The sequence below is a fragment of the Hyla sarda genome, chromosome 7 (assembly GCF_029499605.1).
Source record: "Hyla sarda isolate aHylSar1 chromosome 7, aHylSar1.hap1, whole genome shotgun sequence".
NCBI classification, from domain to species: Eukaryota; Metazoa; Chordata; class Amphibia; order Anura; family Hylidae; genus Hyla; species Hyla sarda.
In genome coordinates this window covers 220,503,491-220,575,579 of record NC_079195.1, presented here as the reverse complement: position 1 = coordinate 220,575,579, position 72,089 = coordinate 220,503,491, and the positions used below count along the sequence as shown (strand labels likewise).

At 46.4% G+C, this 72,089-nt stretch overlaps 2 protein-coding genes across 7 annotated transcripts in view; one reads left to right on the top strand and one right to left on the bottom strand.

Annotated features, from left to right (window-relative positions):
- Positions 1–11,475, top strand: part of SRSF11 (serine and arginine rich splicing factor 11) — a 37,267-nt gene extending 25,792 nt beyond the window's left edge. For 4 of the 5 annotated variants that reach the window (XM_056532740.1, XM_056532742.1, XM_056532744.1 and 1 more), the window contains 7 exons: positions 18–157; positions 263–347; positions 1,266–1,391; positions 1,494–1,583; positions 1,711–1,809; positions 3,561–3,699; positions 9,703–11,475. In XM_056532740.1, the coding sequence (XP_056388715.1) occupies positions 18–157; positions 263–347; positions 1,266–1,391; positions 1,494–1,583; positions 1,711–1,809; positions 3,561–3,699; positions 9,703–9,900 (877 nt within the window). In that variant the 3' untranslated portion in view covers positions 9,901–11,475. The remainder of the gene's footprint in view (positions 1–17; positions 158–262; positions 348–1,265; positions 1,392–1,493; positions 1,584–1,710; positions 1,810–3,560; positions 3,700–9,702) is intronic. The other variant, XM_056532741.1, reaches the window with a different exon arrangement.
- Positions 11,476–25,034: 13,559 nt separating this feature from the next.
- ANKRD13C (ankyrin repeat domain 13C) lies at positions 25,035–71,290 on the bottom strand. 2 transcript variants are annotated; one of them, XM_056532738.1, is made up of 13 exons: positions 70,660–71,290; positions 56,339–56,380; positions 54,179–54,283; positions 51,272–51,357; positions 51,132–51,177; positions 48,312–48,378; positions 46,167–46,311; positions 44,222–44,353; positions 35,309–35,470; positions 34,395–34,474; positions 31,592–31,690; positions 27,731–27,831; positions 25,035–26,072 (listed from the first exon to the last, which is right to left on the bottom strand). In XM_056532738.1, the coding sequence occupies exons 1-13, from the start codon at positions 70,961–70,963 to the stop codon at positions 25,942–25,944; spliced, it is 1,500 nt and encodes a 499-aa protein (XP_056388713.1). In that variant the 5' UTR covers positions 70,964–71,290; the 3' UTR covers positions 25,035–25,941. The 2 variants fall into 2 exon arrangements, with proteins under 2 accessions (XP_056388713.1, XP_056388714.1); XM_056532739.1 differs by lacking the exon at positions 70,660–71,290 and adding an exon at positions 56,531–56,895.
- Positions 71,291–72,089: the final 799 nt, after the last annotated feature.

The window sequence follows — 72,089 nt, the reverse complement described above, 5'->3', positions numbered from 1 at the left end:
TTTCATTTGTTTTGTAGACTGAATCATGTAACTGCTGGACTGGTGTCACCAAGCCTGAAATCTGATGCTTCTAACAAAGATATTGAAGAAGCTATGAAGAGGGTTCGGGAAGCCCAGTCCTTGATTTCTGCTGCCATTGAGCCCGGTAAGTTTTCCGGTAAGTTGCATTGTATTTACTTTTCTTATTTTTTATTTTTTTCCTTACCTTAACCTATTGGACTTTTTACATCAAATACCTGTCTATATATTTTCCCTCTCTTAGATAAGAAGGATGACAAATCAAAAAAACATTCAAGGTCACGCTCCCATTCTAGGAGAAGGAGAACGCCCTCATCCTCTAGGCACAGGTTAGAAATATTTCTCAAAGTAATATCTATGGGAATATTTGTTCTGCACATATAATATATAATTATTAAAAACATTTTTTAGACAAATTGCTTTGTAAGGGTTGGGTCATACATGGTTTATTTTGCGGTGTATCTTGCTGCCATGTATTTTCCTACCCATTGACATCAATGGGTAGGAAAATATGCAGAAGCAAAATGCTGCACTTGTGACCCTACCCTAAAGTTCTGCCTACTAAATCTTCTGTACAGTAAAGGAGCATTTAGTATAATTTGATTTACAGCGCATAATGTGTTAATATGCTGTAATATAGGTGGGTAGGCACAGAGGACCTTGGGCTCGTAGTAGCTGACTGCTCTGAACATCTCTCGAGGTCAGTGTTTCCCACCCAGTGTGCCTCATTCTGTTGCAAAACTACAACAACCAGCCAAAGGCTGTCTGGTACAATCATGTACAGACGGACAGCAGGTGTAAAGCACTTGTGGGTGGCTCCCTTATGTCTAGCTAAAGTCTCTGTATTCCCCAGCCATATAAACCAGTTCACATATAGACAAATTACACTTTCACAGGGATTGCGTTTATATGTTGCGATTTTATAAAAAAAAAAAAGTATTCACTTAGTAGAAAAGTGCAGTGTACAGGACACGGAACAACATATTTACCCGGTGCAATGATATTGCAGATAACCGGCTCAACACTGCGTCTTCAGAACATATTCATCCCCTCCTGGGGCAGTCCGTTCCTGGCCGCGGAGTGCTGCCTTCCTGAGGGCTAAAAAGCGCTTGCTGGTGTGCGAGCAACAGTCGGGACGTTTCAGGAGTTTCCTTCCTTTCTCAACCAGGTTAAGAAAGTGGGGTAACTCCTGAAATGTCCCGACATTTTGAGTATCTTTCACTTCATGTTACTTTTTTATTTTGTAGACGCTCAAGAAGTAGGTCAAGAAGGAGATCTCATTCGAAATCCAGAAGCAGACGACGATCTAAGAGCCCCAGGAGGAGGCGATCCCACTCAAGAGAAAGAAGCCGCCGTTCTCGATCCAAATCCAGGTAACTAGTTGATTTTCACTTGTCCTACTCATAACAATGCAGGTACCAATATAAAACAGCAACATTAATGGAAAAATCTCATCCTTAATTTACTACTTGTAGAGATAAAAAGCGAGAAGAAAAAGATAAAAAGCGATCTAAAACCCCACCCAAGAGCTACAGCACAAGCAGGCGATCTCGAAGCACAAGCAGGTATGATGCTGTACCAGTTGCACTTATTACTGAGCCAGTCTGTCTTGTCCATTTCCTCCACTTTAAATCTGATTATTCAGTGTTTGTATCATTTTAATCCTTTTTTTTTTTCTTTTTTCCCTTGCAGGGACAGGAGGCGCAGAAAGAGTCGTAGTGCAACTCGATCTCCTCCTAAAAAAATAAGATCACCTAAGAGGAAAGCATCTCGCACCCCATCACCTAGAAGGTATTTCTTTCAACCTCAGAACAACTGAAACCTGCAGCATTACTGTTCTTAATCCCTAGACAACATCAGGCGTACACTTTGAAGCGTTAAATGACTATGAAGCCAGCGCAGGAATTGCGGTCACTTCATATGTGCGGGGTGTCTGCTGCTCTAATTAGCTGGACACTCCAGGCTAATGACGCGCAACAACAATCCTGCCACTATCAATTTACTGTTTAGATGCCATGTCAATGCTGATCACAGCGTCTAAATGCATAAATTGCTATTGCTGGTAAACTCAGAGGGCTCAGCGGAGACCCGTGATCACATCCTGTGAGCTAAAATGGCAACGATGGGTCTTCTTGCGTCTGAGTGTTTACACTCTAACCGATCTCTAGATATCGTCAGAAGTGCATGTCAGCGCACTTCGCTCCAGAGCTGGCTGCAATCTGTCCAGCTGCACTGGTCAAGCTTTATAGACTTAATTATGATTCCATTTAGTGCAGCTGGATGTAGATTGTGGCTAGCTAGGGAGTGAATTAACATCTAAAAGTAAAAGGACAGTGCACTGACCATACGGATTACATCATCATAAGATGTTTGTCTTCTTTCAAAAAACAGGATACAGCGTGAAGGTGGCAAACTAGTATGGGGGTTTTCACGGGCTACGGAACTTGTCACACTACATGCGCTTTATCAGGCCCCTATTTCGTAATGGGTTGGAAAATGTGTTGAAAAAGGCCCCCAACAAAATCACCATGGTGGAGATTTAGCAGAACCTGTCTAGAGCAAAAGTTGCTGTGTTTTCCCATAGCAACCAATCAAATTGCTTCTTTTATTTCTCAGATGCCTTTTAACCCTTTGGGGACTGTTTTTCTGTTTTTGCACTTTGGTTTTTTTCCTCTTCACCTTTCTAAAATCATAAAGCTTTCAATTTTGCACCTACAGACCCAAATGATGGCTTATTTTTATTAGGGAAGGGGTTAAGTCACATTAACGCTTTAACTTTTTTTTTTGCAATATTATAACATGCAGTACATTGATTGCCAGCACTGTTCAATGCAAAGCCATAGCATTGCATTGATCAGTGTCATCAGCGGCGGTTGCTCAAGCCTAGATCTCAATCGCCAATCGGACGTGCCGGAGGCTGGCAACGGACCCTCCGCCCGCGTCCTAGCTGATCAGGACACTGTGGTTTCACTACGGTGGTCCCATTCAGCCCGACTGAGCTACTGGAAATGTTCTGTGTTTTTTTTGTTTTTTTTTTAATTTTTTTACAGACTGCTCAGGGTTTTCACTTGATTAACATCTGGTTTGCATGCTAATCTAGTGGATCGTGTTTTTGCTGTGTTGAGTTTTAGTTTCTACTGACTGTATATTAACATCTAACAGTATCTTCCAAACAGTGTGTCCAGCTGTAGCAAAACTGCCAAAGGCTGTCCTGGCATGCTGAAGGTGGTAGTTTGGCAACATCTTGAGGCACACTGTTTGGGAAAACACAGATCTAGAGATTGGTCAGGGCCTCAACAATGAGACCCTGAGCCGTAAAAACCTTTCATATGTCTGTCTGAAAAGACAAAAGATTTACTATATGATGGGGATAGTGCAGTGTTTTCCTAAACACCACTCATCACCTATCGTGCAGATAAGTAATGAGGGGATTTTCCCAGAAACAACACTATCTTTCGTGTAAGTTGTCACATGTAAGAAGAAACCAAAGCAACATCATGCACTTGTAATCTTTTTAACAGACTGATAAACTTCCATTCTAGGCATAAAAAGGAAAAGAAGAAGGATAAAGACAGAGAAAAGAACAGGGATGAAAGGGAGAGATCTTCCAGTAAAAAGAAGAAAAGCAAAGACAAAGAGAAGGAGCGTGAGCGAAGATCGGAAAGCGAAAAAGACGTGAAAGTAAGTTTACTGACAAAAACATTGGTAATTTGTGTGGCGGTAATGTGTACATGCGCCATATTAAATGGTTGCATGACGTGATGAATATGGGGCAAGTACAACGTCAGTACCCCACTTAGTATGGTTCCTCCTCTGTGACTTTTAAATTTGTTGCACCAAAAATTGTGACTGTCCACAGCCCGTTTTGTAAGCCAGCTTTGGGCTTTTATAGACTTTCAACAAATTTAGGGCATTGCAAAAAATCAGGCGGCAACTTATATCATGCAACAGCTCATGATTTTAAGAGATATTCTGGGATTTTCTTTTTATTGGACTATGCTACAGGGGCTGTAAAGTTAGTGTAGTTAATAATATATTGTCTGTACCTGTGTTTGGTGGTCTTGCAATTCTTATGTGATCTTTGCCCCAATGTTTATTTTTAGCAGCATACAAAAAGGAGATTTTTTTTGTACTCACCGGATAAAAAAATGAAGATATGGGTGGGTGCTGTGTCCCCCAATGAAGGCTACGAGAGATTTTATGTTCAGTACGAAAAATCTCCTTTTCTCGGTCGCTCTTCATTGGGGGACACCTATACTGATGGGACGTTCCAAAGCAGTGTGGGAATAACAACCATTAGAGAAAGGGAATCAGTCCAGAGACCGAACCCACTTGTCTGTTAGGTCTGCGGACAAGAACCCAGGCCAGAGACAACAGAGGCCCAGAGAAAAGAGGACCAGAAACTGAGCTCCCGGAAGATCCCCCGTCCATGCAGATGGACTAGGATGCCAAAGGAAGGGACCGTCCTTTGCAGAGACTAAACCTACGGTCCATATAGAGAGCCAAGAAAATAGACTAGGAAGCCAGATGGGCCAGAACCATCCTGGAAGTAGGAAATCAACCCCAAGGAACACAGAACCAGACAGAGGGCTAGCCTGGCTGGGAAACAAAAATGTAAAAAGGGCACAACAAGAGAACCCCTACCCGGGTCGACCAAATAAAGAGAACATGGTGGAAAGGTGCCAAGGAGAGCAGCGTATGCCTGAGCAGAAGGTGAGCACAAAAGGTGGAGACCAGAAAACCACTGGAAAAAAGACTGAAACCGGCTCGAGAGGCCTGGTGCATAAGATCGATGACCTGGACATCTGGAAAGCCAAAACCCCTGTCCCAGGGGCCTGCCGCGAGCACCCGGAAGGTGAAATCAGCTCGACTGGTGTAAACCTGATGACCGAAACACCCTCAATCTCGGGAGTACATGGACCCCGAAGGAGGAGACTGAAAGTAATAACAACCAAAAAAGGAAGGAACGCCCTGAAAAGGAGCATCTTGACACACCGGAGAGACAGAAATGAGAACTGGAGGTTACTGAGTCACTTGGAAGATGAAGACTTACACGGAAGGAAATACTTCCAAAAAGGAGCAGAAGACCCTGAAAAGGAGCATCCCAGAACCCAGAGCGACTAACATGGGAATCGGAGGTTCCTGCATCTTCAGGAACTCACACCTGAAGGGTACGTAAACCCAACGGCCGAGAAACTCTCCGGGAGACAAACTTCAGTGTCGAGACAAGAAGTGCGGTACAGAAAGACCGCCCCACAATGGGATCACCGAGAAGTCTGGGCAGGAGAGCTACACATGCCGAGACCTCAACCATCGCTAAGGCCCAAACTGACTGTCGCCCCAACAGGTGCCATGCCAGAACAGAGGTGCTCAACCGCTGCAGGCCTTTAGAACAAGATCACAGGAAGGCCCGAAGCACACCCCACCGACAGAAGGGACAGAGGACCTAAGCATACGTAGGGACACAGACATGGTTGCCTCACGATAGTAGCGGGGTGCCAAGACTGCAGACATGAAGGAACCGCAGCCATCCAAAAGTCTGGCAGTATGAAAGACAGACTTGGCACCCTATGGTGTGTCACAACCATGTCCTTAGCAGACCAACAGGGCACTGAAGTCATGGGAGCAGCAGGAATGGGGGAGGTGACCTGGTGGATTAGAAAGCCATGCAGACAGTCTGGCTATCTGGCATATAGGGACCATGGCCACATCGGGTCCCGCATTCAGAACCACACACTAAAAATGGTTTACCAGCCTTAAGTCGTGAGAGCATCAGGCATGAAGAGAGGGACCTGGTAAGTAGAGAACCCCAAGAACCAGCATGTGGTGCAATGTATAGGGCCCATGGAGCAACATGGGGAGACCCACTCTGAACTACGCCTTGGCAGTGGTTGCCTGAACTTCCGCCATGGTGTGGGAAGTGTGTGGTAGTTGACCCGATGTAGCAGTAAACCATGCGGTCATCAGTCCGGCTGACTGGTTGAGGATTCCTGAACTCACAGGAGCACTCCTTAGAACCCTCTCACAGAAAGTGGGGCACAGAGTGTGGCCAATTGGATGGGTAACCTGGTGGTGTAGGAGAGCATGCAGACTAAGGACTGGTTGACTGGCAGCAGTCCCTTGTGCCTGCAGGAACCCCCTGACAGATTCCTCACTCCAACAGTGAGGTACGGAAGCCACAGCCATGCACGCGGCAGCCCAGAGATGGGAGACCGGCAGCGGTCGGAAACCGTACAGACAAAAGTCTGTCGTAACGAGTGCCCCTTCAGTCGCTGGTGATAAGGGGACATTCAATAACTGTGCCAGTTTGACACATGTGGAAAGGCGGGGAAGTTTAAAAGCCATGGATAGAATCCCCGTCACCCTGGGAGATCGGGGGAGGCTTAGGAGCTGTGGATTGTATCCCCATCACCCTGCATAGGGTTCAAAGGACACGCCAGATCACTCCACCGGACACCGCGCACTAGCAGTGAGGTACTGGAACTCCAGATGCAGATACATCAGCCCTTGGAGAAGTGAAAGGCGGCAGAGAAAACCATGCAGACCACTATCTGGTTTACTGGTATGGGTCCACAGTAGACAGCGGGTCACTCCAGCGGTCACCTCGCACTAGAAGTGGGGTACCGTAATCCAGCGGCGGACATGGCAGTTGAGATTAGTGACAGGCGAAATTACTGTCTGGCCTAATGAGCAGGTCCAATCCTTGTCCACGCTGGGACGCGTCCACTGAGACATCGCACTGAACGTGGAGATCCGGGGCAGTAGCCGTAGATTCGGCTGCTTGTGGAGGAGAGAATGTGTGCACACCAGGAACACCCGGCGGACATGACAGACATGCCATGGCAACCAGCGGTAGAGGAGGAACAGACCTCTGTAACCCTGGTATCTTCCAAGGGATCATGAAATCCCTCGCAATGACCCACCACGGCGAGTCACATACGCTCCATGACAGTGAGAACCCTGCCGAATGTGGGTATGCCAGAGACATACCCAATGTAATGTGCCATATAAAGTCCCATACAGGGTGATGGAGACAATAAAGGGGCCCCCGTATACAGTCCCAGAAAAAGAGCTCAGCAGATATTAAGCTAAAAAGAACAGAAGTGACAAGGGTGCAATTTTTTTTTTTTACTCACACCAAAATGGCAGAAAGGAAGCGTGGTAGCAAGGCACAGTGTGCTGAATATGTTCGCTTGATCCCTAAAGGTATAACGGCTAGGAAGCCCACAACATGTCCCTCATGCAGGGACACTAAGGAAAGCTCATGTGGCAGCCCTAGGAGCGGCGACGGTATGGAGCAGCGTGTTCAGAAGTGCCTGCTAAGGTGCCGCAAAGCTCCGAGGCTAGGGGACAAGAGCGGGTCTGACTGGAAGAACTCCCGCCAGGTTGTAGCTTAGGGAGGCCGACTGAGCCGCTCAGATAACAGAGTGCGGAGCAAGACGCTGCTGGAGGTGCAATATTCACATCAGCTGGTAAGCACCCGCCAGCCACAGAAATGATCCATAGGGTGTGCGATCCTGGGGAGGAGGCGCTGCCTGGCCTACTGGTCCGCGCCCTCTCGGGGAGAAGGGCGTAGCCATGTGCCGCCATAGCCCCCTGAAAAAGGGAGAGGGAGCGTTGCCTGGCCTTCCTGGTCGCATGCTGGCTCAGGGGAAGAAAGGAGACCACATGCCGCCATAACCCTGAACTCCCGCCGGCTGAGCCCCCAGTGTGCTGCTGACCCCTGCAGTAGGGGAAAACATAGCTGGCGGAAAGGAGGAACAGCAAGGCTGTTCTGAGGTGATCTGGAAAAGAGCGCCTGTGGAGGCAGCTGCTGCAAAAGGCTGGCAGCCGTCCTCTACAGGACCTAGTATGCAGAGACCTAGCCCTTCCATGAGACCCTGAGCAATCCCCCAATAAAGGAGTCCCGTTTTAGGGGGGAAGAGGGGGGGGGGTACATACTCACCTGCAGATGCCATCCTTTATACTCACCTCAGGCGTCTTAAGCCAGCATTAGGCCACACTACATCATACCAGGCTAAGATAGTGGGGCGAGCGGACCCAGGGTACAACCTCCAGGTGCTGGCCATTGGCGAGAAGGGGTTAACAGTACGTAACTCTATGTCTGTGCCCTTTCATCGCATATGGGGGAACAGTGAGCGCCATGCTCCTGAAGCCCCACCTGTAAAAGGGAATAAAAACCTGACTAAACAGCCCTTACTAGAAAATAATAAATAAATACCAGGTCTGGGGAGCTCCCAGACTTGTGTCTTGCCTCCTACTGACACTAGCTAAAACTGAATACCTCACTTCCAGTGGGCGGGATTATCCTGCCAGGGAGGAGCTGACTTTTTCTTCCTAGTGTCAGCGCCTCCTAGTGGCAAGAGCATATACCAATCAGTATAGTTGTCCCCCCCCCAACGAAGAGCGACCGAGAAATTAGTGTAGTCTCTGGCTTTTCCCAGATTATAGTGCGGCCCAAGACATAACATCCCTAGTCAGGTGTTGACAGGGAGCCTGTCTGTGCTTTTATGGCTGTAGTAACCACTGGGTGGGAGTGAGATCGTTCTCCACAGGACTGCAGGGAATTATTTCAATCACAACACACATGGAAGGGAGCTCAGCTGTGCTGCAAAGGGTGGGGTGACTATGTGGGAGGGAGAAAAGTGACCTCACTTCACTTACAAACAAGGGATCTTTGGACTTGGAGGGAACTCAAACAGGAAATAGCAATTTCACAAAAAGAAAACAGCATCATTATGGTGGACTCACAACATAGCCACTTAGACAAGCATTGATCCTTCCTAAGCATGTCCATTACTGTCTGCCAGGTAAGTACTAAAGCAGTGGTCTCCAACCTGCAGACCTCCAAGATGTTGCAAAACTAGCTGGTGGCTGTCCGGGCATGCTGGGAGTTGTAGTTTTGCAACATCTGGAGGTATGCAGGTTGGAGACCACTGTACTAAAGTCACCTTATGCTGGATAACCCCTTTAATTCATGACCACTGCAAAAAGTTAACTAGACTATGGGCATAGCTACACAATTTTAGAAGAAACATCTAAACCAAAAGTTGCAATAAAAAATAAATAAATAAATATATATTAATCTCACAAAAATTAGGGATCGACCGATATCAATTTTTTAGGACCAATAATATGTGAACTTTGAGGCCGATAACTTATACCGGAATATCAGTATAAGTTATCGGCTATTCTCTCCGCTATTCTCAAAGTAGCGCCGACGCTCGCTACTCTCCCCCTGCCTGTCCTGGGGTCCTCCCTAGTCTGACCGCCGCTGCCCCATTGCCTCCCCCCATCCCCGGTTTTATAATTACCTGTTCCCGGGGTCCGCGCTACTTCTGGCTCCTGAGCTGTCGCTGTGCGCACTGACGACGACGTCGCGTTGAGGACGTCACTCGTCATTGCGCAGAGCACAGCAATAGCGCAGGAAGTAGCGCGGACCCCGGGAACAGGTAATTATAAAACCGGGGATGGGGGAGGCAATGGGGCAGTGGCGGTCTCGGGCCGGCGGGGCATTATCGGCAAGGTAATTGCCGATACCGGTAATGTCAAAAATCGTGGATATCGGCCAAACCGATAATCGGTCGATCCCTAATATAAATTTCCCTTCTATTCTTGATCCCCCAATGATTTTCTTGTCTCTGACCACAAGCTTTACCTTGTCTGTTCTTTCCATCCCTATAGCAGGTGACACGTGACTACGATGAAGAGGAGCAGGGCTACGACAGCGAGAAGGACAAGAGAGAAGAGTATATGGTGACGGAAGCCAGTCCTGCGCAAGAGAGCGAGGCGGCAGAAGAGAGGACGGTTATTGACTCGGTAAAAGACTCCAAAGTGAATGGAGACGATCATCATGAGGAAGATATGGATATGAGTGATTGAGTGCTTCCCTTTCCCCAGTGCTCCTCCTTACGTGATATTTTTAAATTTTTTTTTTTTTTTGTTTGTTTAACCTAATTTTGGTCGTCAGCAGCACAGAGTGAATGTAAAACTACAGAAGTCATTAGATTTGTACCGAAGGGTTTTGTCTGAAACATTGAAGTGGATTAACCTGTCTTGTGTGGTTTTTAAAGAGAAACTGTAAAAAAAAAAAAAAAAAAACACACACAAAACCCTCCTTTCGTTCTTTAACTTGACGCAACTTATCAAATACGTTGCATGCGTCCTCTACACCTTCGCATGTGTTGTATCATTTTTCTTTCTATTTAGATGCTCAATTTCCTCCTCCCCCCCCCTTATGTGCTAGAACCCAGTCCTTTGCTGCAGTTACCACAAATAGTTTTCATAGTATCCGGAACACTGCTGTCCGCAACGAATGGCCTCCTTTTTTTTTTTTTTAAACATTTCCAAATGTTTCCTCCTCAACCTAGGTAGACCGTTAGACGTCGTACTGCGCCGTTCTGTGGGATTTCTTTAGTAAAACGTAATCTATATTTTTGTTTTGAAGACTTAGAGGCTTTTTTAGCATTTAAAGTTATTTTAACTTCGTATGGCAGTGTTTCCATAGCAGTGTGCCTCCGGCTGTCCAGGCATGCTGGGAGTTGTAGTTTTGCAACAGCTGGAGGCACACTATTTAGGAAAACACTGGCCTAAGGCTGGCTTTCAGGGCATGCTGGGAGTTCTAGTTTTGCAGCAGCTGGAGGCAGCCTTGTTGGAAAACACTGCCATATGCTAGACACGTCATTGGGGATTGCTGTAGGGCCCAATAGCATGGACAAATCTGTGTGTGAACTGCACACTAAGGCAGTGTTTCCCAACCAGTGTGCCTCCAGCTGTTGCAAAACTACAACTCCCAGCATGCCCGGACAGCCGAAGGCTGTCCGGGCATGCTGGGAGTTGTAGTTTTGCAACAGCTGGAGGCACACTGGTTGGGAAACCCTGCACTAAAGATCCTGTTGATCGTTTTTATTTTTCTGACCATGAAATGATTTGCCGATAGGTGTTTGCGGTCTTCGGTCTGTTGCTCTCTAGCAGTCACATGCTCATAAGTCCAAGCATTTAGGGCCTGCTGGGAGTTGTAGTTTCTGTAGAGCCACAGTCTTGGATTCTCTCCTTTTTTTTTTTTATGTAGGACAATAATGGAGTTTTCCACTTGAACGTTCACCAGAAATCATTTTCTTGCTTTTTTGTAAATTAAATCGAGAGACGTTGTGCGTTAATTGGATGTTTGTTGCGCTTTTCAGAATTTTTTTTTCTTCTTCCCTTCTCCCCCCTCAGACTTTCAACATGCCTTTTTGTGTTCACCCCCCTGGTGCCGTAGTGAGTCCATTCTATTATACGCTGAGTAGTTGGTGCATTTTATTTCAGATTTTTTTTTTTTTTTCCCAACCTTTCACGGCTTCACTTTTGTTCATTATCAAACAAACAAATGTAGGTTCCAATCTGTGCCATCTCGATGTACAGTTACTGAAATTTTGTTTTACGAAAACCTTTGATAATAAAATGTATAAATGGAAATTGTTTGACCCCCTCCCTTTTTTTGATTTTTACACAAGCCTCCTGTCATATTTAAAGGAGTGCTCCAGAACTTATCCCTTACTTATCCCCATCTCTATGTAGGTAAACGAATACATCACTGTGCAGGGGGTTGGAGCTTCCCCGCAAACCTTTGGATAGGGGTTACATTTTACTAAACTGGATATCCCCTTTATTGTGAGAGCAGCATAAAACAGGTCCAGACATCTTTCTCTATTCAAATAGTGAAAACCTATTAATGATTTATTGGTTTAAACCAGGAGACAGTAGACTGCAGTGTTCCACACGTGGTAAGTACATGGTATTGTAACAGGCAATGCATAAAACCACCACTAGATGGCAAAGTGTATATCGTACACCATTATAATAGGGGGAGGAATACCATAAAAGGCCACTAGATGTCATAGTAAACACATGAATGGGGATTTCCTATAGAACATAGAGAGGTGACTGAAGATGCCTGGAAGGAGACTAATAGGAAAGTTCTCTCTACAAAGGCAAAGCAATAAAACAGATAATATATACAATTTCTTAGCCTCTTATATCAGACCCGACCGTTATATACTCATATACAGTCGTGGCCGTAAATGTTGGCACTAGAGATGAGCGAACTAACAGTAAATTCGATTCGTCACGAACTTCTCGGCTCGGCAGTTGATGACTTTTCCTGCATAAATTAGTTCAGCTTGCAGGTGCTCCGATGAGCTGGAAAAGGTGGATACAGTCCTAGGAGACTCTTTCCTAGGACTGTATCCACCTTTTCCAGCACCTGAAGGCTGAACTAATTTTTCTAGAAAATGAAGTATTTCTCACAGAAAAGGATTGCAGTAACACATGTTTTGCTATACACGTGTTAATTCCCTTTTGTGTGTTGGAACTAAACCAAAAAAGGAGGGGAAAAAAGCAAATTGGACATTATGTCACCAAACTCCAAAAATGGGCCGGCCAAAATTATTGGCACCCTTAACTTAATATTTGGTCGCACACCCTTTGGAAAAAATAACTGAAAACAGTGTCTTCCTATAACCATCAATAAGCTTCTTACACCTCTCAGCTGGAATGTTGGACCACTCTTCCTTTACAAACTGCTCCCGGTCTCTTATTGGAAGGCGCCTTTTCCCAACAGTAATTTTAAGATCTCTTCACAGGTGATCAATGGGATTTAGATCTGGACTCGTTGCTGCCACTTCAGAACTCTCCAGTGCTTTGCCATACATTTCTGGGGGCTTTTTGACATATGTTTGGGGTCATTGGGGGACATTTATCAAAACCTGTCCAGAGGAAAAGTTGCCTGTAGCAACCAATCAGATCGCTTCTTTCATTTTGCTGAGGCCTTGTTAAAAATGAAAGTGATCTGATTGGTTGCTCTGGGCAACTTCTCTTCTGGACAGGTTTTGATAAATCTGCCCCATTGTCTTACTGGAAGACTGAAGATCTCGGATGCAAACTCAGCTTTCTGACACTGGGCTGTACAGTGCGACCCAAAATCTGTTGGTAATCCTCAGATTTCATGATGCCTTGTACACATTCAGGACACCCAGTGCCAGAGGCAGCAAAACCCCAAAAAGCTCTATCTTGGTCTCATCTGTCCACAAGACGTTTTCCCAGAAGGATTTTGGTTACTTAAGTTCATTTTGGCAAAATGTAGTGTTTTTTTTTATGTCTGTCAGCAGTGGGGTCCTCCTGGGTCTCCTCCATAGCGTTTCATTTCATTTAACTATCGATGGATAGTTTGCGCTGACACTGATGCTCCCTGAGCCTGCAGGACAGCTTGAATATCTTTGGAACTTGTTTGGGGCTGCTTACCCACCATCCAGTCTATCCTGCATTGACACCTTTCATCAATTTCTCTTCCATCCACACCCAGGGAGATTAGTAGAGATGAGCGAAGTTATAATTCTGCACGAACTTTGCGGCTCAGCGGTAGCTGACTTTAGCCTGCATAAATTAGTTCAGCTTTCTGGTGGGCTGGAAAAGATGGATAGTCCTAGTAGTACCTCCCTGTACTGTAGGGGGCGCTACCAAACACTAGTCAGTGCATACACTTCAGTAAAATAGGTAAACAGTAGTATAGAACATGTAATACCTCTCTGTACTGTAGGTGGCACTACCAGTCAGTGCATACACTTCGGTAAAGGCCGTCACGCCCCCTCCCATAGACTTGTATTGAGGGGACGGGGGTGTGATGTCACACAGGGGTGGAGTCATGACGTCACAGACTTCCGTTCCCGTGGTTGCGACCCAGACTCTCCAGCGCTTCCGGACAAGAAACAGGTGGGTGCTGCATGCTATACTGTGGGGGTCCCCAGTGGCCAGACCCCAGCGATCAGACCTCTTATCACCTATCCTTTGGATAGGGGATAAGATGTCTAGGGGCTGAGTACCCCTTTAAATAGCCAAGCCTCAGATCCTTTTAGAACAGGTCTCCCTTAGCTGTAGGGACATGGGATTGGGCTGAAGTAGCAATGCAGTGACTGGGATCAGGATATATAGTAGTTATACACCTCCCTGCCAGCTCTGTTTGTATACTACTGCTATTTCTATGTAATCTGGATATATAGTATACACCTCTCCAGATCCTGTGTTCACACTATGTGAATATTAGATTGCTTTTATTTTTGAAAAGTGATCTGATTGGTTGCTATGGGCAACTAATCAACTTTTCTTCTAGACATGTTTTGATAAATCCCCCTAAAATAATGTCCCTGCAAATTTTGCACAACTCTATAGTAAGATAAGGTTGAAAAAAGACCGGAGTCCATCAAGTTCAACCTATATCCCTAATGAGTCCCTACTGAGTTGATCCAGAGGAAGGCAAAAAAATAAATAAATAAAACCCTCATCCTAGAGGTAAAAATTCCTTCCAGACTCCAAATATGGCATCAGAATAAATCCCTGGATCAACCTTCTGTCCCTATAAATTTAGTATACGTAACCAGCAATGTTGTTCTCCAAAAATGCATCCAGACCCTTTTAGAACTCTTTTACAGAGTTTCCCATGACCACCAAATCTGGCAGAGAATTCCACAGTCTCACTGCTCTTACAGTAAAGAACCCCCATCTGTGCTGGTGTAGAAACCTTCTTTCCTCTAGACGTAGAGGATGCCCCCTTGTTATAGATACAGTCCTGGGTATAAATAGATCATGGAGAGATCTCTGTACGGTCCCCTGATGTATTTATACATATAAATTATTAGGTCTCCCCTAAACCTTCTTTTTTCTAAACTAAACCTTAATTCTGATAATCTTTCTGGGTACTGTAGTCCTCCCATTCCCCGTATTACTCCGGTTGCCCATCTTTGAACCCTCTCCAGCTCCACTATATCTTTCTTGTACACTGGTGCCCAGTACTGTACATAGTATTCTATGTGTGGTCTGACCAGTACTGTACACAGTATTCTATGTGTGGTCTGACTAGTTATTTGTACAGCAGTAGAATTATTTCCTTGTCGTGGGCATCTATGCCCCTATTTATGTCCCCCATGATTTTATTTACCTTGGCAGCAGCTGCCCAACACTAGTCTCTACAGCTAAGTTTACTATTGATTTAGACCCCTAAGTCCTTTTCCACATCCGTCGTCCCAAGTTTTCTCCCATTTAATACATAATCCCAACCCGGATTATTCTTCCCCATGTGCATTACCTTACTGCATTATTTTTTTTTTTTGCACAATTGTCATTAAAACATCTTTGCAGTGACCCCCCCACAAACCTACACCACCTAATAGGACACGTACAAATGTGTCAGATGCCAGAGCATAAAGCTTAAAAGGAGTACTCCACTGCTAAACATCTTATCCCCTATCCAAAGGAGAGAGGGATAAGATGTCTTATCACGGGGGTCCCGCTACTGGAGCTCCCCACAGTCTCCTGCAGCACCCAGCATTCTAAACAAACATCTGGTTCCTGCAGCAGTGGTTGTGATGTCATGGCCACACACCCTCTATTCAGGTCTATGGGAGGGGTGTCTCTACAGACACCCCCCCTTCCCATAGACATGTCAAAAGGGGGTGTGGCCATGATGTCACAATCACGCCTCTGGCTCAGAGCATTCTAAAAAGGAGATTTTTTTTTTTTTATTACTTACCATAAAATCTCTCTCAAAGGATCCATTGGGGGACACAGACCGTGGGTGTATGGTGCTGTCTAGGAGGTATGACACTATCGCAACAAAAAAGTCAGCTCCTCCCAGCAGGCTATACCCACCTCCACGCCCTGAGCTAATCAGTTTTAGTTCCAGAGCAATAGGAGAGGACCGACAGGTCAAGAAGAAAACACAAACTGTCAGAGAACCAGAGAAATATATATAACTGAACTCCCCCTCGGACAGAGAACTAAAGAGAAACCTAAAAGGGGGGGGAGCTGTGTCCCCCAATGGATCCTTCGAGAAAGATTTTACGGTAAGTAGAGAAAAGGAGTTTTTTTTTTTTATCGGCTCCATTGGGGGACACAGACCATGGGACATACCAAAGCCGTCCCTTGGGTGGGAAGAAAAAAAAAAAACCCCGGTTAGGCGGACAGCTGAACCACCGCCACCTGCAGCACCTTCCGGGCCAGACTAGCATCAGCCGATAAGGTATGAACCCGGTAAAAACCTAGAGAAAGTATGCAAAAGGTGACCAGGTAGCCGCTTGCAGATCTGCAAGGCAGAAGCCTTGTTTTAGAGAGCTCAAGAAGCTCCAACAGAATGGTTAGAATGAGCCAAAACCCTGAAGGGAGGGATATTCCCCCTACAGTGATAGACTTCCGAACTAGCAGACCGGCTCCACCGAAAAATGGTGGCCTTGCAAGCAGGTTGTCCCAAGCAATGACCTTCCGTGAAGACGAAAAAGAATCGCACTGACGAAAGGAAGCAGTGAGAGAGGTAGGCCCGAACGGTCCACACCACAGCCAGATTGTGGAGTAAACGCTCCTTGAGATGAGAAGGAGCGGAGCAAAAGGACAAAAGTCCTCATTGAGATGAAAAGCCAAAACGACTTTAGGCAAAAAAAGAAGGATCTGACCAGAAAACGACCTTGTCCTGGTGAATGACTAGAAACAGAGAACGACAGGAAAGAGCTGCCAATTTGGACACTCTCCGAATAGAGGTGATAGCTATACGAAACGCCACTTTCCAAGAAAGAAGGCGCAAGGACACTTCCCTAAGAGGTTCAAAAGGGGGACCTTGGTGGACACCCAGAACCAGATTTAAGTCCCACGGGGTAGAAGAGAACAGATAAGGAGGGGCAGCATGTGCTACTCCTTGAAGGAAGGTCCGGACATGAGAATTAGAAGCCAGAGGATGCTGGAAAAGAAAAGGGCCGAAACCTGACCCTTAAGGGAACTGAGAGAACCCCAGTTCCAATCCCGACTGCAAGAAAGAGAGAAGACGGGAAACCGAAAAGGTAATAGGACATAAGGCCTGAGCTTCACACCAACTAAAATAAGACCGCCAGGTACGGTGGTAAATTTTTGCCGAGGAGGACTTACAAGCCCTGAGCATGATGCGAATGACTTGGGAAGAGAATCCGTGGTCTCGACCGCCACGCCATCAAAGATGAGATGGTAATAGGGGTGGCACAGGAGACCCGAGATAGATCTGGAGGATAGGGAAGGCGCAACATTAAGTCGTTCATTAAGACGTACCACGCCCGCCAGGCCCAGGCTGAGCCACTAGAATGGCAGAAACGTCCCACTGAGAGTTTCCTCAGGACCCCAAAAAGAGAAGAAATGGAGGAAACCGATAAGGTAGGGCAAAGCCCGACCACCAAATAGACAAGGTAGGGCAAGGCTCGACCAAGAGAGAGGAACGCTTCGTTGTGGCAGGACAAGCAGAGGTCCACGCCTGGAGCGCCCCAGCGGTTGCAGATCACAGCAAACACCCCTGGATGTAGGGACCAGTGGCCTTGGACGACTGAGGACCGGCCGAGAAGATCACATCCCAGGGACAGCCAGACTGAAGATAACCGAGATGGCCGGAAACCTGGGTTCCGCCCAGGAGGGAAATTCCCAAGAAGCAAGCAAAGAATTGCCCTAGGCCCCAAAAATGTTGAAGGGGAATAAGCTTCTCAGGGGGCCAAGACCCAAGACTGGGCGGTCCCTGAAAACACCTCCCCAGACTGGCAAGGATGGACAGGAAGGAGCACCCCCGAAAAAAAAATGAGGGGGAAAACGAAGCCACCATAGAAAGGACTGACAAGACTGATGAGAGAGGACGACCTTGCGGTCGAGAGACAATGGAGACCTGTCCCACCGGAAGAAAATCACCAGTTGAAGAGGTCGGTGATGAAACTGGAGCAGGGAGCCGAAGTCATCAGACTCTTGAAAAGAGTCGGCGGAGTCGAAAGCGGGCAGAGGCCGCATCGAACTGGAGCCCCAGGAGAGGGGTTGGGCTTGTCCCAAATGACCATCCAACCGAAGTGAGACAAGGTCTGGAGGTTGAAACTAAGACTCTCCAGGATCTGGGTCCTGGCTGGAGCTCAGATCAGGAGGTAGTCCAAATAAGGAATCAGGGAAACTGTTGTCTGTAAAAAAGGCTATCACAGGCGCCAGGACTTTGGTAAAGGTCAGCGGAAAAGTGGCCAGACCGAAATGGATAGCTTCAATAGAAAATGACCGTCCGGAACTGCAGAGCGGAGGTACCGCTGATGACCGGGAAACAATGAGATGTGGAGGCAGGCATCCTTGATGTCCACCGAGGAATGAAAACTTCCCTTGAACCATGGGTGCCAGCACCGAACGGAGAGACTCCATTCGGGATGGGAAAGCAAGATACTCGAGAACCAAGACTTGGCGAACAGAAACGCCTTTCTAGGAGACCACAAAGAGGTTGGAATAAACCTTGAAAACGTTCCCCTGAAGCTGCATGTCCAGGCATCCCGAAGGGTAAGATGCGACCAACCACCTGAGAGAGGTCGGCGTGATCCTTCAGGCCGAGGAAGGCCTACGGGTGCCTGATGGGGCCGCCAAATGGCCGGAACGGATAGCCGACCTCCGGGAGGAATGGGATCGGAAAGAGGAGCCCTCTTCCCATGAAGGCGCCTGGCTGGACCCTTTGTTGGTACCAAAGGTTCGCAGAACCGGAAGGAGGACTTACGACGGAAAGCGGTTCTGTGAGTCTTAACAAAGGTAATAAAGAACTCTTTTTCCGCCCGTCGCCTCACTTCCTGAAGGTGGCGTCCGCATTCCAGGCTTAAAGCCACATAGAGGGATGGTGGCTACCAGGTAGCTTGTGGTAAAGGCAGCACAGTGGCTGCACATGGATGCAGAACACAGAAAAATCTCTGGCTGCGGAGCATCGGAGAGCTAGATTAAATAAATCCTCCAGAGGGATCTTGAATACTACCCTGGCGGAGTTGGAAGACTATACTAAAAGGGCCTTTGACACCCAGGCAAAAGCAGGAAGAACCTGCTGCCTCAAGGGCAGAGATTGCCAAAATATTCACCTTCATGTCCCCTGGATTCTTGAAGGCAGCTGCATCAGCCAACGGCCGGGTAGGCGCCTTAGAGAGGCGGGAGACTGGCGGATCCACAGTTGGAGAGGAGGTCCACCGAGCAATGAGGTCCTTGTCGAAGGAATACCGCGCTTGAACCTTCTTCGTTTCCTGAAACTTCTTGTCAGGGTGACTTCAGGCGGATACCCGCAGGGCGTAAAATTCAGCGTGAGAGCTGAAAATCTTGAGTGCCGGTCGGGCACAAAGAAAGGAGACTTCTGGAGCTACGTTCGAAGTTCCTGGGTCCTTTAGATGGAAGGGGTCTCTTATGGTCACAACCACTGAGTACATCACATCAGGCACATCCGTGCAGTCCTCTGAGTCGGAGGCCGAATCAGAAACCTCATCCACAGGTTCTCCAGGTGAATGGTAACGAGGTGAGGCAGCCCTGGAAGAGGTCAGACACGATGAAAGGAAACTTCTGGATCAGGTCCGAAGTTCCTGGGTCCTTTAGCTGGAAGGTGTCTCTTATGGCCGCAACCAATGAGTACACCACATTAGGCACATCCGTGCGGTCCTCTGAGTCGGAGGCCGAATCAGAAACTTCTTCCACAAGTTCTCCAGGTGAATGGGAACATGTGAGGCGGCCCTGGAAGAGAGAGGCTGACCTGGTACGCGGGTCTGGAGAGCCAGAGCGGCAACCCTGGGAGCATTCTCTAGAGGAGCGACGCTTGCTACAGGTCGGAGTAACGGGGCGATGCCTATGAGGGAAGCGCCCGTGCCTGCCAGAAGACTCGGGGGATGAGTCAGATGACACACCCCTATGATGCTACGAGAGCGACAGAATAGGAGGAGAGCAGGACCCTCCGGAACACCGGTGTAGGGAGGGCCTCTCCAAGGCAGTCACCACATAACGGGAGACCCAAGCCAAGTCAGATATAGACTGGGAGAGGGAGGGAACCCAGGCTGGAGGGGCAGCCGAACCCACCGGGTCTGGAAGAACAACTGGGGTAGAGTAGCAGGGGGGGGTCTGGTGGAGCAGGCAGAACAAGTGGTTCAGCAGAACCAGACAGTTTAGAGTTACAGTATTAACAGATTAAAGGAGTGGCTAACACTCCAGTTAACTGTTTAGAGGGAGAGCGATCTGGGCCTCTCACCCAAGACTGTGTTCCATTTCACTGTGTTGCTGATACAGTCTGCTTATCTTACTGTTTCACATGTCTTGAGATCCCCATAGACCACAATGGACCTATTTTAAAAATTAAACCACAACACTAACACTCTGTCCCACCCCGGGACTCGAACCCGTGCTGGTCTCCAGGCTGTCAGAAAGGAGAAATGCTGGCCAATAGCAAGGGAGGGGCGTGTTAGGAGCAGGGGCACCGCTGATTGGCCCCTGCCACCATAATCGCGCGCACAGCGCTGAATGGTGGACAGTTCGTGCCCAGAGAAGCTTCGGCGGCCCTGGGTGGGCGGAACTAAAGCGCACAAGGCCGCTAAAGTATTAACAAGAAGTCCCGTAATGGCACTCGCGGGGAATTGAGTGGACTAGACGCCGCCAGCAGCATCCGCTGCTGAAAATGAAAGTAAGCCTGCGCTCAGAGTGCCTGCATAGAAGAACGCCGCAGCAGTCAGCCACTTCAATGCCAGCCCCATTAGACCCATGAGAAAAGTGGGCCCAAAACTGATGGTCTCCAGCTGCTGCAAATCTGCACCTAAGGAGAAAGTTTAGATTTACTTACCGAAATCTCTTCTTTCCATTAGTCCGTAGGCAGCACAGGCAACATAAGGGTTAACACTTATTGCTACTACTAGGCAGAAGAAACAAAAAACTAATTAACATGCATAATTAATTAATGATCACTCTATCACAGACCCCCCCCCCCCCCCCAGGGGATAAATATCTCCTAAGAACCATAGAACACCGTGTATTGAATGCAGCAATAATATTTATTAAGGGAGGGCCCCTGTGCTGCCTACGGACTCATGGAAAGAAGATATTTCGGTAAGTAAATCTAAACTTTCCATATCGTCCTACGGCAGCACAGGCAACATAAGGGATGAAAAGCAATAATTAACAGGGAGGGTTCTCTGCAGCCCCCACTTCAAGCATTTTCCTGCCAAAGGACACCTCTCTATTGGTGATCACATCCAACTTGTAATGACTGATGAACGTACTTGGAGTTGACCACGTCGCGGCTCTACATATCTGATCCCACGAAACCTGAGCCAGGGCTGCCCAAGATGTGGCTTCTGACCTGGTGGAGTGTGCACTTATTCCTTCCGGAAGAGAAAGACCTTGCGAGGAATAAGCCAAAGAGAGGGTATCTTTAATCCACCTTGCCAGAGAGGCTTTTGAAGCCTGTCTGCCCTTGTTAGGACCTTGGAATTGGATAAAGAATTTGTCCTCCTGAAATCTTCTACCTTGCTGATGTGCGAGCGAGGCGAGCAAGGAGATAGGGTGACCCAGACCCATGAGGTACAACCCCAGGCGAGAGGGGGTGAACAGTGCATATACACAATGTCTGTGCCCCCTTACTCGCAATGGGGAAACAGTGAGCCGCAGTTCCTGAGTCCCCACCTGAAAACAGGAAAGAAAATGGAATTAAAAAATCTAACACGTCCCCCTAACTAGGAAAATAAAAAAAACATAAGACCTGGTCTGGAGAATTCCAGACCATGTCCACCTCCTTCAGACACTAAGCTTAAACTGATTAGCTCAGGGCCTGGAGGCGGGTATATCCTGCTGGGAGGAGCCGACTTTTGTTGCCATAGTGTCACACCTCCTAGAGACAGCAGCATACACCCACGGTCTATGTCCCCCCAATGGAGTTGATAGAGGAAAAAAAAAAATGTTCAGAACGCTGAAGCACCAAGAGTACCCCTTCAAAAGGGTACTCGGTGATAATTATTTTTTTTTTTATATCAACTGGTGCCAGAAAGTTAAACAGATTTGTAAATTACTTCAATTAAAAAATATCAGTTGCTGTATGCTCCAGAGGAAATTATTATTATTTTTTTTCATTTTTGTCTTGTCCACAGTGCTCTCTGCTGACACCTCTGTCCATGTCAGGAACTGTCCAAAGCAGCATAGGTTTGCAATGGGGATTTTCTCCTGTTCTGGACAGTTCCTGATATGGGCATCAGGTGTCAGCAGAGATCACTGGTCAAGGAAAAAAAAAATGAGATTCAAAAAGAAAAGAATTTCCTCTGTAACATACAGCTGCTAATAAGTACTGTAAGGATAAAGATTTTTTTTTAATAGTAGTAATTTACAAATCTGTTTAACTTTCTGGAACCAGTTGATTTAAAAAAATATATATATATATATAAATAAAGTTTTCCACCGGAGTACCCCTTTAAGCTTAGTTTGGGCATCATTAGGTGAACTACAGTGATGAGACTCCACCCCCTCTCTGCTGCAGCCAGATGCATGGAAAATGTAGGCTGCATGAGAAAATTATTTCCGTTTCGAAAAAGAATCAATATAGCGCAAAAAAAAAAAAATCAAAAAAAAATCCCATGCCTGCCATATCAGCTGAAACAGGTAAGCACAAAGCATACACAAGAACCCATTAATTATTTTCTAGCAGTCCAAAATTTGCATTACCCCGATGTAAACAAATAGAAATTTATGCAGCAAATAACTATTGGAGACACAAAACGTAAACACAGGAACAGACAAGATTTTTTTTTTCTCTGTTTAATTAAACCAGTTACTAGGTGCGGATCCAGCAAGAAATGGTCATTGGTTAACAAGATACAAAAAAAACAAAAACAAAAAAAAAAAACAGGGAAAAAAAAAAAAAAAAAAAGTATGGAGTAAAAGGAGTGAAGTCTAACATCTTCCAATAAAAATCCGTATACAGTGCGTTCTCTAATGACGGCGAGAGGAGAAGACGCTTACGTTCCCTTTCAGTATAAAGCAGCGATTTTTTGGAAGACCTGAATGTTAGCCTGAAGATCCGCTTCATGTCACCCGGGGGGGCGGCGTGTGCCGAATCTACCGTAAATACGGGGTTGCAGAACTCGCCGCAACCGTACATACCCCTCCAGCACGGTAAATGCCCCCTTGGTAAAATGCAAGTCTATATTTACCCCTCCCCCCCCCCCCACAATAGTTAAAAGCGCCCCTTTCCATAGAATCTTAATATATACAAAAACTTCCGAGATACTGGAATTGATGTTGCGGTTGTTTAAAAACACGAAAGGCGGGATCTGTTGTCCGGTACAAAAAAAAAAAAAAATACAGTTTCATCCCTTGAAGTGGAGCAGTGTTTCCTAACCAGGGTGCCTCCAGCTGTTGCAAAACTACAACTCCCAGCATGCCCGGACAGCCTTCGGCTGTCCGGGCATGCTGGGAGTTGTAGTTTTGCAACAGCTGAAGGCACCCTGGTTGGGAAACACTGATGTGGAGCCTTAGGAGGACCCCTTAAAGCTTGTATCACGGACCCGAAACTTTCTTTTTCCGCCAAATCTACGGCTGTGGAGTCATTAATATGTATTAAAAGGGAAAATTAAATTAAATTAAATTAAAAAAAAAGGAGTTATCCAGGGACAGAAACACAGAGCTAATTTTTCCCCCAAAAAAACATCACCACCTTTGTCCTCAGGTTGTGTGTGGTATTGCAGTTCAGTTGCATTGAGGTGAATGGAGCCAAGTTGTAATACCACACACAACCTGAGGACAAGGGTAGTGCTGTAATTAGCTATGTGCTTCTATATAAATGGACAATTAAGAAACGATAGTATATACATACATAATATATATATATATATATATATATATATATATATATATATATATATATATATATATATATATATATATATATATATATATATATATATATATATATATATGCGCCTTCCAAATGGACGATAATTAGAGATGAGCGAACTTACAGTAAATTCGATTCGTCACGAACTTCTCGGCTCGGCAGTTGATGACTTATCCTGCATAAATTAGTTCAGCTTTCCGGTGCTCCGGTGGGCTGGAAAAGGTGGATACATTCCTAGGAGACTCTTTCCTAGGACTGTATCCACCTTTTCCAGCCCACCGGAGCACCGGAAAGCTGAACTAATTTATGCAGGATAAGTCATCAACTGCCGAGCCGAGAAGTTCGTGACGAATCGAATTTACTGTAAGTTCACTCATCTCTAACGATAATCCCAACATATGAAGAAAAGAAGCAGGGGGAAGGAAAAAAAAACGTTACACAGAATTTTGGAGCATTTATGAAACCTTGCCTGGTGCCCCACAGTGCAGCGTTTCCAACCAAGGTGTCTCCAGCTTTTGCAAAACTACAACTCCCAGCATGCTGGGAATTATAGTTTTGCAACAGCTGGAGGCACCCTGGTCAGGAAACACTGCCATGGTAAATAAAAGCAAGAAAATAAAAAAACAAAAAAAAAGGTTCCTTCTTCCAGAAATGGCGCCACACTTTGTCCTCAGGCTGTGTGTGGTATTGCAGCTCAGTATTATTGAAGCAGATTGAGCGGAGTTGTGTTCTCAACTCACCGTGGATCAGACTCAGACTCCGGATCTTCAGCTTCCATCTCGGGCTGCTAATCCGCCATCGGAGACATCTCGTGGAGCTGCATAAAACAAGGTACTGGTGCCACTAGCTTTTTCTGTGTCTGATTGTATTTAATAAAGTTGTAATACCACACGCAACCTGAGGAGAGGGGAGGCGCTGTTTTTGAAACGTATCTCCTTTAAAGAGGTTATCCCAAGAGTGCAAATTGTCAATCAGCGGGGGGGGGGTTAGACTGCATGGACCACCACCAATCATGAGAATGTGGGGTCCCTTGACGCCTGGGGGGTCCCTCTGCTCTTCTGATTGTTGGGGGTCCCAGCAGTCAGGCCCCCCCCACCCTATTGATGTAATACAGTATACAAATTATTACCTTGATATAATCTCTTTAAAGAGTAGGAACATCATTTTTCTGTTCCTAGGAAAGCTGGGTGATCACTTACATCACTACTGACCCGATTAAGGACTATAACTTTAAGTATGGCTGTGTTGTCCAATCTGTGGTCCTCCAGCTGTTGCACAACTACAACCCCCAGCATGCCCGGACAGCCAGCGGCTGTCCGGGCATGCTGGGGGTTGTAGTTGTGCAACAGCTGGAGGACCACAGATTGGCCACCCTTAAGCTATTATGGACTATCTAGTCAATTAGAAAAGCCCTGGCAGCCATATTGGAGGCCACCCAGCTTTCCCCAGGACCAGAAGATGGAGGAGGAGAAGGGAATGCGCCCCAGCTTACATCTAACGTAGAAAAAATAATAATAAATTTAGTTAAAAAAATAAAAAATAAAAATAAAACTATTTCTACAACAAAAAAAACGTCATAAAGAACACAGACTGAAAAGTAATAAAATGGCGCCCACCACAGTAATTAGCGCAGGAGTTGCGGTGCGATTGTCTCTGGTCAGCGCCTTTTGGGGAGGGCGCGGCGGATGCGACAATTTTATTGGATGGTCATTTGTTTAATTAAACGACAGAAGGAATTTCCTCCTCTCCTTTACATATATATATATATATCTCCAGCAAACAGGAATCTATACATAATATTACATAATGTATAATTTACGGGGGGACAAAAAAAAATTTAATTAAATAAAAAAAAAGGGCAAAAATGATTTAAAAAGTAAAAAAAAAAAAAAAAAAAGTGTAAAATCCCATAAATTGCATTAACACTGCGAATGGCCCACGACTGCAGCGAGGAATGGAACAAAAGAAAACTGAAAACATAAGACCAGAAAGTGGTGAAAGGTGAGGACCCCTGGTGGCGGGAGGCCGTAGTGCAGCCATCTTTCTCAGACCGCGCAGCCTGTAGTGGATCCTAGTGGTGCTGGAGCGCGGAATCCGCTGCACCGGGTGCTTCACGCAGCGGGAGGCGACCACAGAGATTACGCTTTAACAAAGAAAAGATGCCAATGCCGTCCCATGTGGCCGCTGGTACGGTCACCGGCGTCCGCTCTGGGTCAGTGAGGACAGAGAACTCCTCCCCCCCCCCCCCGCCGGAATTATAAATCAGGAAAGCGACTGGGGTCCTCTTTGTAGTCGTCCGGTATCGTGAAGATCGACTCCTCAAACTCTCCGTAGCGGAATTCTTGGAACGTTACCGTGGCCGTGATTGTTGGGAATACGGGGATGTCTGTGGAAAGAAGAATACATGAGCGCAAAAAAGCAGTGCAAAAAAATTTAAGGGTGCCTGCCCATCGCTTTAAAGGGGTTACTCCGCTCCCCAGCGTCCGGAAAATTAAGTTCCGAAAGCTGTGTGCGGGCATCCGCGTTCACGCCTGCCCCCTCAGAGATAGTCTATGGGAAGGGGGCGCAACGGCCGTTATGCTCCCTCCCATAGACTTTCATTGAGGGGCTCGGGACATGAGGGGGTGTGGCATCACGAGGGGGCGGGCGTGAACACGGAAGCCCGCACACAGTGTACGGAACTCAATGTTCCGGAGGCTGGGTAGCGGAGTAACCCTTTAAAGGGGTTATCAAGGAAATTATCTATCTATATAATTATCTATCTATATATCTATATCTATATATATATCTATATCAACTGGCTCCAGAAAGTTACAGATTTGTAAATTACTTCTATTAAAAAAATCTTAATCCTTTCAGTACTTATGAGCTGCTGAAGTTGAGTTGTTCTATTCTGTCTAAGTGCTCTCTGCTGACACCTGTCTCGGGAACTGTTCAGAGTAGAAGCAAATCCCCATGGCAAATCTCTTCTACTCTGTGCAGTTCATTAGACAAGCAGAGGTGTCAGCAGAGAGCACTGGTGCCAGACAGAAAAGAACAACTCCACTTCAGAAGCTGATAATTATTGGAAGGATTAAGATTTTTTAATAGACGTAATTTACAAATCTGTAACCTTCTGGAGCCAGTTGATAAAAAAACAAAAACAAAAACAAACAAAAAACAACCCTTTAAAAGGAATGTTCACTCATGGGAAAGGAAAGGGGGGGGGGGGGAGACAAGGTAGACCCCTGCTAAAAATACCAAAGTCCAGAATTTTATGTCGCTTCATATACCAGAAAGAAAACATAAAAATGTGTCACCAAAACAAAAATGGTACCAAACTACAGAGCACGGCACAAAAAAAGGAGCCCTCAAACAGACCGAGTGTTATAGGGGTCAGAAGAGGACGATTTTAAAGCGTTACCTTCACGAAAAAAAACTGACATGTCCATCAGACGCGTGAATAATCACTGGGTCTCTCCCCCGAGGTCAAAGTTCAGTTGGTTAAAGGGGTACTCCAGTGGAAAACATTTTTCTTCAAATCAACATGTTCTGTATTAAAAACCATTTAAAAAATCCTAATCCTTCCAGTACTCAGCTGCTCTATACTCCACATGAAGTTGTGTAGTTCTTTTCTACCTGACCACAGTGCTCTCCGCTGCCACCTCTGTCTGTATCAGGAACTGTCCAGCATAGGAGCAAATGCCTATATAGAAAACTGCTCTGGACAGTTCCTGACATGGACAGAGGTGGCAGCAGATAGCACTGTGGTCAGTAAAAGAACTATACAACTTCCTCTGGAGCATAAAGCAGCTGATAAGTACTGGAAGGATTAAAATTTTTAAATAGAAGTCATTTATAAATCTGTTTAACTTTCTGGCACCAGTTGATTTAAAAAAATAAAAATAAAATGTTTTCCAGCGGAGTACCCCTTTAATATGGCCCAGTAGATTGAAAATTAAAAGGAGGAAAAAAAATTGCTTCGTCCTTAAGTGGCCAAGACACAGGACTGCGGCCACCGGCTCGGCTCGCAACGCTGTTTGAGGCTGAGGAGAAATCACGTACCTAATTTTACAGGGAATCCTGGGGGAAGCTTCATCTGTACAAATTCTCTGAGTTTATTAAAGTGCTTGAACGGTGCGATAACCTCAAGAACATTCAGCAGACTGGAAGACAAAGGGGAACAAATTATCACAAAGTGCTCCTCCTGGGAGGGGACGAGGCAACATCAGAGTCAATGGGGGTTTACAAAGACTGCAGGGATGTGGAATTCCTATCGCCCGACGCCCGGGTCATGCAGTTCCGGGCACCGGGCAGGTGAATTTTTCCGGGCAAGCAGGGCCGGACCTGACAAGCGCGGTGGCACTCCGCAGTCTGTATGGAGCGGGCTCCCGACTCCTGCCCACTCCACTCTCTGCAGCCCCGGCTGATCTCAGTAGCCGGGGGCCACCGCTAATAACCATTCTGCGGCGATCACTGCGGCTGGCTATTCACCCTTGAGATCATTGCTATCAAAGCTGACAGCGGCGTCTAAAGGGACATGGGAATGCTCCCTGGTGGGCTGGATCACCCCCCCCGCAGCGCGATCGCGGGGGGTAGATCCACTATAGAGGTAACCGGAGTGATTACCTCTGTTCCCTGGTGTCTGTGGCTCTGTCATTGATAGATGCTGGCTGGACTAGGCTCTATCAATGGAGCACAGAGCACACAGATCAAGGAGCACCGAGAACACAGGGCATGATGTCACAGGTGGGCGAAGTCGTGACATCATAATACTCCCTGTGGTCGGGAGGCATAAGACTGAGAGCCTCCTTCCTTCCTGCTGCATGCTAGATTGTGGGGGTCCCCAGCGTCGGGACCCCCGAGGTCAGACATCTTATCCCCTATCCTTTAGATAGGGGATAAGATGTCTTGGGGCCGGGGTACCCCTTTAAAAGGGGTTATGCGCTGCCCTGACATTCAGAGCTCCGCTCACAGCGTCCGGAAGTTCATTACTCCGAACGCTGTGTGCGGGCTTCCGTGTTCGCGACCACCGGGTGTGACGTCACGTCCGCCCCCTCACAGAAAGTCTATGGGAAGGGGGCGTGACAGCAGTCGCACCCCCTTCCCATAGACTTTCTGTGAGGGGGTGGGCGAGACGTCACGAGGGGGCGGGCGAGACGTCACGAGGGGGCGGGCGAGACGTCACGAGGGGGCGGGCGCGAACACGGAAGCCCGCACACAGCGTTCGGAGTAATGAACTTCAGCGCACAACCCCTTTAACCCCTTAAGGACCAGGCCATTTTATACCTTAAGGACCGGAGCGTTTTTTGCAATTCTGACCACTGTCACTTTAAACATTAATAACTCTGGAATGCTTTTAGTTATCATTCTGATTCCGAGATTGTTTTTTCGTGACATATTCTACTTTAACTTAGTGGTAAAATTTCATGGTAACTTGCATCCTTTCTTGGTGAAAAATCCCAAAATTTGATGAAAAAAATGAAAATTTTGCATTTTTCTAACTTTGAAGCTCTCTGCTTGTAAGGAAAATGGATATTCAAAATATATTTTTTTTGGGTTCACATATACAATATGTCTACTTTATGTTTGCATCATAAAATTTATGAGTTTTTACTTTTGGAAGACACCAGAGGGCTTCAAAGTTCAGTAGCAATTTTGAAATTTTTCACAAAATTTTCAAACTCACTATTTTTCAGGGACCAGTTCAGTTTTGAAGTGGATTTGAAGGGTCTTCATATTAGAAATACCCCATAAAAGACCCCATTATAAAAACTACACCCCCTAAAGTATTCAATAAAACATTCAGTAAGTGTATTAACCCTTTAGGTGTTTCACAGGAATAGCAGCAAAGTGAAGGAGAAAATTCAAAATCTTCATTTTTTACACTCGCATGTTCTTGTAGACCCAATTTTTGAATTTTTGTAAGGGGTAAAAAGGAGAAAATTTTTACTTGTATTTGAAACCCAATTTCTCTCGAGTAAGCACATACCTCATATGTCTATGTTAATTGTTCAGCGGGCGCAGTAGAGGGCTCAGAAGGGAAGGAGCGACAAATGGTTTTTGGGGGGCATGCCGCATTTAGGAAGCCCCTATGGTGCCAGGACAGCACCATAGTTCACATTGGGGGGGGGGGGAACATCCAGCTGTTGCAAAACTACAACTCCCAGCATGTACGGTCTATCAGTGCATGCTGGGAGTTGTAGTTTTGCAACCGCTGGAGGCTCCGTTTTGGAAACAGTGGCGTACCAGACATTTTTCATTTTTATTGGGGAGGGGGGCTGTGTAGGGGTATGTGTATATGTAGTGTTTTTTACTTTTTATTTTATTTTGTGTTAGTGTAATGTAGTGTTTTTAGGGTACAGTCGCACGGGCGGGGGGTTCACAGTCGTTTCTCGCTGGCAGTTTGAGCTGCGGCAGAAATTTTGCCGCACCTCAAACTTGCAGCCGGATACTTACTGTAATCCTCCGCCCATGTGAGTGTACCCTGTACGTTCACATTGGGGGGGGGGGGGGGGACATCCAGCTGTTGCAAAACTACAACTCCCAGCATGTACGGTCTATCAGTGGATGCTGGGAGTTGTAGTTTTGCAACAGCTGGAGACACACAGGTTGTGAAACACCGAGTTTGGTAACAAACTCAGTGTTTTGCAACCAGTGTGCCTTCAGCTGTTGCAAAAGCTACAACCCCCAGCATGTACGGACAGCGGAAGGGCATGCTGGGTGTTGTAGTTATGCAACAGCTGGAGACACACTGGTTTGCTACTTAACTCAGTGTGCCTTCAGCTGTTGCAAAACTACAACTCTCAGCAGTCACCGACAGCCAACGGGCATGCTGGGAGTTGTAGTTATGCAACCACCAGATGCACCACTACAACTCCCAGCATGCACTTTAGCTGATTGTGCAAGCTGGGAGTTGTAGTTACACAACAGCTGAAGGTGCACTTTTCCATAGAAAGAATGTGCCTCCAGCTGTTGCAAAACTACAAGTCCCAGCATGCCCATAAGGGCATGCTGGGAGTTGTGGTGGTCTGCCTCCTGCTGTTGCATAACTACAGCTCCCAGCATGCCCTTTTTGCATGCTGGGAGCTGTTGCTAAGCAACAGCAGGAGGCTGTCACTCACCTCCAGCGATCCTCGCCGCACAGGTCAGTCCCTCGTCGTCTCCGCCGCCGCCGCTTCTCCTGGGGCCCCGATCCCAACAGGGGCGCCGGGGATCGGGGTCCCCAGCACCCGGGGTGCACGTCCCGCACCCGCTCACGTCCTCCGGAAGAGGGGCGGAGCGGGTTGCGGGAGTGACACCCGCAGCAGGCGCCCTGATTGGTCGGCCGGTAATCCGGCCGACGAATCAGGGCGATCGTGAGGTGGCACCAGTGCCACCTCACCCCTGCTGCCTCTGGCTGTTCGGGGCCGTCTCTGACGGCCCCGATCAGCCAATAATTCCGGGTCACCGGGTCACTGGAGACCCGATTGACCCGGAATCCGCCGCAGATCGCTGGACTGAATTGTCCAGCGATCTGCGGCCATCGCCGACATGGGGGGTCATAATGACCCCCCTGGGCGATATGCCCCGATGCCTGCTGAACGATTTCAGCAGGCATCGGGGACCGGCTCCGCTCCAGATGGTTGCGGGGGGCCGGTAAAACACATGACGTTCTCATACGTCATGTGTCCTTAAGGACTCGGAAATGGAGACGTATGAGAACGTCATGTGTCCTTAAGGGGTTAAGGGGTAAAAATCGCTCATCAATCTGAGACCAAAAATGTAGCAGATTACATTTTTTTTATTTTTTTTTTGCAAATGTATTGTAAGGCGTCCACATTCACGACCGTTATGCTGCACTGCCCCCTAGTGATCTTTTGCTGCACAAACCTCCCCGCATCGCTCTCCATAGATCTATAGAATAACATAGTTGCAGAAACTCACGATTCGATTCCCAGAGGAAAATCCTGGCTCACGGCGATTGTTGCTTTAAACGTTTTTTTGTTCTCTTTGCAGACGAGTTCTCTTCCGAGATGTGGAGCTCTGGGGGGGTAGGAAAACGTATAGAATTTTATTAGAGACCATATATAAAAAAGAGACAGGCTATAGAGCAGTGGTCTCCAACCTGCGGACCTCCAGATGTTGCAAAACTACAACTCCCAGCATGCCCGGACAGCCAACGGCTGTCCGGGCATGCTGGGAGTTGTAGTTTTGCAACATCTGGAGGTCCACAGGTTGGAGACCACTGCTATAGAGGAATGAATGAATGGAGGAAACTAATAACTTGGAAATTCTATACTTCTCTAGATCCATGTATAGTTACAAAGCTGCACCCAAAATGCAATGTCTAAACAAACCAATTCTAGTCAAACTTAGCCCCTTAAAGGGGTACTCCGGTGGACAACAATTTTTTTCAAATCAACCGGTGCCAGAAAGTTAAAACAGATTTGTTAATTACTTCTATAAAAAATTTTTAATCCTTCCAGTACTTATCAGCTGCTGTATGGTCTTACAAGAAGTTGTGTAGTTCTTTCCAGTCTGACCACAGTGCTCTCTGCTGACACCTCTGTCCATGTCAGGAACTGTCCGGAGCAGGAGCAAATCACTATGGCAAACCTCTCCTGCTCTGGACAGTTCCTGACACGGACAGAGGTGTAGCAGAGAGCACTGTGGTCAGACTTGAAAGAACTACACAACTTCCTCTGTAGTAGACAGCAGCTGATAAGTACTGGAAGGATTAAGATTTTTTAATAGAAGTCATTTACAAATCCGTTTAACTTTCTGGCACCAGTTGATTTAAGAATAAAAAATAAAAATAAAAACAAATTGTACCCCTTTAAATCCTTAAGGACCGGCCATTTTTCACTTTTGCACTTTCGTTTTTTTCCTCTTTACCTTCTAAAAATTAACGCTTTCAATTTTCCACCTACAGACCTAGGTCCTAGGGCCTTCAATTTTACTTTGTATTGACATCAATCAGTTCCCCACAAAATCTACATTACGTGGGGCAAAAAAACAAAAACCAAAAAAAAAATGCCATTTTGTAACTTTTGGGGATTTACGATTCTACGCAGTGCCCTTTTCGGAAAAAATTACACCATATATTTATTCTGTAGGTCCATACGGTTACAAGGATAACTAATTTAGTTTTTTTTTTTTTTACATTGTATTACTAAAAAAAATATATATATATATATATAACTACATGCACCGAAATTAGTATGTTTAAAATTTTCCTCTTCTGACCCCTATAACCTTTATTTTTCCGCATACGGGGCTATACGAGGGCTCATTTTTTGCGTCGTGATCTGAAGTTTTTATCGGTATCATTTTTCTTTTGATGGGACTTTTTTATTATTATTTTAGGGTATACAAAACAACAAGAAATAAGCAATTTTGGACTTTGGAATATTTTTTTACGTATACGCCATTGACCGCGCGATTTAATTAAAGTTATATCTTTAGTTCGGACATTTACGCTCGCGGCGATACCACATATGTTTATTGTTATTATGTTTACATATTGTTTATATGGAATTTAGGAAAAGGGGGGGTGGATTCAAACTTTTAATATGGAAGGGGGGTTAATTCACATTTATTAACTTTTTTTTACACCATGTCCCCATAGGAGACTATTACATGTAATCTTCTGACTGCATATACTGTTCAATGCTATGCCCTAGCATAGCATTGATCAGTGTTATCGGCGCTCTGCTGCTCCAGCCTGCTGAGCAGCATGGAGCAGCAGATCACAGATCGGAATGGAGAGGAGGCAGGTAGGGACCCTCCCCCATCCTCTCAGCTGTTCGGGACACAGTGATTTCCCTGCTGCGGTCCTGAACAGCCCGACTGAGCTGCCGTTTACTTTTTCACTTTAGAGGCGGCAATCAACTTTGAACGCCACGTCTAAGGGATAATGCCGGACATCATCACGATCGGTGATGTCCGGCATTAGACACACCACCCGGCTATGATGCATGGTCAGCCCATGACCCTGCGTCACAGAATGGGAACAGGACCAGGGCGTACAGGTATGCCCCCCCCATGGTCCCCAAGATGTTAAAGGGGTATTCCAGGAAAAAAAAAATGTATATATCAAGTGGCTCCAGAAAGTTAAACAGATTTGTAAATTACTTTTTTTTTTTTTTTTAAAAGATCTTAATCCTTCCAATAATTATGAGCTGCTGAAGTTGAGTTGTTTTCTGTCTGGCAACAGTGCTCTCTGCTGACACTTCTGTCTGTCTCTGGAACTGCACAGAGTAGAAGAGGTTTGCTATGGGGATTTGCTTCTTCTCTGAACAGTTCCCGAGACAGGTGTCATCAGAGAGCACTTAGACAGAAAAGAACAACTCAACTTCAGCAGCTCATAAGTACTGAAAAGATTAAGATTTTTTAATAGAAGTTATTTACAAATCTGTTTAACTTTCTGGAGCCAGATATATATATATATATAGGACAAGGCCCACTCCCGGTGAATAAAGCGCTCAGAAACTGATGAATCATTACAAAGTACAATTGGTGGCGTAAAAAACAAGCCCTCATATTGGTCTGTAGGTGGAAAAAGGTTAAATGGTGTTTCTATAGGATTAGAAAAAAAAGGTTTTCTTCCAAAGACAGCGCCATACCGGTCCTTGGTATCACAGCTTGTCTCTATTCACTTCAGTGGAACGGAGCTGTAATACCACACACAACCTGAGAACAAAGGTGGCGCAGACACTATAAACCACTGCAGCTGTTGAATACTTACTTGCCGTTTTCAGCAGACATGTACTCTTCCCACGTGATGGTGTTGGGGGGAGGAGGGGTCAGTGACTGTCTCCTTACGGGCTGCAAAATAAATAATTTGTTACAGGCGGACAACATGAAGTCATACTTACAGGAATGACCCTTATTTTGATTACTGATCTCTCTCTGTCTCTCTATATCTATATATTTATTAAGAAATAGACATATATACTAATATGCTGCAGAAAAGCATTATTTTCCTTATAACCCATATATCCGCTTGCTATTTGCTTGTAACCAAGATGAACACCTTGAGATGACGCCAGAAGGACCAAGATGAGACGTCAGAAGACAAAATATTTTAAGAAGAAACAGACTGCATAGAAGGACAAAGATCTGGGATTTTCCAGTATGAGAGTGAACTTTGGCCAAGAAAGAAACAGATGCTTAAATATGCTAATAAATACAGACAAAAAGCTCAAACAACCAATCAAAATATAACATGATGATTTTGATGTGATAACTAACCTCCCCCTTTTGTCAAATGTAAAAACGAATGCGCTTCCGTGTAATAAACAGAACTCTCTCTGAGAACTCTCTGGGAACACTTGGGAACTCTGAGTTTCTTGCTGAGAAAGAGTTTTATACCAACATTTCGGCTGGTATATATTTATTTATGTCGACACTCAGCAGTATACAGCAGCAGTCACGCACATTTTAAGGCATAAACAGCAGCCATCCTTGACAATACAATGACTCTGCTCTGCTACATCCCTGCAGACACGGATACTTCTGGCGCCGATTGGGTAGATAAGGTTCCCAGTAAGGCTCCCATCATGGTCTGTGATATGAGACCAGGACATAATGCACCACTAATATATAGGAAACTATAGGGTCAGAAGACCCCATATGGAAGGAGGGGGGGGGGGGTCATACCTCAAAGTTCTGCTCCATCAGGTTCCCCCCTTTGCTCAGGCTTTCCATGATGGCTTTATTTCGCAGGATGTCCTCTTCGCTGAGATGTTCTCTCCTCTTGCGGGATTCCAATATTAACCCATTCACTAAGTAGAAGTCTGCTAAAAAGTTTCCCACTCGTTCCTACACATGAGATGCAGAGCGGACAGCATGAAAGGTTAGAATGCAGCGTGAACCGGGCCCTACCAAGCGTGCTCCGGGGGCCAACAGATGTCCTAACAGATTTTTAACCATGTGGAAAAGTGGTTTCCAAACTGGGAACCTTCACATGTTGCAAAACTACAACTCCCAGCATGCCCAGACAGCCGAAGGCTGTCTGGGCATGCTGGGAGTTGTAGTTTTGCAATATCTGATGGTACACAGTTTGAAGACCGCTAATGTAGAATCACATAGCCACAAAGAATAGCAGGCGCATTGTCCATCTCTGTTCCTGCAGAACCTCTTTGTACTCACAGCTGCGATACAGCAAGATTTTGGGAAAGAGTAACAGTTAATATAAAAAACATTAAAATATAAATCTTTCCAGTACTTATAAGCTGCTGAAGTTGAGTTGTTCTTTTCTGTCTGACAACAGTGCTCTCTGCTTGTCTCGGGAACTGCACAGAGTAAAAGAGGTTTGCTATGGGGATTTGCTTCTACTCTGGACGGTTCCCGAGACAGGTGTCATTTACACAGAAAAGAACAACTCAACTTCAGCAGCTCGTGAGTACTGAAAGGATTAAGATTTTTTTATAGAAGTAAATTACAAATCTGTTTAACTTTTTGGAGCCAGTTGATGTATAAAAATAAGTTTTTTCCTGGATAACGCCTTTAAGGCATTACCTGTTGCTCTTCCCTCCGGCTGAGCGTTTCCCAATCAGGGTGCCTCCAGCTGTTGCAAAACTACAACTCCCAGCATGCCCTGGACCGCCAAAGGCTGTCCGGGGCATGCTGGGAGCTGTAGTTTTGCAACAGCTGGAGGCTCCCTGGTAGGTTAACACTGCTCTGGCTAAATCTGGGTCCTGAATAGATTACCTATTCCCTAAAGAAACCAAGCTGTTAACCCCTTAAAGTGGGTTATCCAGGCAAAACCTTTTTTTATATACATCATCTGGCTCCGGAAAGTTAAACAGATTTGTAAATTACTTCTATTAAAAAATCTTAATCCTTCCAATAGTTATTAGCTTCTGAAGTTTTCTGTCTAACTGCTTAATGATGATGTCACGTTCCGGGAGCTGTGCATGATGGGAGAATATCCCCATAGGAACTGCACAGCTCCCGGGACGTGAGTCATCAGAGAGCCGTTAGACAGAAAACAGCAACTCAACTTCAGAAGCTAATAACTATTGGAAGGATTAAGATTTTTTAATAGAAGTAATTTACAAATCTGTTTAACTTTCCGGAGCCAGTTGATATACAAAAAAAAATTTTGGCCTGGAATACCCATTTAAGGACTCAGCCCATTTGGACCTTAAGGACTCAGACAATCATAAAATCAAAAAATCATAACTCTTAAATTTTCATCCACAGACTAGTATGAGGGCTTGTTTTTTGCGCGACCAGTTGTCCGTTGTAATGCCATCACTCACTTTACCATAAAATGTATGGCGCAACCAAAAAAAAAACAAAACTATTTGAGTGGGGAAATTAAAAAGAAAACCGCAATTTTGCAAATTTTGGAAGGTTTTGTTTTCACGCCGTACAATTTATGGTAAAAGTGACGTGTTTTTTATTCTCTGGGTCAATACGATTAAAATGATACCCATGATTATACACCTTTCTATTGCTGTTGCGCTTAAAAAAAAAATATCGCAAACTTTTTAACCAAATTAGTACGTTTAAAATCCCCCTATTTTGAAGACCTATAACTTTTTCATTTTTCCGTATAAGCGGTGGTATGAGGGCTCCTTTTTTGCACCGTGATCTGTACTTTTTTATTAATACCATATTTGCTTATACAAAACTTATTACATTTTTTATACATTTTTTTGGGAATAAAAGGTTATAAAAAAGCAGCTATTATGGACTTTTTTTGTACGTTCACACCGTTCACAGTAAGGGATCATTTACATTTTATTTTAATAGTACGGATATTTACGCACGCGGCGATACCAAATATGTATATAAAATAATTTTTTTTTACATTTTTTGGGGGTAAAATAGGGAAAATGGGATAATTTACGTTTTTATGGGGGAGGAGTTTTTTCACATTTTTATAATTAATTTTTTTTACTTTTATTTTTACACTCTTATAGTCCCCATAGGGGACTATTTATAGCAACCATTCGATTGCTAATCCTGTTCAGTGCTATGTATAGGACACAGCACTGATCAGGGTTATCGGTCATCTTCTGCTCTGGTCTGCGGGAAGGCAGATCAGAGCAGAAGACTCCCGGAAGACAGCGGAGGGGACCTCCGTCTGCCGTGCAGGATGATCGGATCGCTGCGGCAGCGCTGCGGGCGATCCGATCATCCTGTTAAGTGATCGCGATGCTGCAGATGCCGTGATCTGTATTGATCACGGCATCTGAGGGGTTAATGGCGGACATCTGCGGGATCGCGGGTGTCCGCCATTACCGGCGGGTCCCTGGCTGCAATCCACAGCCGGGACCTGCCGTGCATGATGCCGGCATCGCTCCGATGCCCGCGGTTATGCTCAGGACGTAAATGTACGTCCTGGTGCATTAAGTACCATGTCACCAGGACCTACATTTACGTCCTGCGTCGTTAAGGGGTTATCCAGGAAAAAACTTTGAATAATAATATATATATATATATAATCAATCAACTGGCGCCAGAAAGTTAAACAGATTTGTAAATTATTAAAAGGCAATGAAGGAATGGAATGAATCGGCAACTTACCAGTCTTCTCTTCGGAAAGATTCCTTTATTTCAAAACATACTCACAGCATGAAATGCAGATAGGGAGAGGGATCAGTGCAGGGGGGGTAAAGAGTAGTGGGCGACAGATTCTGTTTCACTCGTTATACGAGCTTCATCCGGCCATATCTACCTGGAACACTATGCTGCTTCTTATACAGGTGAGTGGCCAATCAGGGAATCTTTTTGGACCGCCCACCTGATCTGACGTACCTGGTGATGTTACATGGGGCATCGCCATTGGCTGTAGGTCGCCATTTTAACAGTACGTCAGTAGAAGTTAGCAATAAATTACATACTTGTAAAAAAATGTGTGTATAATAATACATTTAAAAACAAGGTGCATAATCAACTTTCTCGTTTAAACCAAGTGGACCTGCTGCCGCTGTATGTATAATCCAGTATGTTTCTCTTTGTAGTAAATACTGGTCGACATTAATCCCAGGTTTAGGTTTAACTCTTTCAATTCCGGCAAATTTTAAATTGTCAGTTTTTCCATTGTGGGTTTCTATCATATGGGTAACGAGTCTGGGTGCTCCTTTTAATGTGCGGAAGGAATATAGGTGTTCCCTAATCCTTGCGCATAATTGTCTTATAGTTTTCCCGATGTAATAGAACCCACAGGGACAAAAAATGACATAGACTACGTATTTTGTTCTACAAGTAATGAGTTCTGATACTGTATGCGTTATCGCTCCTATTCTCATAGTTTTATATTCGGCATTGAATTTGCAAAAACTACATGTCTTGCATGCGAAATTTCCTTTCGGAGTAAATTTTTCAAGCCATGTACTCTGTGCATTTTTCATTTTCTCTTGTTTCTTTAGGATATTTCCTATCGTTTTGTTTTTTCTGTACGAGATAAGGGGTTTATTTAACGCTATATTTTTTAATTCTACATCACTTTCGAGTATATACCAATTTCGCCTAATAGCTTGTTCGATAGTTTTATTTAATGAAGTGTTCTGAAACGTGAATGTAAAACGTTTTTGATTAGGTGAAATAAATTCTTCATTTTTCTTGTTTTTTAATAAGCTGGCTCTTTCTATTTTAGTGGCTTTTTTTCTACTATCTTGTATTAATTTAAGTGGGTAATGCCTTTCTCTTAGTCGTAGTTGTAGATCCTCTGCTTGTTCGTTATATGTACTTTCTAGTGCGTCATTTCTTTTAAGGCGAATAAATTGTCCATAAGGGACTCCCTTTTTCACTGTTACAGGATGAGAACTCTGATAGTGAAGAAGGGTGTTCATCGCCATCTTTTTCCTGTAACCTGCACTTAATATTTTATTTTGATTCACAGTTAATTCAACGTCAAGAAATTCTATTTTGAGACCACCATAATGAGACGTAAAAGCAAAATTCATGGTATTAGTATCATTTAAGTGTTTCACAAAATTCTCAAATAATATTTCGGTTCCTTCCCAGGTTTTTAATATATCGTCGACATAACGGGCATAAAATTTTAAATGCCCGATATAAGGATTAGTCGACGAATATATATATTGCCTCTCAAATTTCGCTAGAAAGAGATTAGCGTATGTACAGGACACCGCTAGACATTACTCCCCGCTAGAGCCTACGAATAGCAGTGCCGAATATCACATCTTTGCTTTACATTCCTTTGTTCTACGAATTCTTTGTATTCAGAGCACGCTAACATGGCAGATACCACGCCACAAAATGTGGACATGGAGTCAGACGGGATGCTTTCAGCCTTGGAGAATCTACTACTCACTGGGAGAGAGGATCCGGGGGGGTATTTTCTGGAATGTAACATCAAGGAAGACATCGAACTTCTGGATGTCAAGTCCTTAGAGAATCGCATTACCAACCTCTCCGAAAAAGAAATTCATATCTTCTGGACAATTAATTCGCTGCAATCGTATGTCCAGTCTGAACGATCACCAAGAGGTCTTAGGGCTTATAAAGTCCCAGCGCAATTTAACGAAGACCCGGTTTTTCTAAATATCTGGAAACAGGCCCACCATGAGCATTCCATGAAACTACTACACATTGTTCTTACTAGAAGTAGAATCGAACATGACAAAATCAATGAAGATCTGAGTAAAGCAAAAATCGAGTATGCCAAAAGAGCAACAGAAGATTCGAAACAATTATTCTATTCCAAATTGCAAAACAAACTAACTACATTGCAAGATGAAATTAAGAATAAAAAGAGAGAAAAGTTCTTGCGAGATAAAGCAGATTACGACCAAGATAAAGAGTTCCAGTGGCATCATAAAATTAATACTACCAAAAATGCAGCAAAATCCTATCAGCGAAGAAAACCATCGCAATATACAGTTAAAAAACACACAGAGACATCCAACAGTGTGAATAAAACCACGAACAAAAATCAACAAGAACCTCAGCCCCATGAAAATAAAAATGAAATAGTCCCTTTAGGACCAACAAACACACGAGACGGGGAAGACCAAAGAAAGCCAAGAGACCCGAAAAAAAGAAAAACCGAATTATGAATGATCTTCAAATATCGACAAAATCCAATGTCATAAATCTTACATCAGAGACTCTTGACCCTGCCACTGATACCCTTCTTTCGAAGGGTTTGAATTACGGACTAATAGAAAAATTTAACCCCGTTACATTCGAAATAGATCTAGCAAAATCATTAAGAGACATTAATCTTTTTAAGTTTTTTTCTAATAAAAAACCCCATGAGCATGAACAATGTACAGCAGATCTACCAGTAGATGCCATAGGTCTAGGTTTCTTTCCAAAAGAATGTTCGCAGTTAGAGATAGACTGCTTGGAAATGTTAGCTAACGAATTCAGTGATCCTATAGACATAGAAGATTCTAAGCATCCACGCTTTGACAAAGGGAGGCGATCCAGGTTTAACCCCCCGATATACCCGGGGAGTAGCCTGGACCTCTTCCAGAATGCAGTTATGCAAGATGTCAAATCAATTATCTATAAAGAGAATCCGACTAATTTATCTAAAGCAGAAATTAGAGCTTTAAACACACTGAAAAATAGAGAGGATTTACAAGTGATTCGGGCAGATAAAGGAGGGGCGGTAGTCGTAATGTATAAATCTATGTATTTAACTGAAGCCGAAAGGCAACTGCAAGACACCACCACTTATACCCCACTGAAATCTGATCCCACTAAAAAAATCCTGTCCAAACTAACATCTTTCCTCCATTCAGCAGTAGAAAAAGGCATCTTGTCTAAAAAGAATGCCGAACGTCTAATACCTGATACACCTAGACCAGCCACCTGGTACCACCTGCCTAAAGTGCATAAGGGACAGATCCCACCCCCGGGACGACCTATCGTGTCGGGAGTGGGGTCTGTCACAGAACACTTATCTCACTATTTAGAATGGCTCCTAAATCCCATGCTCAGAGCAATACCAGCTTACATTAAAGATACTTTACATTTATTACAGATGGTAGAGGATCTAAACTGGGAAAATGATTGGAAGTTATGTTCAATTGATGTGGTGAGCCTGTACACCCGTATCCCGCACGATACGGGTGTACAGGCAGTAAAAGAAGGACTAAAAAGGTCTAAAAAATCAGAAGAATTTATAGGATTTGTCACCGAAGCATTATCATTTATTCTAACAAACAGTACTTTCACATTCGGAGATCAATGGTATAGGCAGGACACCGGGACCCCGATGGGTACCCCGGTGTCCTGTACATACGCTAATCTCTTTCTAGCGGAATTTGAGAGGCAATATATATATTCGTCGACTAATCCTTATATCGGGCATTTAAAATTTTATGCCCGTTATGTCGACGATATATTAATAGCCTGGGAAGGAACTGAAATATTATTTGAGAATTTTGTGAAACACTTAAATGATACTAATACCATGAATTTAGCTTTTACGTCTCATTATGGTGGTCTCAAAATAGAATTTCTTGACGTTGAATTAACTGTGAATCAAAATAAAATATTAAGTGCAGGTTACAGGAAAAAGATGGCGATGAACACCCTTCTTCACTATCAGAGTTCTCATCCTGTAACAGTGAAAAAGGGAGTCCCTTATGGACAATTTATTCGCCTTAAAAGAAATAACGCACTAGAAAGTACATATAACGAACAAGCAGAGGATCTACAACTACGACTAAGAGAAAGGCATTACCCACTTAAATTAATACAAGATAGTAGAAAAAAAGCCACTAAAATAGAAAGAGCCAGCTTATTAAAAAACAAGAAAAATGAAGAATTTATTTCACCTAATCAAAAACGTTTTACATTCACGTTTCAGAACACTTCATTAAATAAAACTATCGAACAAGCTATTAGGCGAAATTGGTATATACTCGAAAGTGATGTAGAATTAAAAAATATAGCGTTAAATAAACCCCTTATCTCGTACAGAAAAAACAAAACGATAGGAAATATCCTAAAGAAACAAGAGAAAATGAAAAATGCACAGAGTACATGGCTTGAAAAATTTACTCCGAAAGGAAATTTCGCATGCAAGACATGTAGTTTTTGCAAATTCAATGCCGAATATAAAACTATGAGAATAGGAGCGATAACGCATACAGTATCAGAACTCATTACTTGTAGAACAAAATACGTAGTCTATGTCATTTTTTGTCCCTGTGGGTTCTATTACATCGGGAAAACTATAAGACAATTATGCGCAAGGATTAGGGAACACCTATATTCCTTCCGCACATTAAAAGGAGCACCCAGACTCGTTACCCATATGATAGAAACCCACAATGGAAAAACTGACAATTTAAAATTTGCCGGAATTGAAAGAGTTAAACCTAAACCTGGGATTAATGTCGACCAGTATTTACTACAAAGAGAAACATACTGGATTATACATACAGCGGCAGCAGGTCCACTTGGTTTAAACGAGAAAGTTGATTATGCACCTTGTTTTTAAATGTATTATTATACACACATTTTTTTACAAGTATGTAATTTATTGCTAACTTCTACTGACGTACTGTTAAAATGGCGACCTACAGCCAATGGCGATGCCCCATGTAACATCACCAGGTACGTCAGATCAGGTGGGCGGTCCAAAAAGATTCCCTGATTGGCCACTCACCTGTATAAGAAGCAGCATAGTGTTCCAGGTAGATATGGCCGGATGAAGCTCGTATAACGAGTGAAACAGAATCTGTCGCCCACTACTCTTTACCCCCCCTGCACTGATCCCTCTCCCTATCTGCATTTCATGCTGTGAGTATGTTTTGAAATAAAGGAATCTTTCCGAAGAGAAGACTGGTGAGTTGCCGATTCATTCCATTCCTTCATTGCCTTTTGAAGATTTGAACTTTTTGCCAAGTATCAGAGCACCACCACATCTCTAATCATACTTCTCCGTACAAGCGTCATACATGACTCCCCGCTAGAGCCTACGAATAGCAGTGCCGAATATCACATCTTTGCTTTACATAGATTTGTAAATTAATTCTATTAAAAAAATCTTAATCCTGTCATTACTTATGAGCTGCTGAAATTGAGTTGTTCTTTTCTGTCTAAGTGCTCTCTGATGACACCTGTCTCGGGAACTGTGCAGAATAGAAGCAAATCCCCATAGCAAACCTCTTCTACTCTGTGCAGTTCCCAAGACAAGCAGAGGTGTCAGTAGAGAGCACTGTTGTCAGACAAAAAAAGAACAACTCAACTTCAGCAGCTGATTATTGGAAGGATTAAGATTTTTTAAATCAAAGTAATTTACAAATCTGTATAACTTTCTGGAGCCAGTTGATCTAAAAGCCAAAAAGTTTTTTTCTGTAATACCCCTTTAAACTAAACCTGCCAGCATACCCAGACAGCCACAGGCTGAACTAAAGGGTATTTATAAAATGGGTTCCGTACACCGCACAGCCTCTCTAGATCAGCGCACCGCAGGAGTCTTGGCAGCCGCTCAAATCTATTATATGGTTCTTAATAAAAAGAATCTGCAGACGCGTTCATCTGGAGGCTGATGACCCAGCAAATACCTGCAAGAGATAACTCAAAGCCTTGACGAGATTCATGGATTCCCATAAAGGAAAGGCCACGTACCGTTTTATCTTCCCTGAAGAGCCAGCCGGTTTGGGCGCGCGAGAACGAGATGGATTTAGTCGACAGGGTTGCGGAGTAGATGTCGCTGCTCATCAATATGTCCACTTCTTCCTCCGTCTCCATTTCAGATTCCTGCAAACAAGACGGTGTAAGAGGCGAAATCTAGAGCAAATGTTCCCAACAAGGGACCTGAGAAAATTAAAGGGGTACTTTGGGGGAATTTTTTCTCTTCTTTTTAAATCAACTGGTGCCAGAAAGTCAAACAGATTTGTAAATTACTTCTATTAAAAAATCTTAATCCTTCCTGTACTTATTAGCTGCTGAATACTACAGAGGAAAAAAAAGTTTTCCACTGGAGCCCTTTAACATGGTCTTCCCTAAAAACCTAGTTAACCCTATACCTCCCTGTGTCGCATAACAACAAGAGTGCGCATACCTAAAGGGATTGTCCAGGAATAGAAAAACAGAGGTAATTTCTTCATAAAACAGCACCACCCCTGTCCTCAGGTTGTGGGTGGTATTACAACTTGTCTCAATTCACTTCAATGGAATTTAGTTGCAATACCACACACAACCTGGGGACAGGGGTGGTGCTGTTTTTGGAAGAAATTACCTCTGGTTTTCTATTTCTGGATAACCCCTATAACTCCCCCCCCCCCCCCCCCCCGCTCCCCTGATGCTGCAGCTGTCATATCTATTGGTTGTCCCTCCTGGGACTTTCTTCCTTCGTTATAGAGTCCAGCTCCCTCACATTCTGCAATTGGCTAAGCGGACTTCACGGGAAGGTGGGAGTGCTGGAGATGCTCAAGTGCAGCACTCTGATCTCTCCGGCGTTCCCATAGAGCGGTGTTTCCCAACCAGGGTGCTTCCAGCTGTTGCAAAACTACAATTCCCAGCATGCCCGGACAGCCTTTGGTATTTTTTGTTACCGGACCTAAAACCGTAGTATACTCTTTTCTACGGTATACTACGGTTTTAGGTCCGGTCAGGAAACTGGATACGGGTCAAAAATGAGCCGAGCGGAGTCACTGTTTGACTCCGGTCGGCTCATTAAAGTGAATGGATTTCAGCGCCGGTCTGGCTGGGGTACGGGAACGCCCGGTTTTCCCCTCCCCCAGCCGGATCCAACAACCGTAAGCTGAAAACTAGGTGTGAATGCAGCTTAAACCGGATGATGCGTTTGACATACAGTTTACAATGTTAAGTCAATGCATACGTTTTTTTTCTATACGGTTCCGTACGGTTTTTAACTTGAAACCGTATACGGGAACTGTATAGCAAAAACGTGGTGTGAATGCACCCCAAGTTAGATTTCAACCTACCAGATCCCTTTTTTTCTCGGGAAGGAAAGCTGCCACCTGTGATGTCTGGCAGCGGCTTTCCCTTCTCCCCCTCTTCAGGGTATATGCCGGCTCAGCTGAGTCATCCATGGTTTTAGGTCCGGTTAGAGAACCGCAGACGGGGCAAAAATGAGCCGACTGGAGGCAGCGTTTGATTATATACGGACCGGATGCGGCTGGCATACTCGAGCGCACGGTTTTCACCCCCCCCCCGGTCCCGTATACTGATGCCCGTATCAGGACCTGTCCAGAGCAGGAGAAAATCCCCATAGCAAACCTTTTCCTGGACAGTTCCTGACATGGACAGAGGTGTCAGCAGAGAGCACTGTGGGCAAGACAAAAAGAGAATTTCCTCTGTAGCATACAGCTGCTAAAAAGTACTGGAAGGGTAAAAATATTTTTAATAGAAGTAATTTACAAATCTGTGTAACTTTCTGGCATCAGTTCATTTAAATGAAAAAATAAAAAATAAAAATAAAAAAAATAAAAAATAAAAAGTTTTCCTCCGGAGTACCCCTTTAAAAGGTAGTGTGAACCCAGCCTCAAGTATTGGGGGATGAGGAGAGAGTCGTTAGCTGAAAGTTATATCCCCTGTAATCACTCACCTCATGATGTATTCTCTGGTAAACCTTCTGCTCATTATCTAAGACCACAAATGACTCGGAGGGGATAGCGTCTCCGTTGAAGATGAAGCTGAGGTCCCCCCGTTGGCACTTCATATCGGTGAAGTCTATGAGAGTAGTGTCCAGCCTGGAAGAGGAGGAAAAAGGTCACTCAGCAAAGCTAAAAAAAAGGCTTTTCTATTCTGGAGAAAGCTGGGTGACAAAAAATACCCTTGTTATTGCTATAAAGGTTTCCACCTGGCTTTCCAAGATTCCTGAGTGGCACACCTTCATATTTAGGCAGTAATACAGTGCTATATAACTCTTCCATATGATGAGGCACAGAGATGGAGATAGGAGATGGGGGCATGGAAAATAGTAAGGGGGGGAATGGGGACCTTCAGTTCTTGGGTAAGTACTATGCCCGGGCTTTATTTTACTATAATCGCATCTTCCTTGCACAGTGTGATCCAACCAGGGTGTCTCCAGCTGTTGCTAAACAACAGCTCCCAGCAGGAGAATGGCCGGTCCCCTAGACATTCAGTAGAGTTTATATCAATGGAGAGAGCAGTCACTCAGGAGAGGTGTCCCAAACCCATCAAAAAACTTTTTACTTTTCTTTCCAACCAGGATGACCTGCAGCTGCCACCAGGGGGAGCTTTTGAGCTTGGCGAAGACAGAGCATTATCGTTTTACTCTAGAACAGTGTTTCCCAACCAGGGTGCCTCCTGCTTTTGCAAAACTACAACTCTCAGCATATATATCAACTGGCTCCAGAAAGTTAAACAGATTTTTTAATTACTTCTATTAAAAAATCTCAGTCTTTCCAGTACTTAGCTGCTGAAGTGGAGTTGTTCTTTTCAGTCTGACCACAGTGCTCTCTGCTGACACCTGTCTGTCTGTCTCGGGAACTGCACAGAGTAGAAGAGGTTTGCTATGGGGATTGGCTTCTACTCTGGACAGTTCCCAAGACAGGTGTCATCAGAGAGCACTTAGACTGAAAAGAACAACTCAACTTCAGCAGCTCATAAGTACTGAAAGGATTAAGATTTTTTTTAATAGAAGTAATTTACAAAACTTTTAAACTTTCTGGAGCCAGTCGATATATAAAAATAAGATTTTTCCTGGATAACCCTTTAAGACATTACCTGTTGCTCTTTCCTCTGGCTGAGTTTTTCCCAATCAGGGTGCCTCCAGCTGTTGCAAAACTACTACTCCCAGCATGCCCCGGACAGCCTTTGGCTGTCCGGGGCATGCTGGGAGTTGTAATTTTGCAACAGCTGGAGGCACCCTGGTTGGGAAACCCTGACCACATAATACATTGCATGACTGCATAACACATGGACATGTTCAGCCCACCACAATTGGGGTCATTCTTACATAACAGGTCCCTACTCTGGGTTACAAAGTAGCGGGGAGAGGGTGGGGGGCCTATGACATCCATACGCCCCTTTACTGTCACCAAATAATTTTTATATCGGTTGGGAAGATGAATGCTCAATGTGCCGGTGTTAATGACACTGTAGCCATATTTTACAGAACCAACATACTTAAAGGGGTACTCCACTGCACACATCTCATCCCCAATCCAAAGTCCCCTCAATCTCCGAGCCGGCAGTTGCGGCATCCAGAACACTGAAGCTTGCACCTTCCACGTTCGTGACGCCATGCCCCCTCCATTCATGTCTATGGGAGGGGGCGTGACGGCTAGTACAGAGCCATCACGACTCCTCCCACAGACTTGAATGGAGGGGGCATGGCGCCCTGCATCGCCAGTAATCGGGGACGGAACGGCGTTCGCTCCATGTCCCGCATGCCAGGCTGCCGGCCCATAGATCGAGGGGGTCCCCAGTGGGGGGGGGGAAGCTCGGAATCTAACATCTTATCCCCTATCCTTTGGATAGGGGATAAGATGTGTGCAGTGGAGTACCCCTTTAAGAGTTCAGATTGTGAGCCCAAATGGGGACAGGGACCAATATGAGAGTACAGCACTGCGGTATCTGTGTGCGCTATACACAGTTATTATTACTAATGATCGCAGCTGCTATTTATTTCCGATTTGTGTAAATGAAGTGTTAACTTATTACAAAGAGGAAAACCATCACTTACACCACAGAGAAGACCTACAGTAGGAGAGATGACACCCACCTGATATTAATACCTTGTTTATAGATCTTGCATGCATCAGAAGGCAGAATACGGGACAGTAAAGGCACTGCACGGGAGAGAAGACAGCAGACCATCACCACATAGTACATCACATATACAGATATCTAGAGCGCCCCCCGGCTGTGACCACATACATCACAGGAGGAGGTTGCAGACACTTTCTATACGGACTGCAAATGTGGCTCCTAGAATCTAAAGGGGTATCCGGCATTAGACATCTTATCCCTTTCCAAAGCATAGAGAATAAGATGTCTGATTGAAGGGGTCCCCCCCTCCCCCCCCCCCGGATCTCTATGTCTGTGCCTTGCTCCCTAGACCAAGACGTGACGTCACTGACACCCCCACCCCCCCCTCATGTCACGCCCCCTCCATTCATGTCTATGACGGCTGTCACGCCCCCTCCCATAGACATGAATGGAGGGGGCGTGGCATGACATCAGGAGTGGGGCGTGGCCATAGTGTCACGTCTCGGGAGCAGCGCCAGGCACAGAATGCCGGGGGCTGCAGGAGATCACGGGGGTCCCAGCGCCAGGACCCCTGCAATCAGGCATCTTTTCCTTTATCCTTTGGATTGGGAATAATATGTTTTCCGGCGGACCACCGCTTTAAAAGGGGTACTCCAGTGGAAAACTGGTGCCAGAAAGTTAAAAAGTATTGGAAGGATAAAGATTTTTTTAATAGAAGTGATTTACAAATCTGTTTATCAGCCTTATGCTACAGAGGAAATCTGTTATTTTTGAATTTCTTTTTTTAATTGTCCACAGTGCTCTCTGCTGACACCTGATGCCCGTATCAGGAACTGTCCAGAGCAGGAGGAAATCCTCATAGCAAACCTATGCTACTCTGGACAGTTCCTGACACGGACAGAGGTGTCAGCAGAGAGCACTGGACAAGACAAAAAAAGAAATTCAAAAAGCAAAGAATTTCCTCTGTAGCATACAGCTGCTATTAAGTACTGGAAGGATAAAGATTTTTTAATAGAAGTGATTTACAAATCTGTTTAACTTTCTGGCACCAGTTGATTTAAAAAAATAAATAAATAAAGTTTTTCACCGGAGTACCCCTTTAAGCCCTTACATCTGGATAAAGCTGGGCAAATGTCAAGCCGGCCTATATATTAATTTTCACTATAGGGGTGCTGGTTGTTAAAAGGGGTATATTCCAGGTTTTTACTATTTTTAAAGTTATGAGCTCCTGATGCCAGGGTTTGTAACTTTTACTTTTCTTCTAAAGTTAATTTTAGTGTCCAGCTCAGATTCTCATCCAACTTTCCTTGGGCACGGACAGGCTGGCAGCACCAGTGCAACAAAGAAGAATGTCCAGCAGCAGCAGGCAGGGTGCGGGGGCTTTATTTTTGTACCCCAGGATAAATTAAGCGAGCAGATAAAGGTGCCACTGACTCGTTTCAGGTCTCAGGGGCCCTTAAGCATGGCATCTTTACTATGACTAAAGGCCCTTGAGGCCTGAAACTAGTCGGTGCCTGTATCTGCTCGCTTATTTTATCCAGGGATTTAGTAGAAACAACTGCAACCTACCCACTTCTGGACATTCTCCTTTGTTTGAAATTAAAGGTGTATTCCAAGAAAATTTTTTTTTTTTTTATTTATCAACTGGCTCCAGGAAGTTAAACAGATTTGTAAATTACTTCTATTAAAAAAATCTTAATCCTTCCAATAATTATCAGCTGCTGAAGTTGAGTTTTTCTTTTCTGTCTGACAACAGTGCTCTCTGCTGACATCTCTGTCTATCTCGGGAACTGCACAGAGTAGAAGAGGTTTGCCATGGGGATTTGCCTCTACTCTGGACAGTTCCCGAGACAGGTGTCATCAGAGAACACCTAGACAGAAAAGGACAACTCAACTTTAGCATCTCATAAGTACTGAAAGGATTAAGATTTTTTTTAATTGAAGTCATTTACAAATCTGTTTAACTTTCTGGAGCCAGTTATATATATATATATATATATATATATATATATATATATATATATATATATATATATATATATATATAATTTCCTGGATAACCCCTTACATGTAGGACCTGTGAGGGGTGGATTTCCCCCCTTTTCAATGACCCTTGAAGTTCTGCATTTGCCAGCCCTTAGGTTTGGACAACCTATTGCTTCTAGCCTTGCCTGAAAAGCCAGTGCCCCTCACAGGTACTACAGGGTAAATAGAAAAAAAAACAGGAACACACTTAAAAAATTCCATACATTGCAAGACAGTCCCAATGGAAAATGATTCTGATAATTAAAAGGGTATTTCGGGTTTATACAACTTATCCCCTATCCACGCCCCCTCCATTCATGTATATGGGAGGGGGCGTGACGGCAGTCACGCCCACTCCCATAGACATGAATGGAGGGGGCCTGGCATCACTAGGGGGCGTGGATGTGACGTCGATATCATGGGGGTCCCCAGCAGCAGGACCCCTGCGATCATACATCTTTTCCCCTATCATTTGGATATGGAATAAGATTTATAAATCTGGAATACCCCTTTAAAAGGGCACTCCACTCTGGACAAAGCCTTTTTGTTAGGAAGGCTCCTTTATGCTCAGTTTAGGGACCCCCCAACCCAAATAATCAATGGTAAGCTGTTGGGGAATTAGCAGGTATTCTATTTTACTATAGCTCCTCCACAGGGGGGATGAAGTATTACACAAGGTCTGCTCATTGTTCGTAATGACGGAGTCTCCCCAAAAGAAGTCCCTTGTAGCAGTTATTGTCGCTGGCTTATAGGAGGCGCCTCAGAGTCAGTAGACGGGGCTGCTCCGAGGAAACCGCTGACTACTTACCCCAACTTTGAAAATCCCAGTGAAGTTCCAGGTAGAAATCTCCCAGCTGTAAATCCACAGAATAAACAGGTTATATTTACACTGAACACAAACACAATATAATCCGGTCTATGGGGAATCGTCCATAATGTGCGCGCTACCTCTTTAAGGGCGTTTAGCAGACGAGGTCTCTTCTCCTCCACACTTTCCCGGGATTGCTGCTTCAGCTTTCTCAGTAAAGCGGTGACTGAAATATAAGCACATTAATGGAGACTGCGGGTTAGTCAGGATCCGATAGAAGCGAATGGAGAGGATTTAGCACCTGATATCACAGCGCAGAGTCTGGGCCCGGCGCAAGAGAAGCCATTATAGTCTGGTACAGGAGAGGAGCAGGGACATCACCAGCACTACACGTCACCCTCCCCCCCCCAACACAGTGACATCACCAGCACTACACAGGAACCTCCCCCCATAACACAGTGACATCACCAGCACTACACGTCACCCCCCCCCCCACCACTACACGTCACCCTCCCCCCCCCCCACAACACAGCAACATCACCAGCACTACACGTCACCCTCCCCCACAACACAGCGACATCACCAGAACTACACAGGAACCTCCCCCCACAACACAGCGACATCACCAGCACTACACAGGAACCTCCCCCCACAACACAGCGACATCACCAGCACTACACAGGAACCTCCCCCCACAACACAGCGACATCACCAGCACTACACAGGAACCTCCCCCCCACAACACAGCGACATCACCAGCACTACACAGGAACCTCCCCCCACAACACAGTGACATCACCAGCACTACACAGGAACCTCCCCCCCACAACACAGCGACATCACCAGCACTACACAGGAACCTCCCCCCCACAACACAGCGACATCACCAGCACTACACAGGAATCTCCCCCCCACAACACAGCGACATCACCAGCACTACACAGGAACCTCCCCCCCACAACACGGCGACATCACCAGCACTACACAGGAACCTCCCCCCACAACACAGCGACATCACCAGCACTACACAGGAACCCCCCCCCCCCACAACACAGCGACATCACCAGCACTACACAGGAACCTCCCCCACAACACAGCGACATCACCAGCACTACACAGGAACCTCCCCCCCAACACAGCGACATCACCAGCACTACACAGGAACCTCCCCCCACAACACAGCGACATCACCAGCACTACACAGGAACCTCCCCCCCCACAACACAGCGACATCACCAGCACTACACAGGAACCTCCCCCACAACACAGCGACATCACCAGCACTACACAGGAACCTCCCCCCCAACACAGCGACATCACCAGCACTACACAGGAACCTCCCCCCACAACACAGCGACATCACCAGCACTACACAGGAACATCCCCCCCACAACACAGCGACATCACCAGCACTACACGTCACCCTCCCCCACACAACACAGCGACATCACCAGCACTACACAGGAACCTCCCCCCCACAACACAGCGACATCACCAGCACTACACGTCACCCTCCCCCACAACACAGCGACATCACCAGCACTACACAGGAACCTCCCCCCCCCACAACACAGCGACATCACCAGCACTACACAGGAACCTCCCCCCACAACACAGCGACATCACCAGCACTACACGTCACCCTCCCCCACAACACAGCGACATCACCAGCACTACACAGGAACCTCCCCCCCCCACAACACAGTGACATCACCAGCACTGCACAGGAACCTCCCCCCACAACACAGCGACATCACCAGCACTACACAGGAACCCCCCCCCCCCCACAACACAGCGACATCACCAGCACTACACAGGAACCTCCCCCCACAACACAGCGACATCACCAGCACTACACAGGAACCTCCCCCCCACAACACAGCGACATCACCAGCACTACACAGGAACCTCCCCCCACAACACAGCGACATCACCAGCACTACACAGGAACCTCCCCCCCACAACACAGCGACATCACCAGCACTACACAGGAACCTCCCCCCCACAACACAGCGACATCACCAGCACTACACAGGAACCTCCCCCCCACAACACAGCGACATCACCAGCACTACACAGGAACCTCCCCCCCACAACACAGCGACATCACCAGCACTACACAGGAACCTCCCCCCACAACACAGCGACATCACCAGCACTACACAGGAACCTCCCCCCCACAACACAGCGACATCACCAGCACTACACAGGAACCTCCCCCCCACAACACAGTGACATCACCAGCACTACACAGGAACCTCCCCCCCACAACACAGTGACATCACCAGCACTGCACAGGAACCTCCCCCCACAACACAGCGACATCACCAGCACTACACAGGAACCTCCCCCCACAACACAGTGACATCACCAGCACTGCACGTCACCCTCCCCCCCCACAACACAGCGACATCACCAGCACTACACAGGAACCTCCCCCCCACAACACAGCGACATCACCAGCACTACACAGGAACCTCCCCCCCACAACACAGCGACATCACCAGCACTACACGTCACCCTCCCCCACAACACAGCGACATCACCAGCACTACACAGGAACCTCCCCCCCAACAACACAGCGACATCACCAGCACTACACAGGAACCTCCCCCCCACAACACAGCGACATCACCAGCACTACACAGGAACCTCCCCCACAACACAGCGACATCACCAGCACTACACAGGAACCTCCCCCCCACAACACAGCGACATCACCAGCACTGCACGTCACCCTCCCCCACAACACAGTGACATCACCAGCACTACACAGGAACTTCCCCTCACAACACAGCGACATCACCAGCACTACACGTCACCCTCCCCCCCAACACAGAGACCTCCCCAGCCCTTCCCAGTTAGCCACTCCTCTTCCCAGTGACCTCATCAACTCTTCCCGCTTAACCCCTCAGTTCCTGGACAAAGAGCTGGATTAGTGCTGTGCCCATTCCACTGTTTCTCCCTGCACAGGGGTTGCTGGACCTTACTGTCGAACAGCGAGAACAGACGCCCCGTATAGATGTAACGTAAGGGAAGCCGCTTACTCATCTGTCTGTCTCCATAACTGATGGCCTCAGCCAGCGGGCTCCAGCCCTGCGCGTTCTTCACCTTCACCAGAGCGTTGTGCGCCAGAAGAAGATGGGCACATTCTGCGGAGAAGAGACAATATGAACAGTTAGAAAACGTCTCTTTACCCCACCATAATGGAAGAATAAAATTATTTATTGATAAAATTCTGACTGTCTGTAACCAACACTAGGGGGAGCTACTGAAATAAGGTATATTGTTCCTGCTACTTCACAAACACTTCACTACCCTTCATTAAAGGAGTATTCCAATTATTATTATTTTTTTCTTCCATATGTTGCTGGGGCCGCACTGACATTTAAAAACAACACATACTTCCCTACCTCGGGGATCCACCCGCGAAGTCATCTTGCTGCTACTTTCAAGACGGACTCGTCTCAGCAGCGGCGGTCCGCTCTACCAGCTCTATCAGCGGTTGCAGCAGTGTCCCGCCTCAGTCCGTGATTGACTAACCAGACCGTCCCTGTCCAGTCCAGTCTGTCTTGAAGGTATCAGACAAAGATTTCAGCCAGATAAGGGGTAGAAATCGGAAAACATCACAGGGGGATCCCCGAGGGACTGAGGTTGGTAAGTAGGTGTTTTTAAATTGTCATTGCAGGCTCAGCAACCAATTGCGGTGATCCCCGGTATTAACCCTTGAGATGTGGCTATCAAAGCTAATGCATGTTATAGTCCCCTATGGTGGCTATAACATTGCAAAAAAAATAAAAAAATAAAAAATAAAAAAAAGTTAAATGATTTAACCCTTTCCCTAATAAAAAAGTGTGAACCCCGCTTTTCCCATAAAAAAAAAAAAAAAAAAATCAATATAAACATATGTGGTATCGCCGCGTGCGTAAATGTCAAAACTGTAAAAAGTGGCAGCTGCAGGTAGCCAGCAAGTTATAAATGATGTCTATCCAGTGGATGTGAAGCTCTGTATCAGAAAAACAGAGCAGCTTATAGAGCAGTGTTTCCAAACCAGTGTGCCTCCAGCTGCTGCAAAACAATAACTCCCAGCAATCACGGACAGCAATTGGCTGTCCGGGCATGCTGGGAGTTGTCGTTCTGCAACAGCTGGAGGCACTCTGCTTGGAAAACACTGCATTGCAGTGTATGTAAGTCATCAACGGTTAAAATGACCCAGATATGAGGCCATTAAGTTATCATACAATCCAATTAGATTTTCTGTAATTCGGCACAATCTACATGGGAGGGAGGGGGGGGGGGGGGGGGGGGGTCGGGTAAGGTCCGCGCTCACCGAGGAGGAACTGGTGGCCTGTCTGCAGTAATACGAAAATAGGAGCAAAGTGCCATCTCTGTGCAATGTGACCAGTCACCTACGCCAGCTGGGTCAGCAAATGGAGCTGATTCTTTCCGCACACCAAGATCCTTGTATTACGTTCTACTATTGCTTAAAGGGGTACGCTGCCCCTAGACATCTTATGCCATATCTAAAGGATAGGGCAGTGTTTCCCAACCAGGGTGCCTCCAGGTGTTGCAAAACTACAACTCCCAGCATGCCTGGACAGCCAAAGGCTGTCCAGGCATGCTGGGAGTTGTAGTTTTGCAACATCTGGAAGCACCCTGGTTGGGAAACACTGGGAAAGGGAATAAGATGTGAGATCAAGGGGGTCACTGCGCTGATCACCCCCCCTCTTATAGACTTGAATTGAGGGGGCATGGCGGTGACGTCACAAGCGGGGCGTGACCGCGACGTCACGAGCCTCCGCCACGCATCGCCAGTCATCCGGCATGGGGTGAAGTTCACTCCGTGCACCGGATGTCTGGGGTGCGGCAGCCGAGATTGCGGGGGTCCCCAGCAGCGGGACCCCTGCAACCAGACATTTTATCCCCTATCCTTTGGATAAGGGATAAGATGTCTAGGGGCAGAGTACCCCTTTAACCTGAACGTTTGTTTATATGGCACCTATACACAGGTGTGAGGTCACTGGGCGGCTGCGTTAGTACTGGCCAACATGTGCGGACACTTGGATAAAGCTAAGACCATACACAGTGCTGGAAGGTCCCAGTATGCCCGGTCAGAGGCTGGGGGTTGTAGTTTTGCAAAGAGAGACCATATGTAACGCAGGATTTATAGTATTGTAAGACACCCTCCTATTCGTCTTTGCACGTACCTTTATTACCCAACATCACAGCGAGGTGTAACGGTGTATTACCTAGGGGGAAAAGAGAAGAGATTAGAGATATGCAACTGAAAGGGTTAAAACAACGAGAATTCTCATATTTTCATTCTCTTTCTCATATAGTTCAGCATAGTCTATTATTAGAGAATATTGTAGAGGTTCTTGTGTAGGTCTCGTGCATACCCATTTGAGCTGATTTGGCAGGCATGGGGTTTGCAGCCATACTGATTCCTATTCCGTCACAGAAACAGTTTCCTAATTCTGCCTACATTTCCCATTATTCCTCTGGCTTTGCAAAGAGAGAGGGGGGGGTGGAGTCTCATCATTGGATCTGATAGGTGATTAGGTCATCCTGTAGGTCGCAGGACATCACCTGACCTGGGATTGACCACGTCCTCTGACATATTAGACACTGATTTTCTCTGAGCAAGGCTGGTGATTACATGACCCACTTACAGTAATGAATATGGATGCAGCTGTGTGGCGCTGGATAGCGCTGTAGGACTGGATGCTGGGATTTGTAGTCTTGCAACAGCTGGACAGCAACGGGTTGGAGAACAATGCTTTGGCTTTCAAGGCATACTGGGAGTTGTAGTTTTGCAAATGCTGGAAAATACTGCTTTAGGATCTATTCACACGTACAGTATCCTGAGCAGATTTGATGCGCAGGATTTCAAGCTGTGTTCAGTCATTTAGTTTACATTGAAATCTACTTCACAGAAGGGGTATAACAACTTAAAACTTAACATTTATTGTGCTATTTAACCTCTTCAGGAAATCTGATCCCCACCGCTAGCCGGTTGGGGACCGGAGCCGGATGCCTGCTGAAATCATTCAGCAGGCACCCTGGCACATCGCCCAGGGGGGTCCTGAGACCCACCCATGTCGGCGATCATAGAAAATCGCATGTCAATTCAGACATTCGATTTTCTCCAATTCCGGGCTGATCGGGTCTCTGGTGACCCGATCACCCGGAAAATAGGGCTGATCGGAGTTGTCAGCAACAGCCCCGATCAGCCTAAAGGATAGGAGTTAGGTCGCAAAGCTGCGATCTCCTCCTATCCCCTGCCATTACTCAGAACGGAGTTTTGACCAATGGCAGCGCAGGACAGGGGGTTGCCATGGCAACCCCCGTTCTGCCCGCCCCTGGATGTCGAGGGGCTCTGGGAAGAAGATGGAGGCCGTACCTGCAGGAGAAGATGCCTGGGGACCTGGGATCTTCGCTGGAGCCTGCAGGATCCTGATCAGGTAGGGAATAGACAGTGTGGGGGGGGGGGGCGGAATTGAAAGTGAAAGTAAATCAATCTTTACTGTAGCAACCACTAGGGGGGCCAAACTGCAACTCCCAGCATGCCCAGAGAGCCAAAGGCTGCCCAGGCATGCTGGGAGTTGTAGTTCTGTAACATCGGTCCCTTCAGATTTAGCAATTTTCATTAAATTTTTGAAAATTGCTGCTCTACTTTGAAGCCCTCTAATTTTTCAAAAAGTAAAAGTATGTCCATTTTATGATGCCAACATAAAGTGGACATATTGTATTTGTGAAGAAAAATAAAATTTATTTGGAATATCCATTTTCCTTACAAGCAGAGAGCTTCAAAGTTAGAAAAATACAAAATTTTGGGATTTTTCACCAAAAAAGGATGCAATTAACGCCGAAAATTTACCACCAAAATAAAGTAGAATATGTCACGAAAAAACAATCTCAGAATCAGAATATTCGGTAAAAGCGTTTTCGCATTATTAATTCGTAAAGTGACGGTGGTCAGAATTGCGAAAAAGGGCTCAGTCCTTAAGGTGAAAAAGGGCTGCGTCCTTAAGGGGTTAAAAGACAAGACCCCAATGACAACAAAACAACAGAAAAAATAGTCACTCTGGACCCAGAGACCATAGATTGTGAACAGCAGTCTGAGTCAGTCACAGAGGCCAAGGTAAAGAATGGTCAGGGAGTGACAGGGGATGAGGACTGTAAGACCAAGTTGGGTAGGGCTGTGGCCCTAGTATACCCTATCAGGGAGATGTCGTGCCACTAACCCTGCTCGCTCAGGGAACTGTCGGGGCACTCGTCCTTGAAAGGACGACCCCTGCCCCGATCTACCCCTTTGTCAAACCCTGTACTATATGAATAATCAGACCGCCCGCCCGCCCAACACGTTTCCCCCCCAAGTCATTGAGTTCGTCAGGGGCTACAGAGCAAAAACAACCAATATCACAAATATAATCTACAGCTTGATAACACAGAGTGCAAAACAAAAGCCAAGGCCAAACAGGTGCACCAATTACAATAAAGTGCACCATATAGAATCAATAATACACACCGCAACCACATCCCATAAGCTTAAGCACCCCTCAATAATAAGTTACAGTGCAGGGAGTAGCGATGTGCTAATGACCCAGAGCAGAGCCCTGCTCCTGTGTACTGACTCACGTGACCCACAGTGGCGGTCTGCGAGATGCTGGCATCTGTAGTGGCAGAGTGCACAGCTATGGCGTCTGTTTTCCGCAATTACATTGAAATCTGCAGCAGAAAATCTGCACAGAATACTGTACGTGTGAATAGACCATTAGGGATACGTTCACACGTACAGGATCCTGTGCAGATTTGATGCGCAGGATTTGTAACTGCAGATTAGAAGCTGCGCTCAGTCATTTAGTTTACATTGAAATCTGCAGCAGAAAATCCTGCGCATCAAATCTGCGTATATGTGAACGTACCCTTAGGGTAGGGTCACATAACGGATCCGCAGCATATTTTACGCTGCGGATTCACCGGTGACCTGACCCATAGTGTGCCTCCAGCTGTTGCCACCCCCGCCCCGCGGCCTGCTCCCAGCGGCAATCCCCTGCTCCAAGCAGCCACACAGGGGACTGCGAGTCGCCGTGTGCATGCGCAGTGTATTTGGATATGGCGGCTGCTCTACGGTGTTCGGGTATACTGCCGTGCACTCAGCGACTTACAGGCCCCTGTGTGGCTGCTCGGAGCGGGGGATTGCCACTGGGAGCAGGCCAGGGGGCCTGGCAGGGGGTGGCAACAGCTGGAGGCACAATATAGGTCAGGTAACCGGCGGATCCGCAGCGTAAAATATGCAGTATTTTCCAGCATTTGCAAAACTACAACTCCCAGTATGCCTTGATAGCTGAAGCAGTGTTAAGTGTGACCCGACCCTTACAGTGTAATCTTTCCAACCCCTGGCAAAATTACAACCCCCCACATGGGGCTGTCAGTGCATCCTGGGAGTAGTAGTGCAGCCACATGCTGGACCCCGCTTCCCTCCAGATTGTCAATGGAATTCAGAAATAAAGTCTCCTGTAATAAGACTGACATGTTGCCATCCCCCATTATTGGGTCACCACTTTAAAAAACAGAAGGAAAATCTTCTTGGCGGGGGCAGGAGCGGCGCTGAGGACACGCGGCATATTGAGCCTGACAGATCTGGGGCAGCGAGCGCGGAAATCACTCTGATAAAACTTTAAGCAGCACTTTATATGAATATTTCAGGTGGAGGAAAGTGAAGAACTCATGTGTTAAAGTTGCGAACAGAAAAACGTACGCGTGCGGCTCGCTCTGTGGCGTCATATGAGGTGGGGGGAGGGGCTTAAATGGGACTAGAGGCTTCTGTGTACGGCGTATGTACGGTACAAGAAACAAGATAAGCCATCAAAGGGTTATTCCAATCTAAGGGCGCGTTCACACTGAGGAATAGGAGAGGAATCCTCGCGTAAAAATCCTGCCGCGGAATTTACGTTTTATTTTTGCACAAATTTTGCGGGAAAATCGCCTGGAGTTAACACCGATTTTCCGCGTGGAATATAGAAGGAAACTTTTTTTTGCTGGACTACAACCACCAGTTGAAATTTCCCTTTTTATTTATTAAATTTTTTTCGTGCGGAAACGATTCCAAGCAGAATTTTTTTTTCTACCATTGACTTCAATGGACTTCTGCTCGCATATTCCCCCAAGAAGAATGAACATGTTCTTTCTTCTAGCGGAATGGAATTCTGCGGCGGAATTTACGCAGTGTGAACAGCGCAGAGTAAAATACATTGAAGTCAATGGCAAAGCAGATGTTAATTATTTCTAAGCGGAGAATTCAAGAGTAAATTCCTCTTGAATTACTCAGTGTGAACGCAACCCAATACAGTATTATAGGATAAGACCGTGTTTCCCAATCAGGGTGTCTCCAGCTGTTGCAAAACTTCCCGGACAGCTACCTGCAGCTGCCACTAGAGGGAGCTTTAGAGCTTGTTAAAGGAGTAGTCCAGTGGTGACTCAGTGGTTTACAACTTATCCCCTATCTTAAGGATAGGGGATAAGTTGCAGATCGCGGGGGGGTCTGACCCCTGGGGCCCCCTGTGATCTCCTGTACGGAGCCCCGACAGCCCGCGGGAAGAGGGCGTGTCGACCTCCGCACGAAGCGGCGGCCGACACGCCCCCTCAATACAACTCTATGGCAGAGCCGAAGCGCTGCCTTCGGCAATCTCCGGCTCTGCCATTGAGATGTATTGAGGGGGCGTGTCGGCCGCCGCCTCGTGCGGAGGTCGACACCCGCTATCTCGGCGGAGAGCCGGGGCCCCGTACACAGAGATCGCGGGGGGCCCCAGCGGTCGGACCCCCCGCGATCTCAAACTTATCCCCTATCCTTAGGATAGGGGATAAGTTTTTCACCACTGGACTACCCCTTTAAAGACAGAGCATTATCCTTTTATTCTATAGCAGTGTTTCCAAACCAGGGCGCCTGGTTTCGTCCTGCGTCGTTAAGGGAAGTAGGTACAATAAAAAAAAAAAAAAAAAAAGTATGGCACTGTAGACACATCCATTTTCCTTTAACTTAAATGTTAAAAAAAAAAAAAAAAAAAAACGTATACGGTTTGTATACGGCTTTTAAACAGGACACAAAACTGTAGTAGACTGTAGTTTTGTGCACAGTAAAAATAAAAAAATAAAAAATTCCCTTTGGGCTACGTGCAGCCATGACTCAGGACGGCGCTCGCTCTCTCGGGTAACACGACTCCTGGAAGCACAAAACTCAATTAGCAAAAAATAATCCGTAACTAGATTGCTGTGCGGCCAACGGATAAAATTAGCGCTAGAGATCGTACGGGGGTAGAGGAGTCAGATCGCGGTGCGGAGCCCGGAGAGCGGAGTGTTGGAATGAACAGAAGGTTTTGACAGGCAGGAGAGGATATAAAAAGACGGCGTGACTAATGCCGGCATCTAGAAATAACGCCCGCGGATCGGAGCGAGCGGCACGTGTGCCATTCATAGAAAGAGATTGCTGGAAAATCGCCTGCGCAAAAAACGTGCAGCCATCTCTACACAGAAATTCATGTGGAAAGGATTTATAAAAATCTTACATTTTAATATATAAAAATTTTTAATAAAAAAAAAAAAACCTTGAAGAAAAGCAAAGTATTAATGTCAGATGTAAACCAAGGATGTCAGGGCATGATGAGAGTTGTAGTGCAAGAGCTGCAAAGCCACAGGTTGGGGGGGCATTTTCACACAGTGAAAATTTTGCAGAATTGGCGCCCCGGAAAACAAAGGCGCATTTCCAGGCGGATTCCACAGAAAGAATAAATGTTTGCGCCTCTGCTGACACCGGAATCAGAAATTGCGCGGCAGATGGGAGTCTGCTGCATCGGAATTCCAGAGCTGAATTTTTTACGATGGAGATTCCGCTTGGAAACTCTCGCGTGAACATGGTCTTTGGGTAGGTTCACACGTACGTAATCATATGCGCAAATTCCACAGCAGAATATGTTGTTATCCACTGATTATAAAGAAGATCTGGAGCCATAGACAATTACCCCCATCCACAGGATTAACCAATCTGTTCTGAATCGAGGAGCCACATGACGTTATATGATCAGTCATTACTGTCCCCTCAACTGTCCCTGTGTCACAATCATTAGTGTCCCCACATCTCCCCATAGTGTCACAGTCATTAGTGTCCCCCTCATCTCCCCATAGTGTCAGTTATTAGTGTCCCCTCATCTCCCCATAGTGTCACAGTCAATAGTGTCGCCTCATCTCCCCATAGTGTCAGTTATTAGTGTCCCCTCATCTCCCCATAGTGTCACAATCATTAGTGTCCCCCTCATCTCCCCATAGTGTCAGTTATTAGTGTCCCCTCATCTCCCCATAGTGTCACAATCATTAGTGTCCCCCTCATCTCCCCATAGTGTCAGTTATTAGTGTCCCCTCATCTCCCCATAGTGTCAGTTATTAGTGTCCCCTCATCTCCCCATAGTGTCACAATCATTAGTGTCCCCCTCATCTCCCCATAGTGTCAGTTATTAGTGTCGCCTCATCTCCCCATAGTGTCACAGTCATTACTATCCTCTCATCTCCCCTTGTGTGTCAGTCATTAGTGTCCCCTTATCTTTCCATTGTGTCACAGCTGTCACGCTATGACATCATAAGGGGGCGGGGTATGACATCACTAGCTCCCTGCACCAGCTCCAGCGTTTGGAAAAGTTAAAACAGTTAAAACCTTTGTAGAGGACGAGAGATGCAACAAAAAGAAAAAAAAAAAAAAATTTTAAGAAAGTGAAAGGGCCTGATGTCTTCTCTTCTGCATGATGTAATCACTATATATATATATATATATCTTTAGCGCAAGAGGAGAACTACAGCTGCTGCAAAGACAACAACCTCCACCTGCCGAGGTCACAGACATGGCCAGAAATACCCCGACCGGTCAGCGGCCAAAATAAGCTGGAGAATTCTAGATATATATCAGATACTCAAAAAAAACAACTTTACATTGCTGGGAAAAAAAAAACAACTTTAACCCCTTAAGGACTCAGGGTTTTTTCGGTTTTTGCACTTTTGTTTTTTCCTCCTCACCTTTAAAAAAAAAAAAAAAATAATCATAATTCTTTCAATTTTGCACCTAAAAATCCAAAGTAGAATTTTGCACCCCCAATTCTACTTTGTAATGACATCCGTCATTTTACCGGAAAAACTACAGCGAAACTGAAAAAGAAAATCATTGGGCTACAAAACTGAAGAAAAAACACCATTTAGATTTCTACACAGTACATATTTCTGTAAAAATGACCCCTTCTCATTATTCTGTAGGTCCATACGATTAAAATGATCCCCTACTTATATAGGTTTGATTTTGTCGTTTATTTCTGGAAAAATCATAATTACATGCAGGAAAATGTATACGTTTAAAAATGTCATCTTCTGACCCCTATAACTTTTTTTTATTTTTCCGCGTATGGGGCGGTATGAGGACTCATTTTTTGCGCCGTGATCTGAAGTTTTTAGTGGTACCATATTTGTATTGATCCGACTTTTTGATCACTTTTACTTAATTTTTTCATGATATAATAAGTGACCAAAAATGCGCTATTTTGGACTTTGGATTATTTTGGCAGGTACGCCATTGACAGTGTTGGTTTAATTAATGATATATTTTTATAATTCGGACATTTTTGCACGCGGCAATACCACATATTTTTATTTACACTTTTTTTTATGGGAAAAGTGGGGTGATTCTTACTTTTATTGGGGAAGGGGTTAAATGATCTTTAGTAGCCTTTTTTTTCACATTTTTTTTAAGCAGTTATAGCTCCCATAGGATAACATTGATCAATGATTCTGCCGCTTGACTGCTCATGCCTGGATCTCAGGCACTGAGCAGTCATTTGGTGATCGGACAGCGAGGAGGAAGGGAGGGGCCCTCCTTGTGTGCTCCAGCTGTTCGGGACGCCGCTGCGGCGGTCCCGATCAGCCCACTGAGCTAGCCGGGAGTAGTTTACTTTTACTTTAGACGTGGCGATCAACTTTGAACGCAGCGTCTAAAGGGTTAATAGCGTACCGCACCACGATCAGTGCCACGCGCTATTAGCCATGGGTCCCAGCTGTTGTTAGAGGCCTCACGTTATAGAACGGGAGCGGAATCAGGGCATACAGGTACGCCCTGCGTCCTTAAGAGGTTAAGGGTCTATTCACAGGTACAGTATTCTGCGCAGATTTTGTGCGGAGGATTTTATGTCATTCAGTTTACAATGAAATCTGCAGCAGAAAATCCTGCGCAACAAATCTGCACAGAATAATGTACATGTGAATAGACCCTAAAGGGGTACTCCGCTGTAAAACTTTTTTTTTTATTTTTAAATCGACTGATACCAGAAAATTAAACAGATTTGTAAATTACTTCTATTTGAAAATCTTAATCCTTCCAGTACTTATCAGCTGCTGTATACTACAGAGGAAGTTGTGTAGTTTTTTTTTTGTCTGACCACAGTGCTCTCTGCTGCCATCTCTGTCCATGTCAGGAACTGTCCAGAGCAGGAGAGGTTATCTATGGGGATTTGCTCCTACTCTGGACAGTTCCTGACATGGACAGAGGTGTCAGCAGAGAGCACTGTGGTCAGACTGGAAAGAACTACGCAACTTCCTCTGGAACATACAGCAGTTGATAAGTAGTGGAAGGATTACTTTTTTTTTTTCTCCCCTAAATAGAAGTAATTTACAAGTCTAACTTTCCGGCATCAGTAGAAAAAAATAAAATAAAAGATTTCCAGGGGAGTACTCATTTAAAGGGTTACTCTGCTGCCCTGTGTCGGAAGCTCCACTCGCAGCGTCCGGAAGTTTATTGTTCCGAACGCTGCATGCGGGCTTCCGTGTTCAGGGCCGCCCCTTGTGACGTCACACCCGCCCCCGAAAGTCTACGGGAAGGGGGTGCGATGGCCGTCTCGAAGGACGGCCCTGAACACGGAAGCCCGCACACAGCGTTCGGAACAATAAACTTCCGGACGTTGCGAGCGGAGCTTCCGACACAGGGCAGCGGAGTACCTCTTTAAATATAACACGAGGTGGAGTCACAGATCGTGAATGTTTCCTAAGGGTATGTTCCCACCTGGCGTATACGCAGCGTATTTCACGTTGCGCAAAATTTACAGTAGCAGCGGTAAATACGCTGCGTATTCCTCGCTCACTATACACACACACTCCGCCTCCAAAACTCACTGCACACATATGGCTGCGGCTGGAAAGCCTTGAGTGTATAGTGAGTGAGGGATATGCAGTGTATTTCCCGCTGCTGCTGTAAATTTTGCGCAGCGTGAAATACACTGCGTATACGCCACATGGGAACGCAGCCGAATGGTTATGATACATACGAGTTTAGTGCAGCCTTCTTCCCAAACCTTCGGCTCCTCGGCTATCGCTAAATCTACAACCCCCTTCGCTCGTCCCTACATGCTGGGAGTTGTAGTTTGGAGACAGATGGAGCAGAGCTGCAGTAAAAAGAATGGAGAACACGGAGGCCGCTGGAGCTTATTGTTACACCAGTTATCAATGCAATTACCTCCTGCTAGGCCTGTGCTTATACCCAGCATCCAAACTATAAAAGCAGCGCTGCAGGGCAAAGCATGGAGGACATAGAGGCAGCCTGAGCTTATTATAATCAATTATCAATGCATTTTATCAATGCAATTACCTCCTGCTAGGCCTGTGCTTATACCCAGCATCCAATCTACAAAAAAGCAGAGCTGCAGTGCAAAGCATGGAGGACAAAGAGGAAGAATGAGCTGCAGTGCAACACGAGGTGGAGTCACAGATCATGAATGTTTCCTAATGGCAGTGTTTCACAACCAGGGAGCCTCCATCTGTTGCAAAACTACAACTCCCAGCATGCCCGGACAGCCTTCGGCTGTCCGGGCATGCTGGGAGTTGTAGTTTTGCAACAGCTGGAGGCACCCTGGTTGGGAGACACTGCCTAATGGTTATGATCCATAAGCATTTAGTGCAGTGTGCTTTCCAACCTGCGGCTCCTCAGCTATTGCGAAAACAACAACCCCGTAGAGCGGTAGTTTTGGAAAAGATTGGGACGAGCAGCGCCGCATGGGGGGGGGGGGGGGGGGGGGGGGGGGACACAGAGGTAAGGACAGGCCACCAATGTGTTGGGTGGTATACCGGTTCATACCGAATACCGGTAGGCTTTTTTCTGTACGATGTGAATTTTTCCTATACCGCAATACTGGTCGGGTCCCCCCCCCCCCCCCCCCCCCATCAAATGAATGAATTATCAGCCGCAGAGGAGTTGCAGTGGCGGCGCTTTAAACGAATGAGATGCGGGCCGCAGCAAGCTGTCACCTCCCCCTGAAAGTGCTAAAAGCCGGCTTGCAACTTAAATCGTTTCCAGCGCGGCAGCCCGCATCTCAGTCATTTAAAGTGCCGGCAGCTCGCAACTTAATCCTTTCCAGCACCAAGGTCTGGGGGACAGCCATGGGGGGTGGTGGAACGGTTTAGAGAAATATAGCAGCACCAGGGGGGGTCACATATGATTAGATCCTCAGCAGGTGGGGGAGGGGTGGGGGGTTGTGGTTAATACCGTTATATACCGTGGAACCGCCATAACGTACAAAAATACCGTGATATGCATTTTTGGTCATACCGCCCAGCACTAATGTCCAATAGCTGGGGAAACTCTATCCCACATAGAAGCGGGTCCAAGAATTTAAAGGAGATCTGCAGTCTTAGACACTTATCCCCTATCCGCAGTATAAGTGATAAATGTCTGATCACGGGGGGTGAGGGGGGGTATCCGACCGCTGGGACCCCCCACGATCTCCCATACGAGGACTCAATTGCCGCGGCTAACGCGCGTGGTCGACAATACGCCCCTTCCATACAACTTGATGGGAGAGACGGGGGAGGCACGAATGTGTCATCTCCGCCTCTCCCATAGAGATACATGGAGGGGGGTGTGTCAGCTGTGGAAGACACGCCTCCAGCATGGACAACTGCAGCAGAGTCGCCCCCCGCAATCAGACACATCCCCTATACTACAGATAGGGGATAAGTGTCTAGGGCTGCAGACGTCCTTTAAAGGGGTCCTCCACTGGCCAGGGTTGGAAACATTTAGTTGCTCGCACTGAGAGTGTCGTCACGCCCCCTCCCATAGACTTGAATTGAGGGGGTCGACCCCCATAGCGCGCACACAGCGTTCAAAACCAAAATGTTTCAACACTGGCAAGTGGAGTACCCCTTTAAGATACAAGGGGCAGCAGGTTGCACTGGGAGGACCCATCGTTATCTAGATCCTATGGAGTTCTATACCAGTCAACGGGGACCTGAAAATCTGGATCAGAGGAGTTCATGTCATGAGAGGACGATCTGCTGCGCCTGTGGAAACCATGCGGAGGACCAGCGCGTGCTTGCTGTGGCCCCTACACCGATCAGCAGGGGCCCCGGGAGTCAGACCTCCCCCCCCCCAACTGATCACATACTGATGGCCAATAAATCAATAGATTATACAACATTACAGACCTGTAGATGATTTACAGGGAATCAATATCCCTCATTACACCGTCAGCCGGGAAGATGGGAGGAAACTAAAGTCCAGCGCTGGTCGGCCGTCCGTTCATACTGGGCAGTACGGTTGTCAAGGCAACGATATTGACGCCTGGCGAGCTTTTTTTTCTGACGAATGGGACTGGTGCACGGAACTCGCCGAGCGTCATACGGTTGCCGCACCTCTACCGCACAGCGCCAGCCGCGTCTCAACGCACCCTACCGAACAAAGAAATTCCGCTGCGGCAGAGTCCTATTGCTGTCAATGGGATTCTGTTGGACAGTGCACACTACGCAATTTCGGCAGCAGGACCATCTGCCACTGAATAGAGAGTGGAAAATATTGCCGGCTATAGGGACTGGCGATGTCCTTGTGGTCCTAGCACAGACTGTCCTCGGGATCTACGCCCGGATAAATTCCGTAGTGTGCATGGACTCTAAGGGTACGTTCAGACGAGCGCACCCACAGCGTAATTTACGCTGCAGATCCGCCGCTGAAGGACCCCTGGCAATAGTTGCCACGCATGCGCGGTGTACTCGCACACATCGCAGCTGCTCCCCCTTCTCCATGAGCTAGGCCGAGAGCTGCCGCGATGTGCGCGTATACTACGCCTGCTCGCTGCGACTCTCACATCGTAGTGCGTCTGCTCATAGCGGCATATTACTGTTTTGAGCAGGCACATGTAAAGCCACCATGCAGGGTCCTTCAGTGGCGGATCTGCAGCGTAAAAGACCACAACCAGCGTGCCTCCAGCTGTGGCAAAACTACAACTCCCAGCATGCCCGGACAGCCTTTGGCTGTCCGGGCATGCTGGGAGTTGTAGTTTTGCCACAGCTGGAGGCACCTTGGCTGGGAAACACTGCCATCAGGTGAATTACCTGCCCACATGGTGGATTTTTTTACGTCGTAATCCATTGGAGTTCCACCTAGGAACTGCGTCCCAACAGGATCGTGCGCTGTAGCTCAGAAATAAGGAGGAAAAATACAAGTATCCAATCGGATTCTGCTCCAGGTATCCAGAGTCCTGAGACCTATCACCGGCACCGCCCCCCCCACCGCACCACGACCACCGCCGCACCCTCACCGCGACCGACCCCTGCACCGGCCCCATCCCAGAACCCTGACTCACCTTCCCAGTTGCTGCAGGGACCGTCCGGGGAGGGTGGTCCGGGCCATCCATTCTGTAGTGTCCGGCAGCATTCCGGGTGGAGGGTGAACCGGTCCGGGCTGTCCTTCTCCGAGGGTCCTCTTCTCCACTCCGGGCAGGCTCCGGCCTAGTAACGCTGCATAGACGCCACTGTGCAGCGACCCACCTGACGTCACAGCGTAGCGGCGTCTATGCAGCGTACTGGGCCGGAGCCTGCCCGGAGTGGAGAAGAGGACCCTCGGAGAAGAAGGACAGCCCGGACCGATTCACCCTCCACCCGGAATGCCGCCGGACACTACAGGAAGGATGGATGGCCCGGACCATCCCCATTACAGGTAATTTTAAATTTTTTTTTTTTTTAATTGACACGGAGGGTGGGGGAGGGGTCCGACCGGTATAGCGGTATGGGCAAAAAAAAAAAACGTATCCGGTTCAAACCGGTATACCGCCCAGCACTACGGTGGGGGGTGCGACGCGGTGGGTCGGGGCCGTCGCGGTGCGGGCATTATCGGCAAGATAATTGCCGATACCGATAATGCCCAAAATCGTGATTATCGGCCGATAATCGGTCGATCCCTACTACAAATCCCATAATTTCTCGCTTGCAAGTGTGAAGTCACTTTAGGGTAGTTCATAATAAAGAGTCTGTGTACTGAGTTTTCATTCTCCCTCACAGATCAAATGCCGACATATACCGTGGCGGAGAGAAGCGGGTGCCACTCATTTCAGTGGCCCAAACCTTATACGCCATTTTTTTTTTTAGCCAGACTGAAAAGTGCGGTCTGCTGCGATGTCCAGTTCCGGTTACAATATCGTGCATTTGGTTGGGGCCATTGAAATGAATGGCACCCGCTTCTCTCCGCCATGGTATATGTCGGCATCCCGTTCTCGGCTGGACGTTGACTGATACCTGTGACGGAGACTCGAGTCTGTGGTGTGAACAATCCTTAAGGCAGCTATTCGCGCCCCCACCAAAACCTCTTGCCATCTGTTGCAGAACTACAACTCCCAGCATGTCACAAGCTGGAGACATTAATCTAAAACTGTTTATTCCCAGCATGCCCTGATAGCCTTCGGCAACCAAGGGAGCTTCAGCTGTTGTAAAACTACAACTCCCAGCATGCCCCGACAGCCTAAAGCAACCAGAGCTTCAGCTGTTGTAAAACTACAACTCCCAGCATGCCCTGACAGCCTTAGTCAACCAACGGAGCTTCAGCTGTTGTAGAACTACAACTCCCAGCATGCCTGACACCCTTCAGCAACCAATGGAGCTTCAGCTGTTCTAAAACTACAACTCCCAGCATGCCCTGACAGCTTTCGGCAACCAACAGCTTCAGCTGTTCTAAAACTACAACTCCCAGCATGCCCCGACAGCCTTCACCAACCAACGGAGCTTCAGCTGTTGTAAAACTACAACTCCCAGCATGCCCTGAAAGCTGTTGTAAGACTACAACTCCCAGCATGCCCTGACAAAAAAAACCTGGTCCCCTGACACTTTCTCTATGAGCTGCGGAAGGAAACGATCGGCCGGTTACCATGGTGACGGACACAACATAAACTTGTCAACAGGGCAAAACCTAACCCCACGTAGGGGGCGGGGATTTTCAGTAAAGGGGTGTGTTCTGATAAAGGGGGCGGGGCTGCTACGTGTTTCGATTTCACAAACAAAACTATAAGCAGTAAACCTGCAGCTATGACTCACCCCCCCTCGGAGATAGGGAAGGGGCGGGGCCAAGCAGGTTCACATGACCTCACGGTGTATGAACTCTGATAGAGGTCACGTGACGGATGATGATGATCGCGGCTGACATTGATTGACAGCGGGAGGTTCTGCAGCGGCTGCGGCTCCTTACCGTGGTTGTCCTTTTGGCTGATGCTGTGGGTCCTGATGAGGGAGGAGAGGCGGCGGATGTCTCCCTTGAACACGCACTCGTGTACGGGGTAGTAGGTGCCCGGTTTGCTGTCCCCGTCGCTGCCGGCTATGGCCGGGTTGGAGGGGGCGCGGATGACCCGGTGGTTGTTGCTGAAGCTTTTGCTATTCCGGTTCTTGCGGGTGAAGGTTCCCCCGGCCGTAGCCTCCTCGTCGGGCTCCAGCAGCTCCTCATCCTTACACGGCTTGTGGTCCCGGCGGAGGGAGCGGATCTTTTCGCCGGTCATTGGAGCAGCGGGGACGGGGCAATACGAGGGGGGGAAAGAACACGGGGCCGCCCCGTATGGAAGGGAACAGGAGCCCCGAACATGCGGCTTCACACCCGGGATATCCGACCACAAACAGAGCGCATCCTCCTCCTCCTCACCGACCACCCGCGGCCATCTTACCGCGCCGCTATCGCGTAGTCTGTCACCTCCGAGAACTCAGCTACATCGGTGGGCGGGGACAAAGCAGCTGACGTCAAGACGACTGGGCGCGCCTGCGCAGTCACGTCTTCATGGTGAAACGAGTGACGCCTGGAGCATGCGCAGCCAGCTCTACGAAGTGGGCGGTCGCAAACTAGTGACGCAATAGGCTGGGGTCACTGTCGGCCGTTGATTGCACGGTAGTCTGCGGTTCATCTACTTTACGTTTTAGTTTTACAACAGTTGCGTACTTGTGCTTGTTTATTTAAGATCTGTTGCCCATGGCAACCAATCAGAGCTTGACTTTCATTTCTCTGACTGCTTTGGTAAAAGGAAAAATGAGAGCTGTGACTGGTTGCCATGGGTAACAAAGATATTATTGGTAAATTAGTGGTTTCCAGAATGTGGATCAGGGCTGGACTGGGGATAATAACCAGGACTGGGGATAATAACTAGGACTGGGGATAATAACTAGGACTGGGGATAATAACCAGGACTGGGGATAATAACCAGGACTGGGGATAATAACTAGGACTGGGGATAATAACCAGGACTGGGGATAATAACCAGGACTGGGGATAATAACCAGGACTGGGGATAATAACCAGGACTGGGGATAATAGCCAGGACTGGGAATAATAACTAGGACTGGAGATAATAGCCAGGACTGGGGATAATAACCAGGACTGGGGATAATAACCAGGACTGGGGATATAATCAGGACTGGGGATAATAACCAGGACTGGGGATAATAACCAGGACTGGGGATAATAACCAGGACTGGGGATAATAACCAGGACTGGGGATAATAACCAGGACTGGGGATATAATCAGGACTGGGGATAATAACCAGGACTGGGGATAATAACCAGGACTGGGGATAATAACCAGGACTGGGGATAATAACCAGGACTGGGGATATAATCAGGACTGGGGATAATAACCA

Excerpts from the sequence above, each read along its gene's own strand:
- ANKRD13C (XM_056532738.1), bottom strand. The coding sequence starts at position 70,963 with ATGACCGGCGAAAAGATCCGCTCCCTCCGCCGGGACCACAAGCCGTGT. Across the intron at positions 44,354-46,166 it reads ACCAGAGAATACATCATGAG|GAATCTGAAATGGAGACGGA; the intron begins GTGAGTGATTAC and ends TCTTGTTTGCAG. Across the intron at positions 27,832-31,591 it reads TTTCCTCTGGGAATCGAATC|TCTGCTGAATGTTCTTGAGG; the intron begins GTGAGTTTCTGC and ends TTTGTCTTCCAG.